At 44.9% G+C, this 72,089-nt stretch overlaps 2 protein-coding genes across 2 annotated transcripts; one reads left to right on the top strand and one right to left on the bottom strand.

The window, feature by feature from the left end:
• Positions 1–32,740: 32,740 nt before the first annotated feature.
• On the top strand, positions 32,741–69,696 carry HAO1 (hydroxyacid oxidase 1). Its single transcript, XM_068279626.1, has 8 exons — positions 32,741–32,941; positions 37,143–37,294; positions 44,425–44,680; positions 45,383–45,558; positions 58,319–58,410; positions 58,693–58,851; positions 61,650–61,719; positions 69,538–69,696. The coding sequence occupies exons 1-8, from the start codon at positions 32,805–32,807 to the stop codon at positions 69,603–69,605; spliced, it is 1,110 nt and encodes a 369-aa protein (XP_068135727.1). The 5' UTR covers positions 32,741–32,804; the 3' UTR covers positions 69,606–69,696.
• Positions 55,767–56,807, bottom strand: LOC137570927 (uncharacterized; the record flags this gene model as incomplete). The annotated part of the gene is made up of 1 exon (XM_068279625.1): positions 55,767–56,807. A coding segment is annotated over one exon (1,041 nt), but the record flags the coding sequence as incomplete, so codon positions are not given.
• Positions 69,697–72,089: the final 2,393 nt, after the last annotated feature.

Below are 72,089 nucleotides of genomic sequence, written 5' to 3'. Positions count from 1 at the left end.
CTGCGAACAGCGTCGGTAGCTGGCTCAGTTGGGTCCAGTCTGGGTCTTCTGCGCTGTGCGGACCTCCTGCACATGTGCAGTAGATCCGGACTGACATGACTAAGCCAGTTACTGCGGCTAATTACGGCTGAACAGCAGACCGTGGAAGGACGGCGTGGGACTCGCATGTGTTTATGGGGCTGGAGGAAGCCCCGGGTATGTATCGATTTTTGATGGGTTTAGATCTCTGGTTTACTTTAAAGCCTCTACTGCTAAATTTCCGCTGCTGCGATTCCTATCCGTTTCCCCACACGGAATTCAGATGGCAAAAACCAGCCTATTGTCATCAATAGGCAGCTTCTGAGATCATAGGCGGGCAAGAAAAAAAATTGACGTTGGCAGCATATATGCTCATCACGCATGTGAATTCCTATAGCCCTGCATAGTACAGCTAGAGGGTTTTGGATGCGTTCTCACATTACAACATGTGCCGGTGTTGTGTCTGATTACACTGCCTGTTGATTTGCGCTGCCCCGCATGCGCAGTAGGAGACTGTGCCGCCACATTTCCTATTGAATGATGCTGGTGGTGGTAAAATACTAAATATCTCCACTCCCACACCTCTTACACTCCCCAAATTTTCAGGGTAGGGAGGGAACCCCCAGAAAGACCTCTATGCCAAATTGCAGCCCCCGAGACCCGCTGGTTCCCGAGATAGGTTTCTGTAATCTATCTCCTGAACCAGCGGGTCTCGGGCGCTGCAATTTGGTATAGAGGTCGTTCTGGGGGTTCCCTCCCTACTCTAAAAATTTGGGGAGTGTAAAAGGTGTGGTAGCAGAGATATTTAGTATTTTACCTCCAGCAGCATCATTAACTTCACACTGAGCATGCGTGCTACTCCGTGTGGAAGGAAGCGTCCGGGCAGCACAATCAGACATTACACCGGCATCACATCTCGCAGGCTCATGGGGGCCGGTCACAGTCCTTTGTTCACAAATTAGCAGAGGCTGACAAGATTCCTGTGTTGACACAGCTGAGATCTCAAATTACAATTGTGATTACTTGCAGTTGAGGGGGAATTAGACAGGCTCTTCACTCTAAACACAAACAGTGTATAAAGGCCCATACACACGTCTGATTTTTTTTAAACGACGGGTCATTTGGATGTCCCGTCGTTCAGTCGTCCGGACGTCAAATCAGGCGTGTGTACAGTCCGTCATTCAGCTGATAAGACTGGTTTTGAGCGATCCGCCAGGTGCCCCCTCCCGAGGTAAGTACCCCCCAGGGGACTTTTTTTTAAAATTACATAGTCTCTTTAATTTGTTTAGATTTCTGTCTGATTTGATTTGACTAGGATCTATGTGATAATTGAATCTGGAGGCCCTTTATAGATACAGTGGGATGCGAAAGTTTAGGCAAGTTTGTTAATCGTCTTGATTTTCCTGTATAAATCGTTTGTTGTTACGATAAAAAATGTCAGCTAAATATATCATATAGGAGACACACACAGTGATATTTGAGAAGTGAAATAAAGTTTATTGGATTTACAGAAAGTATGCAATAAGTGTTTAAACAAAATTAGGCAGGTGCATAAATTTGGGCACCACAAGAAAGAAATGAAATCAATATTTAGTAGATCTTCCCTTTGCAGAAATTACAGCCTCTAAACACTACCTGTAGGTTCCAATGAGAGTCTGGATTCTGGTTGAAGGTATTTTGCACCATTCCTCTTTACAAAACATCTCTAGTTCATTCAGGTTTGATGGCTTCCGAGCATGGACAGCTCTCTTTAACTCACACCACAGATTTTCAATTATATTCAGGTCTGGGAACTGAGATGGCCAATCCAGAACGTTGTACTTGTTCCTCTGCAAGAACGTTGTACTTGTTAGTGGATTTTGAGCAGTGTTTAGGGTCGTTGTCTTGTGGAAGATCCAGCCCCAGCGCAGCTTCAGCTTCATCACCGATTCTTGGACATTGGTCTCCAGAATCTGCTGATACTGAGTGAAAACCATGCGTCCCTCAACTTTGACAAGATTCCCAGTCCCTGCACTGGCCACACAGCCCCACAGCATGATGGAACCACCACCATATTTTACTGTAGGTAGCAGGTGTTGGAATGCTGTGTTCTTTTTCCTCCATGCATAATGCCCCTTGTTATGCCCAAATAAGTCTAGAGATGGTTCACGAACCTCCGCAAAAAGTTGGGTTTACGCGAACTTTTGCAAACCACATTAGACTTCAATGGGGAGGCGAACTTTGAAAACTAGAAACACTTATGCTGCCCACAAAAGTGATGGAAAAGATGTTTTAAGGGGTCTAACATCTGAGTTTTTGCATGGCGGAGTGGGATACACGCCAAAAGTCCCAGGGAAAAATCTGGATTTGACGCACAGCAGTGTTTTAAGGGCAGAAATCACATTGAATGCTAAATTGGAGGCCTAAAGTTCATTTTGCATGTGTATACATCAATCAGGGAGTGTAATTAGAGTACTGCTTCACACTGACAGACCAAACTCACTGTGCAACTCACCGCAAACAGCTGTTTGCGTAGTGACGGCCGTGGTGCTGGACTGGTGCGCACCTTGGCGAGAGTGCAGGCCATGGCGGTTTTCAAGCCTATATGGTTGCTGGGCTGAGGTAGCTCAATGACGGAACAACAGTGACTGTCCAGCTGATCGAATTTGTACTGTCCACAATGAAGCAACCACCTTTTTATCTTGGGTGTGCCTCCCCCCCAAGACACTCGTATAGCCGGCGGTCATTGCTTCATTGTGATACGCAAGGTAACGATCACAAAGGGGAATTGACACATGTACATGCCTTTTTTGTTTTGTTGTTGCAGCTGCAGTGCAGCCAGTAAAATTAGGCAGGCAAGTAGACGCACCAGAAAAAGTTTTATAGCGGCCGCTGCTAGCAGCGGCCTTAAATATTCAGGAATCCGTCTGGAGTCCTGGATCCTGTTGGTGGTGGCGGAGAAGGCAGTCAAGCAGCCTGCAGGCAGAGATGCTGTGTGGGGACCGACTTAGTCTTGGGGCAGCAGTGGCGTAGCTAAGGAGCAGTGGGCCCCAATGCAAGTTTTACAATGGGGCCCCCCAAAGCACTCTACACGTAACAATTGATACGGCGCACCAAAACCTGCCAAGGGCAACTCCAGTGTCAGAGGTGCAAAAAAAGGATGGGAAACAGTTTGTTAAGGATTACCACTATTCAAAGTATCTATAGAAGTGATTATTATGAGTACAGGACCAATAGAGAGCTAATACTGTAGTTGAGGGAGGGCCCTTTGGGGGCCCCTCTGGCCCAAGGGCCCCGATGTGGTCGCTACCTCTGCAACCCCTATTGCTATGCCCCTTTGGGGCAGGCAGTCACACGGCGTGCAGGCAGAGATGCTGTGTATGGTGACTGACTTAGTCTTCGGGCGGGCAGTAGCCCTCCGGGATCCATGCCTCATTCATTTTGATAAAGGTGAGGTACTGAACACTTTTTTGACTTAGGTGACTTCTCTTCTCAGTGACAATGCCTCCAGCTGCACTGAAGGTCCTTTCTGACAGGACGCTTGAGGCAGGGCAAGACAGAAGTTGGATGGCAAATTGGTACAGCTCTGGCCACAGGTCAAGCCTGCGCACCCAGTGGTCCAAGGGTTCATCGCTGCTCACAGTGTCTACATCCACACTTAAGGCCAGGTAGTCGGCTACCTGCCGGTCGAGGTGTTGGTGAAGGGTGGATCCGGAAGGGCTAAGGCGAGGAGTTGGACTAAAGAATGTCCGACATCATAATGAGATCGCTAGAGCGTCCAGTCCTTGCCTGCGTGGACATGGGAGAAGGATTACTGGCAGTGGTACCTTTATTCCGTTGTGCTGTGACATCACCCTTAAACACACTGTAAAGCATAGTTGCCAGCTTGTTCTGCAAGTGCCGCATCCTTTCTGCCTTCTGGTGATTTGGAAACATCTCCGCCACTTTGTGCTTACCGAGGGTCTAGTAGCGTGGCCACCTAATACAGCTCATTCCCCTTGAGTTTTTTTTACGGGGGTCCCTCAACAGGCTGGACAGCATGAAAGACTCAATCTGCACAAATTTGGATTCAGACGTACTATCCATCTCCTCTTGCTCAGTGATGTCAGATAAGTTCTCCTCCTCCCCCCAGCAACTAACAATACCACGGGAAAGTTGAGCAGCACAAGCCCCCTGCGACGCCTGCTGCGGTTGTTCTTCCGCCTCCTCCTCCAAAAAAAACACTTTTCTCATCCTTTGACTCCTCTTCCCCACACAACTCTTCCTCCTCTTCCTCCCCCCCCTTTGCTGCCGCAGGTGTTGAGGAATCATCTGCTTCTACTGAGAATTGATCCCACAACTCTTCCTCCTGTTCCTGTTCACACTCCTCCACAGCTTGATCCACCACTCTACGCATGGCACGCTCCAGGAAGAAAGCATATGGGATCAAGTCGCTGATGGCGCCTCCACTGCGACTCACCATGTTTGTCACCTCCTCAAACGGCCGCATGAGCTTGCAGGCATTTCGCATGAGTGTCCAGTACTTTGGCCAGAACATCCCCAGCTCCCCAGAGCATGTCCTTTGACTGTAGTTGTAGAGATACTGTTTAACGGCTTTCTCCTGTTGTAGAAGGCAGTTGAACATCAGGAGGGTCGAATTCCAGCGAGTCGGGCTACTGCAAATCAAGCGTCTCACCAGCAAGTTGTTTCTCCGCTGAATATCGGCAAAGCATGCCATGGCCGTGTAAGACTGCCTGAAATGCCCACTCACCTTCCTGGACAGCTTCAGGACGTCCTGTAAGCCTGGGTACTTAGACACAAATCTCTGAATTATTAGATTCAGCACATGTGCCATGCAGGGTACATGTGTCAACTTTCCCAAATTCAAAGCCGAAATGAGATTGCTGCAGTTGTCACACACCACGTTGCCGATCTCCAGTTGGTGCAGGGTCAGCCACTGATCCACTGATCCACCTGTTTGTTAAGAGCAGCCAGGAGAGCTGCTCCAGTGTGACTCTCCGCTTTGAGGCAGGAAATGTCGAAGATGGCGTGACACCGTCGTACCTGGCATGCAGCTTAGGCCCTGGAGAGCTGGGGCTGTGTAGCTAGAGATGAGATTGCAGCACCAGTAGAGTTGAACTGCCACTCAGCCAAGGAGGAGGAGGACGACAGTGAAGAAGATGTAGCAGGAGGAGAGGAGGTGGTAGCAGGCCTGCTTGCAAGCCATGGAGGTGTCACACTCACAAGTAGGTCCGCTGCACAGCCACATACTCCCTGCTTGCCAGCGGTCACCAGGTTGACCAAATGGGCTGTGTAAGTAATGTACCTGCCCTGACCGTGCTTGGCAGACCAGGCATCCGTGGTCAGATGGACCCTTGACCCAACGCTGTGTGCCAGAGATGACACCACTTGCCTTTCAACTTCATGGTACAATTTGGGTATCTTTTTGGGTATATTTTTTGAGAAATAATTGCGGCCTGGTATCTTCCACTGCAGTGTCCCAATGGCCACAAATTTTCAGAAGGCCTCAGAGTCCACCAGCTGATATGGTAACAGCTGGCGAGATAACAGTTCCACCAAGCCAGCTGTCAGACGCCGGGCAAGGGGGTGAATGGCAGACATTGGCTTCTTCCGCTCAAAGATTTCCCTCATGGACACCTGGCTGCTGCTGTGTGCAGAGGAGCAGGAACCACTCAAGGTGAGAGGCGGAGGGTGGCTGTGATTGTGAAGGTGCAAGGGAGAAAGCATCTGAAGATGATGCACCTGAAGGAGGAAGAGAAGGAGGAGGGTGGCTTTGCTTTTGTGTGCTGCTTTTCCTCAGGTGGTCTTCCCATTGCAGTTTGTGCCTTTTCTTCATGTGCCTTCGTAAGGCAGTTGTCCCTACGCGGCTGTTGGCCTTTTCACGGCTCAATTTTTGGCGGCAGAAAGAACAGATGGCATTGCTCTGATCTAAGGGGGACAGACAAAAAAAATGTTCAAACCGCTGAGCTCCCCTGGGGTGATGGCAGTATGGTGGCATCAGCAGCTGACTTTGAAGGGCATGTTGGCTAGCTGTCCATAGGTGGCGATACATGGCGCCGGTCGCCGGACACTGCCACCAGCAGTTTCTGACGACGAGCTCCCCCTGCTTTTTTCAGGAACTCGTCTCTTAGGATCCCACGTGGCATCCGTATCGCTTGCCTAAGACACCTCATAAACTGCACCAACAGCAGGTACTTCATCATCCTCCTCCTCACACTTTACGTCCATAGGGCTTGATTCACAAAGCGGTGCAAACTGTTTAGCACGAGTGTGCTAAACAGTTAGCACGTGAAGTGCCGTTCACGGACTTTTGTGCGCTCAAAGTGCTGCGGTTCACGCGATCGTGGACTTTTGCGCGTGCAATTTGCCACGATTCGTGCGAATTGCGACGCACAGCAATTACGACTGTCACGGTGGATCGCATCTTTAAGATCCCTGATCATTCCCCTGCAGAGTCCCACAATCATTTGACCTCTCGTTCGTGCCCGTTGTGTGCCATTGTGTGCTCCCGGCAGTTAGGGGGATGGATCGGGGAACCCTCGTTTATTGTGTTGTGTCGCTGAGCATTCCCTGATCCAACTAGCAGTGAGTATGGGCCTTTGGAGGAGGACTACCTAAATTGACATTTACCAATAGGGGCAATTCAGGTAGAAGCACTGAGCTCAGACTGTACGACCGACAGCCATACTGAGGACCTCCTTGTTTAATGGAAACCCGAGGTGAAAATGAATTGATGAGATAACAATTGTGTCTATCCTCCTCCTCCTAAAAATGACCTTTTTTTTTAGAAATCCCATAGTTTTGTTTTATTTTTAAATGTACGTTTAAAGTTTTCACTGTTTCACTGTCTCGGCTCAATATCACATGCATTTAAGTATGCCAGAGCTAAAATCTATTTCCTGCTTTTAGAAACCATTTTCTGCCAGGAAAGTGTTTTATGGCTGTAATTCCTTATCAGTAAGGGTTACGCTATAGTCCAACCCTGTTCCAACTCGTACAAAAACTGTCACTTGCATAACTGATTTTTAAGTCTTTCAGGCTGAGAAAGGAAAAAAAGGAACACAGCGTAGTTATTTGTGTGCTGGGCACTGTACATACACATGTCTATCTCATCATGTCACATGTCAACTTGTGTATCCTTTAACCAAAAATAAATACTGTACCCTGATAGAATTGCATTCCAGTCTCGTAAAATGTCCCCATTAGGTCAATTTCAGAGTGGAAATGCAAATTTGTACAAACGTACAAAGCACACATGCCCTTGAACTGCTTTAGAAAAGACCTCCACCTTCTGAGCTACTCTGATATTATACTGACCTCACAGCTTCCAGTTCTGATGACATTTGGGTACACCAGTGAAGTCAGACTACATTCTCAGCGCCGTAAATACATTCGGAATCATCTTTTAAATTCCTGAGCCGTGAGGGACATAAAATTGAGAAAATTGAATCATTCGGGATCTGTAACTCGAGCTTAGCGTCCACCGCGCCTGCTACAAGAGCCACGCATGCCAGCACAATGCCGCTCTTGTCTGCAACCCCTACCTGGTTTGTTTAAAAAATTGGGCAAGGAAATGTGAAGAGAGGGATTAAAGTCCTTCACATCAGCCTCTTGCTTTTCAGACAGTAAATATATTCAAATCAAAACTATTTTTCTTATAAAATTAAAGCAAGCAGGATAAGTGAGTGGTTTCAGAGGTTATATTATTACTGTTTAATATGGAGCTCATCTGGCATACATTAGGATGGAGCAGAAGCTGGCATGGGAAAACAGTTGCCTGTGACCACAGCTGTTGGAAGAGGAAGTCAATAGTTAGGGAGTTAAAAAGAGTTTGAGAAGGCTAAATGTGCCCTGTGTTTATAGGCACAGATGCATGCTGACATGAAGCAGTGGCACAGACAATGAGGGCTTGCAAACTGGAAACACTCCTCAGGCTTGATGAAACGTTTCTTGTGAGCCTCTAAAGATTCTGCACGGATATTTTCGCAATAAACAAAAAGAGTTCTGCAAGCTCCTTGAGCGTGCATGAAAGAGTCGCACGAAGGGACAGACAGGGGAGAGCTTTATGGTGTGTTACATTAGAAGCTGTGACCTGGCTAATACAGAACGGCTATCCCACATCCCCTCCCTGCCACGGGTTGTTTCATGTACTGAAGCCCAGAGGAACACTGCGGTTTTGTTGGCACTCAGGGCAAAGTACAGAAATAGTCACCGCGTTGTACTTTTGGCCTATTTTGTTTTGTTTAAGTATGTTCTAAGAAGGCAGTTCTTACGTGATGGGGGCCTCATCTGTCCAATCACAAAGCTCCCAGTGGTCTCACTCTACGGGTGATAATCCCTGTTTTGGAACTACACCACATTTAAAAAGAGATCAACGGCTTCTCTTTTTGCATGAATGGTAGTGGCTGTTCAAATGCCGGTTAAAGTGCTTGACAGCGTTTATGAAATCACTGCAGTAGACCCCGTCTCTCCGGACACCGTTTGCAGTGTATTAGATGCGTTTGCCAGCGAATGAGAAACTGCTCTAATAGCTGGTAGTCGCTCTCAGCCACTCTGTTTGTCGTTTGTGGAGGGGCTTTCAAGGGAAAAAACGTTTTACTGCTGTTCTGCTTTAAACGCATACATATAAAAAAGGCACCTGGAAAAAAGGGCGCAGGGTTTTGCAGCTAGTACAATATTGCAAAAATAGGGATATTCTACTGATGAATTCCAATAGTAAAATATTGGTAATATTTGCAGAGCCCTACTCTCACACAGAACCCTCCCTCTACCGATCCCTCGATCCCTAACCATAAGACCCCCCCCCCCCCCCCCCGGTGGTTCCTAACCCTAACACCCCCCAGTGATGTCTAACCCTAAGACCCCTCCCCAGTGGTGCCTAACCTTAAAGCGAATCAGAGATGAAAAACTAACTATAACAAGTAACTTGTCTATATAGTTTATCTAAAGTTTAGATTAGTTTACACAGAATCTCTAGCTGCAAACAGCTTCAAAGGTTAATGAATATTTATTCCTGTGATACAATGAGTGCAGCCATGTTCTGTTTGCCACATTGTCACAGGCTGAGGGCTGGAGATGCTATCAGCTTGCATGTGTGTAAATTCAGTCCCCTCTCCTCCTCCCCTCTGCCTCTGAAATCAATGGCTAGTAACCTCCTCCTCCTCCTGCCCAGAATGAACTCCCATAAGCCCTTGCTACAGTGCCAAGGCACAAAAGGAGCTGTAAGCGAGGCTTGTTTAGTTTATAGGGAATTAGAGTATTAAAACAAAACAAAAAAACTATTTGGCTTAAGGAATGCCCTGTAAACTATATGAAAGGAACACAATTATGCAATGAGTGAAAGTTTCTCGATCCACTTTAAGACCGTCCCTGTTGGTGCCTAACTCCCCCCCTGTTGGCGCCTAACCCTAAAACCCCCTCTAAACCTTTCCTCCCCTTCTCCCGGAAAGTTGAGGTAAACAAGATAAATTAGCAGTAATGATTTCAAGTATTGGCGCCCAAAAGAATCCCCGGCACTGGGGCTTGCAGAAATGCAAATAGCAACATTGCATAGCGGGCGATCTGATTTAGGGCCGGTTCACAACGCTTTTAAGCACTGGGGATAATTCGCTATGCAATACCACTATTTGCTATGCCGCAAGCCCCTGTGCCCGGGATGCAATTGGGGGCTAATATTTGAAATCATTACTGCTAATTGGGTGCTTGCAGACACCGAAATGTACCTTGTTTGCCGCATATCGCGGCCATTATAAAAGCAGCTATTTGCGCCAAAGAAGGTAAAATTCAGCGTCCAATAGCAGCTGCCATTGTGAGCCCAAATTTCCATTCTTTGCTGCTTTTATAATAGGCGCCTATGGCGGCAATGTTTTTTCTGAAAGGGCACCTGCACTCTTTTTTCCTGCTTCAGCTATGAACGCCTAAATCAGACCTACAGAATAACTGTATTTTTCTACTGCAAAAGTGTTTAGAAACTAGGCTCACCCACTGCTGAAATAATTATATGCTTGAAAAAATGGTTCATTTGAACCTGAAATGGACCTGTACCACTGCATAGTTACACCTGATGGAGTAACTGATGTTCATGCACCAAGCGCAGCATCCAGCAGCCAGACTTTGATACATGAGTCTAAGCCGAGCCAGGCAGCAACAGAGGCTTCTAAATGGTACAGCATTAAGTGAGCAATTAAGCAGCATTAAGTGAGCAAAAATAGTAGCGCCATTAAATTTGGGTAAATTTACCAGATATATAATAATAGGCGGAAGTTGTAAAATTAGGACACAATTAAAAAATTCCTTTTTAGGCGGTGCAGATATTGGCAGAGGTTTTTTCATGGCCAATGCAGCACTGATATCCAGGCCCGTATTTAGATCACAGGAGCCTATAGGCACAGAGGTCCTGGCACCTTAGACTTCGCCTTCCATGAACCTACAAATCCCAACCAAACTGCATTGCAAATGTGCCATCTATCACTTCTCGCTTACTTCCCTTGACCATCCATCATAGGTAGATACAGGATCTTCTTAGTATTAGGTAGCCAGAGCTATCCTCAGTATTAAGTAGCTAGAAGTGTCCCCAAGTATTAGGTAGCTAGAGATGCCCCAGACTGAAGGGAGATCTCGCCAATGGAATGCCGAGACTTGAGTGAGCAACCTCTCATTTACACTCTGCTCAGGACTCTGCATAGTTAATGCAGGAGGGAGGCACTTGGGGAGTGAGCCGCCCTTCCATCATCAGGTGCCTGTAGGCTCGTGCCTACAGTGCCTTATGGTAAATCCGGCCCTGCTGATATCAGTAGGTATTGCCTCGTGAGGGGGGCGGGGGGTCAGTTAGGATTAGGCGTTGATAGATGATATCGGTTAGGCATCAATAGTGGTGGAATTGAAGTGAGAATAGCGTTAGGGAGTGTGATGGAAAACCATCGCCTTATTTATTTATCTGTATAGAGGGCAATAACAATGAAATCCGTCTGGCTTGCCTAGGTACAGAGATGAGTCAGAATCTGTACTCTAAAATTTTTACAGCAAAAAGCATACCATTCTATTCATTATATTCTCCTGGGCCCCTCTGTGCTGTTTCTGCCACTCCCTGCTGCAATCCTGGCTTGTAATTAACAGTTTTAGGTAGTGTTTACAAACAAACTAACCAGTTTGTGATAGGCTCACATAAGCAGAGTGTGTGAGTCATACAGAGCCTGCAGGGGACCTGCAGAGGGTGTGTATCGCTTCTATCCAATCACAAGCAGCCCTGCACATTCCACACATTCCAGCCTTAGCCAACAGAACCAACAGAAGAAAACAGATTAGATCATATAACAGAGATAACACAGCCACTGTGCAATTAGGAAAGGCTGCAGTAAGCCAGAGCACATTAGAACAGGCAAAGTTTATAGGATAGAAGAACTAAGGCTGAAAATTTTGTTACAGAGTCTCTTTAAGTCAGAAAACCAGCCCATCATAAACCCATTAGCTGCTAAAACAACTTCCTACAGGTCCTGTCACCAGGAAGATCAGCTCTAAATGTCGTCTACTCTAATTCACCTAAGAAATAAATAATTTAGGGTTTCTATCATCACTTCATATTTTCATTGAGGTGTAACTACCATGTATGGGGCACCACCTGCAAAAAAGATTGCATGGGCCTCCCTAAGTCTATGGCACCCCTCCCCTCCAAGGGATCAGAGCAGGCAGCTGGTAAACAAACATTCCCGCCACCTGCTCCCACACATGTTATATTACCTGCTTCCAGTGCTGCGGGTCTCCTCCAAGCATCACAGCTCACTCTCTCTGCTGCTATAAACCAGCTCTCTATCACATTACCGCATCAAGTCATGTGATTGGGAGGTCGGCGAAGGGCAGCAGAGAGAGTACTGCTGTGATGCATGGAGATTCGCAGCACTGGTAAATATAAATCTCTCTCTGCTACTCTGTATGCAGTTGTGAGGGTCCGCTGACTTTGCCTCTGGTCTTGATCCCTCCTTTAAATGGTTATATGAGTCTCAGCATTATTGCTTAAAACATTTTATAACAGGTGATAGACTCTCACCCCTAAACTCAATTTTCCCTTTACGGTGACTTACTTTTGCTCAACAATTTCAGCTTTTTCAAGCCTACCACTATATAAGATCTTCGGTCCCTTCAGGAAAAATTGAACAACGCATTACCTGTTTTGAGGATTGGTGTATGAACAGAGTTGGAGGGAGGGGTCATCTCCTATGTTTATGCTGAGCTATCACGAACGGGCAACAATACTATTGAAGTCACTTTATCCACTTGGGGAGCAGACGTAACGCCCACATATACTCCCCCTTCCTGGTCCTCATGTTTTGAAACCTTATTCAGGGGCTGCATGGTTAAGGGCTCTGCCTCTGACACAGGTGACCAGAGTTTGAATCTTGGCTCTGCCTGTTCAGTAAGCCAGCACCTATTCAGTAGGAGACTTTAGGCAAGTTTCCCTAACACTGCTACTGCCTATAGAGCGCATCCTAGTGGCTGCAGCTCTGGTGCTTTGAGTCCGCCAGGAGAAAATGTTATTTGTCTTGTCTTGTATTCAGGGGAAGCCTGTTCTATTCCACGATTGAAACCAATGCTAAACTGCTTCACCGGGCATACCTGACCCCAGCTGCTCCTTGGATAGCACTCTTTACCATATCTGGTGGACCTGCCCTAAAGCAACCTCCTTCTGGAATAAAATTGCTAACCTCATAACTAAAGTTACTAAACGCCCCTTTAGTAAACATCCAGCCATCCTCCTATTGGGCTATAAGAGATCCTCTACAAAATTCCCTACTCATCGCTTGACCCAATTCATCGCCATGGCAGCCAAATCATACTTATGGTGGCCACTAATGATCCAATTTATTTCATCCAACCTTACCATTTCTATGTAATATGAGGGACTGCCTAAATTATCCATTCAGTATATTCACTCAAATTACCCTTATACTACATAGATTTGGAAAATTGGATGAAAAAGATTGGATCATTAGTGGCCACCTTTGGCCTCACAATGGCGTCAACCCAGACTGGTGCTTGATCCTGTGATCCAAAGGGTTCATGCTTGCAATTACTCATGATCACATGGATCAGTTTCAGAAAACTAACCCATGGTTAGAATATGTTGATGCCCTTTGTTCTTAACCACAAAATTGTTCTGTTATTTATCTTTTTCTTTTTACTTGACTGATATGTTTTAATGTCTATATCTGTTGTGATTGTACCCCTTGTCTATTATGCTATATTGGATATTTTCCTCCCATTTGAGGCACAATGTCTGTCTATGATGTTACATTAAAAACCTTTTAAAACTACTCTGCATGCTGATGGCAGGAGGAGAGCCCCCCAAAGCCCCTGGGCCCCCTCCAATCGCAAGGGTTGCAGCGTCTATTGTTACGCCCATGGCTAGCCATATGAAAATTGGTGGGATTGTCGCTGGACACAACATGAATGTGTCAAGATGACAATGTTCATTGTAGCACCATCTGCAGCTGAGATGTGGATTCCTCCAATATACAACATAATAGTTGTTCCCCCCCCCCCCCCCCCCCCGCATAAATTACCTGCTCCGGCCGGCGTGACTCCCTCCGGTCTCCGCTGTCTTCTTCACCGCTCTGGTCTGGTCTCCGGGTCCGGCAGCCTTCACTTCTTCCTGTCTGAGGGAAGTTTAAACAGTAGAGCGCCCTCTACTGTTTAAACTTCCTGCAGGGACAGGAAGAAGTGAAGCCTGCCGGACCTGGAGACCTGGGGAGTTGCGGCAGCGGAGCAGGTAATGTATTGCGTCGGTCGTCAGGCACTTGAACGCCACTAGCGACGCGCTCCCTACCCGCGGGCGATCAACGGTAATTTCCTGCACGGAGCGATCAACGGGACCGATCTATTTTGGGACGAAATAGATCGAAATTTAGCGTTAACGATTTCACAGCAGATGCGATCCCAGTGATCGAATCTGCTGTCGATCGGCAGGGAATCGGCCTAGTGTATGGCCAGCTTAAGCCTTATACACACGCTCAACAAAAGTATTTTAAATGCACAATTATCAAACAACTTTTGTTGAAACAAAACAAAAAAGTTGTTTGCTATTGTTCAAACAACTGATAAGACGCAGCTCAAGTCAATGCAACAGTTGGATTGACTTGAGCTGCGTCTTATCAGTTGTTTGAACAATAGCAAACAACTTTTTCGGTTTGTTTCAACAACAAAAGTTGCTTGATAATTGTGCATTTAAAAGACTTTTGTTGAGCGTGTGCATGAGCCTTTATTAGAAATCTATCATATCAAATCTGATGCTTCTCCATGAGTTCTTCTAGACATAACCATCACTAGTAATCATAAAAGTAAGTGTCCAAGCAAAAAAAAAAAAAAAAAAATCCACTTACCTGGGGCTTCCTCCAGCCCGTGGCAGCCGCCCTGTGCCCTCGCCGCAGCTCCCGGTCTTCTCCGCTGCAGAACCCGACCTCGCTAGGTCACTCTACCGCATGGGTCACGTGGTTTGGCCGACGTCATCAGGACGGTACTTCGCAGGCACAGAACTACTGTAATGTACCCATATTCAACCGCCGGCAATTTCCCAGTGGCCGAGTTTCCATGGCTCCCGTTTCTCGGGTACGCTTAAGTTGGCCCTGCATACCTGGAAATCAATATATTTCTGAGATGCTTTTACTGTTTACAGTAGTCATCGCAGGTGAAAAAGCCGCTGCTGCTTTTGATTGGTCCATTCCCAAGCTGCATATATTTGCATGAAGTTACCACAAAATTTGCATTCTACTGGACATGCATGGAACTGATGTCTTTTATATCTGAAGTTACAGATGGCAATCCTTGCTGGCTTGTTGTGACTCCAGCGAAAGGATCTCTATTTTTTTCTCAGTTTCACTCTGAATACATTTGCAGTCTGGGAATGCAACCTGCAGATACCGTACCTGTGATCAAGATAAGCACTATAGAAACAGCCAATGTCTCAGTGAATGGGAATGTCGTCTAAGTCAATGGGAATGACGTCTTAGTGAATGAGAATGGTGTTTCATGATTGCTTTCCAGCTGTTCAGGACTGTCTCTTTGGTCTTCTCCTGTAATATTTCTTGTGTCCACACAATGCATGGTGCATTATGATAATCTCTCCGCTAACCTTGCTAGAATGGAATTTTATGTTTGCAGATTGCAGCCAGTAAGAGAGATCAGTGCGGTCGCCCCTCTTAAAGAAACATCTCCTACTCTGTGGATGTGAAACAAGAGGGCTTTTATTCACGGAGCGTTCAATCCACCGCTGGAGAAAGCCAAGGGAAGAGATTTTATCTTCAGTGCACAGGTTGTCTACCACAATGACGTCATATCCTAAGAGTAATAATGGCACCATATGGAAGCTCTATTTCTCTGCCCCCGGCATTTTTTACTCATGCATGTCAGAGGTTTTTTTCATATTTTTTTCATAGCTATGTCATGTGAAAGACTCCTGAAACACATTGAGCCCTATTCAACTGCAGAACTCCCTGGCGTTAAAGGACAACTAAAGTGAGAAGAATATGGAGGCTGCCATATTTATTTCCTTTTAAACAATACCAGTTGCCTGGCAGCCCTGCTGATCTATTTGGCCGCAGTAGTGTCTGAATAACACTAGAAACAAGCATGCAGCTAATCTTGTCAGATCTGACAATAACGTCAGAAACACCTGATCTGCTGCATGCTTGTTCAGGGTCTATGGCTAAACGTATTAGAGGCAGAGGATCAGCAGGGCTGCCAGGAAACTAGTATTGCTTAAAAGGAAATAAATAGGGCAGCTGCCATATCCCTTTCGCTTCAGTTGTCCTTTATGTGCCACCGCCCTATGTTAACATCTGGGAGCTAACAAGACCTCCAGATGCTCATCTTATAAATAGGTAAAGAGGTTTTTTTTTACCCCTATCTATAAAGTGTTAAAAAACAATATTAATAAAAGAAAAACACTTTCTTTGGTATTCTTTATTTTTTTCTTTCTTGTTTTTATTATTTATTTTGATTGCTGAATGTCCTCCAGGCTGCCACTCCCTGCTGCAGTTTTGCTGGGCACCCCACAGCGCCAGTGGCGTAGCTAAGGAGCTGTGGGCCCCGATGCAAGTTTTACAATGGGGCCCTCCAAGCACTCTGTACATAGCAATTGATACGGCGCACCAAAACCTGCCAATGGCAACTACAGTGTCAGAGGTGCAAGAAGGGGATGGGGAACAGTGTGCTAATGATTACTGCTATTCAAAGTATCTATAGAAGTGACTATTATGAGCACAGGACCAATAGAGAGCTAATACTGTAGTTGAGGGAGGGCCCTTTGGGGCCCCTCTGGCCCAAGGGCCCCGATGCGGTCGCAACCTCTGAAACCCCTATTGCTACGCCCCTGCACAGCGCCAATCCTCAACACAGCTCTGCTGAGCACCCTTGCAACTAGCCCCTACAGCACCAACACTGCCACTCCCCACAAGACTCTGCTGAACTACAGTACAGTGGTCCCTGGCAAAGGGATTCTGAGGAGGATTTTCATTGGTCAACTGTGGACTAATAGGGAGCCCCGGCGGGAGCTTCAAGATGCTTTCTGTTGATGCTCCTGATTATGGAGTAAGTGGTTATGGCACGTTGGTGCAGCCTGCAGCTGGGAGTGAATGTGACTGGCATGCAGTGGCAGATGTTGGGAGAGTGCCTGGCGATGTAGTGGTAGTTAGCAGGGAACATTGGGAGTGTGTCAGGGTTCCCAGCACTTTAGCAGCGGGTCTGGAACAGATGTGGCGGACTTCGGGAGAGTGTGGGGTTCCCGGGACTGAGCAGAAGGTCTGGAAGAGGTGTGACAAATGTCGGGAGTGTGTCAGGGTTCCTGAGATTATAGCAGCAGTTCTGAAAGAGGTGTGGCATATGTCAGAAGTGTGTCAGGGTTCCTGAGACTATAGCAGCGGTTCTAAAAGAGGTGTGGCATATGTCAGGAGTGTGTCAGGGTTCCTGGGACCGTAGTGGAGGGTTTAAAAGAGGTGAGGTGGCCGTGAGTGTGTCAGGGTTCCTGGGACTGTAGCAACGGATCTGGAATAGATGCGCCTGAAGTTTACAGTGTGTCAGGGTTCCCGGGACTGAACAGTGGGTCTGGATGAAGTGCGGCAGATGTCGGGTGTGTGTCAGGGTTCCCAGGACTGTAGTGGAGGGTCTGAAAGAGGTGAGGTGGACGTCGAGAGTGTGTCAGGGTTCCCGGGACTGTAGCAACGGGCCTTTAATAGATGCACCGGAGGTTGGGAGTGTGTCAGGGTTGCCGGGACTGTATACCCAGGACTGTAGTGGGTGTATTACGGTTATTTTAGCAAATAAGGGCTTGTAATTGATAGGGTACAAAAAACACAAGACAGAAAAATACACCTTTATTTCCAAATAATATGTTGTACTAGGAGTATAATTTAAAATTTGATAGCCAGGACAAATGGACAAATAAAATGTGTGGGTTTTATTTATAGTAGCATTGTTTATTTTAAAACTTACATTCTGGGTACTAATCAGGAACACAATTATGGGGCACAATATTTTGGAAGCACTATAATCTGGGAGGGGTGATACAATATAAATATGGAGCACTATAAAGATGAAGTGTAAATTGTGAACACTAAACAGGTTGGCACTATGAAAGCTCAATATAGAAGTCATACATGATGATGCTATATGGGAAGGAACTATAAAAAATAGGTAGCAGGGGGTCGGTATAACAGGGGATAATAAAGGGGATAGAATTAGTATGTGGGCATGTCATTTAGTGCCCATCATAGAGGGTATGCATTTTTTAACTACATCCTACGGTCAATTCTGAAAATGTAGCCGCCATTCAATTTACCTTTTCTTCTAAGTTTTCTACTAGGAGATAATTTTCATCAATCTGTTTAAAATAATTTTCAGTACTCTGCAATTTAAAAAGCACCAAAAAGTAGTTGAAAAAGTACTGCCAATATTATTTTGAGTATTTTTCTGTTTGCTGGTGGCTTAAAGGACAACTGTTGTGAGAGGGCTATGGAGGCTGCCATATTGATTTCCTTTTATGCAATACCAGTTTCCTGGCAGCCCTGCTGAGCTATCTGCCTGCAGAATCACACCAGGAACAAGCATGAAGCTAATCTTGTCATATCTGACAAAAATGTCAGAAACTTCTGATCTGCTGCATGCTTGTTCATGGTCTATGGCTAAAAGTATTAGAGGCAAAGGATCAGCAGAATAGCCAGGCAACTGGTATTGCTTAAAAGGAAATCAATATGGCAGCCTCCATATACCTCTCACTACAGTTGTCCTTTAAAACAAGGCCTTTTATTGAAAAGATGTGATATATAACGTATGAGAAAACCTAGATGAAAAAGTGATTGTATTGGGCCTTCTGTCTGGCAAGATAAAATAACCAATCAATCTGCCTATTACTCTCTCTGTTTTTTAATAGGAATGTACAGTACAAGGAGAAAAGAGTTCACAAAGCAGAAAAAATGTGTTCATCTCAATATCCCTTACATCCACCACGGGTTGTATGAGCAATATCACTGATGTTTTGTAATAAAAAAAAGCAGATAAATAGAATTTATTTTAGCTTTTTTAAATCTACATTAGCTGTTTATTTTACTATATTAGGTGAATTGTTCCAACTGTTTCTTATTTTGCATTTTAAAATGCATAGGGGAATATATATATACAGCAGCAATAAAAAAAAGTATGTAAACCCTTTGGAAATATACGTATTTCTGCACAAATTGGTCATACAATATGATTGATCTTCATCTACGTCACAACAATAGACAATCACAGTCTGTTTAAACTAATACCACACAAATAAATACATATTTCCATGTTTTTATTGAATTTCTTCCAAGTGCCCAGGAGCACTCACAGTGGCTTTAGTGCAGGAAAGTGTGCCTAGGTCCTCACCCCAGTACCAAGGGGTCACAACATAGAATCTCGCCAAAGGACCAGCACCACTCGATGTATTTAGAAGCTCTTTATAAATTTATTGGCATCAATATGATAGCAACGACAGACGCTGTTTCGGCCCCCATGGGCCTTTATCAAGTTGCACAGGATCATCAAATGACAATATCAAAACTGCACATATATATAGTCAAACACAATTACCCATGATTCCTCCATCAGCCAATCACCAACACCCTAGGGCAGAGGACCTGATGGAAGTCTATATGGCCTGGTGCACACCAAAAACCGCTAGCAGATCCGCAAAATGCTAGCAGATTTTGAAACGCTTTTTCTTATTTTTCTGCAGCGTTTCAGCTAGCGTTTTGCGGTTTTGTGTAGCGGTTTTGGTGTAGTAGATTTCATGTATTGTTACAGTAAAGCTGTTACTGAACAGCTACTGTAACAAAAAACGCCTGGCAAACCGCTCTGAAGTGCCGTTTTTCAGAGCGGTTTGCGGTTTTCCTATACTTAACATTGAGGCAGAAACGCATCCGCAATCCAAAATCTGCAGCAGCCCGGGAGTATGCGTTTCTGCAAAATGCCTCCCGCTCTGGTGTGCACCAGCCCATTGAAATACATTACCCTAGCGGATCCGCACCCGCAAGCAGATCGCAAACCGCAGCGGAAACGCTCCGGTGTGCACTAGGCCTATGTGCAGTTTTGATATTGTCATTTGATGATCCTGTGCAACTTGATAAAGGCCCATGGGGGCCGAAACAGCGTCTGTCGTTGCTATCATATTGATGCCAATAAATTTATAAAGAGCTTCTAAATACATCGAGTGGTGCTGGTCCTTTGGCGAGATTCCATGTTTTTATTAAACACACTATGTAAACATTCACAGTGCAGGTAGAAAATGTATGTGGACCCTTGGATTTAAAACCTGGTTGAACCTCCTTTGGCACCAATAACTTCAACCAAACGTTTCCCGTAGTTGCAGATCAGATGTGCACAACGGTCACTAGTAATTAATTTTTGACCCTTCCTCTTTACAGAACTGTTTCAGTTCAGCAATATTCTTGGGATATCTGGTGTAAATCGCTTTCTTGAAGTCATGCCACAGCATCTCAATCGAGTTGAGGTCAGGACTCTGACTGGGCTTCTGTTTAAGTTTCTGTTGTTGATTTACGTCTACGCTTTGGGTCGTTGTCCCGTTGCAACACCCATCTTCTGTTGAGCTTCAGCTGGTGGACAGATGGCCTTGAATTCTCCTGCAAAATGTCTTGATAAACTTGGGAATTTATTTTTCCTTTGATGATAGCAATCCGTCCAGGTCCTGACACAGAAAAGCAGCCCCAAACCATGATGCCCCCACCACCATACTTTACAGTTGAAATGAGGTTTTGATGTTGGTGTGCTGTGCCTCTTTTTCTCCACACATAGTGTGGTTTCATCTGTCCACAGAATATTTTGCCAGTACTGCTGTGGAACATCCAGGTACTCTTCTGCAATCTTTAAACTTGCAGCAATTTTTTTGGGGACAGCGGTGGCTTCCTCTGTGGTATCCTCCCGTGAACTTCATTCTTGTTTATTGTTTTACAAATCCTAGAATCACTAACAGGGATGTTGGCATACGCCAGAGACTTTTGTAAGTCTTAAGCTAACACTCTGGGATTATTCTTCACCTCATTGAGCTTTCTGCGCTGTGCTCTTGCAGTCATCTTTACAGGACGGCCACTCTTAAGGAGAGTAGCAGCACTGCTGAACTTTCTCCATTTATAGACAATTTGTCTTACCGTGGACTGATGAACAGCAAGGCTTTTGTAGATTCTTGTATTACCCTTTCCAGCTATATGCAAGTGAACAATTCTTAATTATAGGTCTTCTGAGAGCTCTTTTGTGCAAGGCGTCATTCACATCAGGCAATGCTTCTTGGGAAAAGCAAACCCAAAACTGGTGTGTGTGTGTTTTTTATAGGGCAGGGCAGCTGTAACCAACACCTCCAATCTTCTCTCATTGATTGGACTCCAGCTGGCTGACACATCACTCCAATTAGCTCTTGGAGATGTCATTAGTCTAGGGGTACACATACTTTTCCACCTGCCCTGTGAATCTTTACATGGTGTGTTCAATAAAAACATGGAAACATTTAGTTATTTGTGGAACCTGTAATTAAAACTAGTGTCATTCAGACCCATATGCAGTTTACCTTTTTCTCTTGAGTTTTCTCCTAGGACAGTGGTTCCAGACCTTTTTGAAGTTGTGACACATCACGCCAAACGCTCAGATCACTGTGACACATCACATACTGTATGTAGGTAGTATATATTATTGGAGAAGGTAAAGTGCGCTCCTCAAGTATATTGTAGGCTTCGTTACCACTCCTAGAGCAATAGATTTTCTGCGCCTGGTGCGCTATGACCAGCAGGGAGTGTGTGCCCTGAATCGAACTTTTTATATTGGAAAAGATGTAAGCGCTCAACAGGGCTTATAACAGATAAATCATACCTTTAAAAAAGGACCTCCTGACTATTTAAAATCTAGCAACACATAATTGATATAATGCGTGACACTAAAATATCAAATTACCTAGTATGCAAGACCCAAACTAGAGCAACAAGTCAGACCTTCATCCACAGCCTCTGGGCTATGTGTAAAGAGTAAATCTGTTCAAAACCTTATTCCAGAGACAAATCAGTGCATATTATTGAACCAGCACAAAAGTCCAAGTTTAAAAGTCCTAAAAATTAAAAAACTCTAAATCCAGCAGAAAGTCCCAGATAGCTGATTCTGAATGCTTAATATACCATCAGATGATATCCATTTTTAGAAAAGCCGGTATGCTCACCAGATAGCCATGCCAATTGTGACAGTTGGCATACAACGCGTGCGGCCCAGCCAGTGACCTCAGTGGATGTGGTTACCACATCCTCACGGGGCCAAATCATATTTTTCCTTCCGATTCGGAAGGAAAAATATGATTTGGCCCCGTGAGGATGTGGTAACGTGAGGATGGTTATTTTAAGGTGCTGAGGAAGGTTTATCAACTGAAAAACAGATACAAGGTGGTTCTGCAAAAGCGCTTATGCTGGTCTAACTGGGTCAGCCATGCTATCTGGTAAGAGGCTATGTGTAGTAGCTTGAGAGTGCCTGTATGAGGAAGATAACACAGGTGTTGGGCCACAGTGTGTGAAATCGTGTGTGCTGGGCACTTTGTGGTGAGGAGACTAAACATACTACGCCATAGAGGCTTTTTCTCTCCTTTCATGGTTTGGATACGGTTGAAGATACACAGGAGGATCCACTGAGGTCACTGGCTGGGCCGCACGCGTTGTATGCCAACTGTCACAATTGGCATGGCTATCTGGTGAGCATACCGGCTTTTCTAAAAATGGATATCATCTGATGGTATATTAAGCATTCAGAATCAGCTATCTGGGACTTTCTGCTGGATTTAGAGTTTTTTAATTTTTAGGACTTTTAAACTTGGACTTTTGTGCTGGTTCAATAATATGCACTGATTTGTCTCTGGAATAAGATTTTGAACAGATTTACTCTTTACACATAGCCCAGAGGCTGTGGATGAAGGTCTGACTTGTTGCTCTAGTTTGGGTCTTGCATACTAGGTCATTTGATATTTTAGTGTCACGCATTATATCAATTATGTGTTGCTAGATTTTAAATAGTCAGGAGGTCCTTTTTAAAGGTATGATTTATCTGTTATAAGCCCTGTTGAGCGCTAACATCTTTTCCAATATAAAAAATGTAGGTGGTATAGCTGCCCCAGTGAAGGTGGTATAGCTGCCCCAGTGAAGATGGTATAGCTGCCCCAGTGAAGGTGGTATAGCTGCCCCAGTGAAGGTGGTATAGCTGCCCCAGTGAAGGTGGTATAGCTGCCCCAGTGAAGGTGGTATAGCTGCCCCAGTGAAGGTGGTATAGCTGCCCCAGTGAAGGTGGTATAGCTGCCCCAGTGAAGATGGTATAGCTGCCCCAGTGAAGGTGGTATAGCTGCCCCAGTGAAGGTGGTATAGCTGCCCCAGTGAAGGTGGTATAGCTGCCCCAGTGAAGGTGGTATAGCTGCCCCAGTGAAGGTAACATAGCTGCCCCAGTGAAGGTAACATAGCTGCCTCAGTGAAGGTAACATAGCTGCCCCAGTGAAGGTAACATAGCTGCCCCAGTGAAGGTAACATAGCTGCCCCAGTGAAGGTGGTATAGCTGCCCCAGTGAAGGTAACATAGCTGCCCCAGTGAAGGTAACATAGCTGCCCCAGTGAAGGTAACATAGCTGCCCCAGTGAAGGTAATATAGCTGCCCCAGTGAAGGTAACATAGCTGCCCCAGTGTAGGCCTGTAGGTAGTCAGGAAGCAGGGGGGAGGCCGGCTGTACTCTGCTCGAATCTGCTAGCTATCTGCTGCTCTCCCAGCCGCAGCACAGCTGCAGCAGTGTGTCTGCCACAGATATGCTGGCTGTAACAGGGAGAGAGAAACTCGTGAAGGATGCCACCTTTTTGCAGGAGCAGGCACATTTATGCTCCTACCTCAGTTCCTTATGGTAAATCCGGTCCTCTCCTCCCTCTCCGCTCCAAGTGTTTCTCTGGCTCCCTCCTCGCTCTGGCTCCGCCCTCGCTCTGAGTAGTTACTGCAGTGGTACAAAAAATGGCCAGCTAACTGCGGACGTCGGCGGCCATTTTCTTGTAGCACTGCTCTAATACACGGAGTGGCGGACAGACAGCCGACAAGCGAAGAGGAGGCAGAGCGGGGGAACGCGGCGACACATTCCCAGTGCTGCCGCGACACATAAATGTGTCGCGGCACACCGGTTGGGAACCACTGTCCTAGGAGATAATTTTTTATCTTCCATTTAAAATAACCTCCTAGCACTTTTCAACTGAAAAAGTACTGTCAAAACTATTTTGAGTATTTTATCGCTTTCTCGTGGCTTAAAAGACATTTTATTGACAAGAATAAAAATATTACTTAGGAGAAAAACTTAGGAGAAAAAGTTTAATTGCACATGGGCCTCAGTCTTTTGTCACTAGTGTTTAGTGAATTCTGCAATCTGCAGCATTCGTTCTGGAATAAGGAAGAAGTATGTTTGAGTCCAGGTAGAAGTATTTATCTAACATCTCTCTTAATTTAACAGATTGGCAATTTTTATATGGGCAGACAAGAACTTTTCTAAAATTCTCTCTTAAAATGACTCCGTTTGATTTTATACCAAGGATGACATTATATGCAGATCTACAATTTTACCATTAGAGGGAGCTCTTGCATTTGAACTGGGAACTGAGTATGTTTTCTGAACAGAAATGTGACAGAGTAGAAACATGTTCCATTATTGACACTGAAAAAAAAGCATGAGATATAAAGGACAACTGAAGTGAGAAGAATATGGAGGCTGCTATATTGATTTTCTTTAAAACAATACAAGTTGCCTGGCAGCCCTGCTGGCCTATTTGGCTGCAGTAGTGTCTCAGTACCACTAGAAACAAGTATGCAGCTAATCTTGGCAGATCTGATGATTATGTCAGAAACACCTGCTGCATGCTTGTTCAGGATCTATGGCTAAAAGTATTAGAGGCAGAGAATCAGCAGGACAGCCAGGCAACTGGTATTGCTTATAAGGAGATCCATATGGCAGCCTCCATATCCCTTCTGCTTCAGTTGTCCTTTAAAACTTTATTAGAAATGATACGTTGAGGATATCAAATGTCAATGTAATGCAATAATATGTAATTATTACTAGTGCCCACGATTGCCATATTTATAAAATGGCATAACACTTCGGGGTCACAGATTCCATCATTCATTGGTTTCAACATGATCCCCATTTAAAATTCAAATTTTCAAAATCAATAGTTTAGAGTCTGCCCCAGGGTATGGACACTTATCATGCACAGTGCCCTCAGAGCTGGGACTGGAACTCCCAGCATTTACATGTGAGTAGCATATGATTACATTCAGAATCACTCTTTTCTAACTTACCATTTTGCACCTGCTTGCCTTTGACAGAAGATAATGCTATTTTTACAAAAGCAACAGAGGATGAGCACCAACATACTACACAGTGCTGTACAGAGTACACTGAGCAATTCATATTACTTAGGGAGGGAACACACTTGCAGGGCCGTTTTCCAGGGTTTCCATTCGCTATTGTGATTGTATTTTCCGCAAACGTTTTGCCGCCCACAATTTGTCGTTTGTGGCGTCATATGCTGTAATTGTGTACGCAAGTGGCATACGGTAAAAAGTGGAAAGCTCTGTCATTTAAAAATGCATGGAAAATCAAAAACGCAAAACGCAAACAAATGGTCACGAAGAGCGTTTCCGGAGCGGGGCTTTTGACTTCAATAGCCTCCTAGAATCGGCGCGGTTTGCCGCAGCACAATCACTGCTAGTTCCCTGCCTAACTGTCCATTAAAAGAGCTTACATTTTACTTACTTTTTTTTCTTCTTTCTAATGCACCAGTATTTTGTGCAGCGCTATACAATAATAACCCGTAGTAAAGGTAAATTACTAATTTGCTTACAGACCAAGCGCAAAGCATGACTGAACACACACACCCACACCCCACACACACACCACACACACACTCTCACACACACACACACACACACACACACACACACACACACACACACACACACACACACACACACACACACACACACACACACACCACCACACAGACACACACACATACCACCACACAGAGACACACACAGACACACACACACACATACAAACACCACCACACACACCACACACACACACACACACCCACACCACACACACACCACACACACACTTACATACACACCCCTGCTCGAAGAAACCAGCACTCGATCCCTCGGAAGACAGTTCTGGAGCCAAGCTGCTTCAGCAGAGCGAATTGTCTGTGGCTTTGGGGACGAGAGATGGTGTGCAGCACATGATGGAGTGGCTTAAGGTGGAAGGGGGAAGAAGAACAATTGGACTTGGGCCTCTAATTGTTGCTTAAAGACTTGGCATGCGTGATCATTAGATTACCTCAGTGGACCTTGGAGGACACTAACATGTGTAGGAGGCTTAAACAACACAAACTCTTTCGATCTTAGGAAACCCGAGTTGAGAGGTATATGGAGGCTGCCATATTTATTTCCTTTTAAGCAATACCAGTTGCCTGGCAGCCTTGCTGATCCTCTGTCTCTAATCCTTTTAGCCATAGACCCTGAACGAAGCATGCAGCAGATCAGGTACTCTGACTGAGGTTTTTCTTGATTAGTCATATGCTTGTTCCAGGGTTTTGACTCAGACACTTTTTATTCCAGAAAATTAACAGGGCTGCCAGACAACTGGTATTGTTTACAAGAAGATAAATATGGCAGCCTCCATATGACTCTCCCCTTGGGTTCATTTAAAACAAAATGATCATTCCTGATAGCTTTGGCCGGAAATCCAAAGTGAGTACAGGTGTCCAGTACATCATTGGCCTAGTAGTCTCTAACAATCTTTCCAGGTGATTACTTTCCCAGGTGATCCCATGATGCCATTATCTCTACAGAAACTTCAAAGCAGCTTGCCCATCTACAGGGGTTGGACAAAATAATAGTAACACCTAACATTTTGGCATCCTAATCTTTGTACATGTTTTAAGCAATGAAAACTTGGCATATGTTTTTTTTTTGTTTATTATTTTTGTTATTTCATATGTTTAATTAAAATAATTGTTTTTTACATTAATTTTAACCAAAGTTGGTTATAATTTATAAAAATGGCAGATCTCAGACTTTCAAAGAGGCCAAATTGTTGGTGCTCGTATGGCAGGCGCTACAGTAACAGAAACTGCCCGAATGCTTGGCATTTCAAGAGGTACTCTCTCAAAAGTAATGACTGCCTTTGAAAGAGAAAGAAAAACGCCCTCAGCAAAGCACAGTTGTGGCCGAAAGTCGAAGTTGTCTGAGAGAGACCGTCGGACTCTAAATTGAATTGTTAGAAAAGCTCGCAAGACCACGGCTCCTAAAATCACTGCAGAGCTGAATGAACACCTACATACCCAATTTCCACAAAAAACTGTTCATCAGGAGCTGCACACATCTGGATTCCACTGAAAAACTGCAATTTGAAAACCTCTGCTTTCAAAAACAAATATTTCAAAGCGTTTAGAGTGGTGTAGGAACCACCACAATTGGTCCCTCGAGCAGTGGAAAAATTTGATTTTTTTTCGGACAAATCATCGTTTACCTTATTTCCGACCTCCGGCCGAGTGTACGTTTGGAGACAGCCGAAAGAAGCATTTTATCCAGACTGCCTTCTCCTAACCGTAAAACATGGCGGGGGTTCTGTGATGATCTGGGGTGCTATTTCTTGGAAATCCGCTGGGCCAGTTTCCCTTCATGGAAGAATTAACAGCCGAGACTATTTAGGAATTTTGGGCGACCAAGTTCATCCTATGGTTCAAGAACTGTTTCCGGAGGGAATGCCATCTTTCAAGATGATAATGCCCCAATCCATACAGCTAGAATTGTTAAAGAATGGCACGAGGAACATTCTAATGAAGTTGAGCATCTCATCTGGCCACCACAATCCACAGACCTCAACATTATTGAGCATTTATGGTCGTTATTAGAGATTCAAGTAAGAAGTCGATTTCCTCCGCCATCGTCTCTAAAAGAACTGGAGGATGTTTTAACTGAAGAATGGGCTAAAATTCCTTTGGAAACAAATCACAATTTGTATGAATCAAAACCTCGGAGAATTGAGGCTGTAATTGCCGCAAAAGGGGCACCTACACCATATTAAAATATATTTTGTTGACTTTCAAGGCGTTTCCATTATTTTGTCCAACACCTGTATATCTCTTTTCCTCCATTGTGCAGCACACACAACTTGCGTAGGAGACAAACAGCTTATCTGTACAGCGTTCATTCCAAATCGGGAACAGTAAATTCGGGCGCCTGAGGCTAGTGGACAAATCGGGCGCCGCCATTCACTCCTATAATAAATATCGTTTAATGGGCGCCCGATAGGAAAAAAGGGCGCCGGAGAAAAATAACGTTTTAAAAGCGGCGCCCGGAGACTTAATGTTTTATTACTGTTTCTCATGATTACACATTATTTAATGATTTATACATTTTTAAATTTTATTTTTAAACGAAAAACAGTACAATATTTTTTTTAAACATTATTTTTAAACGAAAAACAGTACATTTTTTTTTTTTTTAAACATTATTTTTAAACGAAAAAACTAACAGGGGGGTCTTAGGTTTAGGCACCAACAGGGGGGTCTTAGGTTTAGGCACCAACAGGGGGGTCTTAGGTTTAGGCACCAACAGGGGGTCTTAGGTTTAGGCACCAAAAGGGGGGTCTTAGGTTTAGGCACCAACAGGGGGGTCTTAGGTTTAGGCACCAACAGGGGGTCTTAGGTTTAGGCACCAACAGGGGGGTCTTAGGTTTAGGCACCAACAGGGGGGTCTTAGGTTTAGGCACTAACAGGGGGGTCTTAGGTTTAGGCACCAACAGGGGGGTCTTAGGTTTAGGCACTAACAGGGGGTCTAGGGGTTAGGGGTAGGTACAGGGAGGGTTACTTAGGCACCAACAGGGGGGGTCTTAGGTTTAGGCATCAACAGGGGGGTCTAGGGGTTAGGGGTAGGTACAGGGAGGGTTACTTAGTATTTTTTTTTTTTAAACGTTATTATACGTTTCACTATTTAAACGAAAGATTAACGTTTTTACAATTGCCGATTTAATGCACATTATTTAATGATTTATAACTTTATAAAACATTAATTTTAAACGAAATACAGTACAATACATTTTTAAACGTTATCCATGCTTATCGTTAAAAACCCGGCGCCCTTTTTTCCCAGCGCCCCTTTTTAACGTACGCTTCCAAATCTGCCAGCTAGCAACAATAATCAAAAGATCGTTCTTTGTTTAAGAGAAGGGGAAACTGGATATAGCAGTTTGAAGAGGTCGTTTTTAAAGTATCATTGTATTGGGAAAAACCCCCCACTATTGAATGAACCCCATGGGGGGCTAGTTTACCTTATCCAGAGAAGCCTGGTGCTGGTTGTTGGCTTTGGGGTCCCTCCTGTTCCCTGGACTCTTCACCCCCCGGCCTCTCTGAGGTTCTCCCAAGCAATGCCGATATATACTGAACTGCACATGCACGAGTTTCGAGCCACACATACGCAGTGAAAGAAAACGCTAGTGGACAAGTGTTTCAATTTTTAAACAGAGGCGCCAAGATAGGATGAAAGCGTCTAAAAACTGTTGAAAAAGGGGGAAGTGGTGGACTTACCTCCCTCAATGAAGTACAGACAGAAATTCGTTATTTTATATAAAAAATAACATTTATTAGAAGCTCCACTTTGCAACGCATTTCGCGGGTACAGTCCCGCTTCATCAGGCAAATTGGAGAAAACGTATACTGTAAGTCTGTAGCGTGGCCAAGCGCCTCTCACTACAGGGTTACAGCGCCACCTAAAGGGCAGCAGAAGAACTGCAGTCTTGGATCCCAGGGAGGTAAGTGCAGGGGCTGCTGCAAGCTTTCTAGCGGCAGCATTTTTTCCCGGTTTTAGGGTCAAAAAGCATGCAAAGAAATTGCACCACTTTTAGACCCAAAAATCCAGAAATAATTATACCGCCAGGGAGGTTAAGTTGAAATGGGGCTCTAGGCAAGATAACAGTTTTTTTTTACCCACCCCTGATGGTCTCCTGGCTTTTTTAGTAAGATTTCTTGGGGGCTAGAATCCACCAGGTCCCTAGACTTTCTCCAGGCTCTAGGCATCTGCTGATGATCTGGCTCTGGTGAGCAGCCAAAGAGAAGTTCTGAGTGTTGGGGAGACAAACATTAACTTATTAAATTAACTTTCATTCAATTAACTTGTTCAATTAACTTTTTTTTTCGTGAGTTTTAACCTGACAATTTTTCATCTTCTCTACAAAATTACTTTTCAGCATTTAGCAAATGCAAAAGACAAGACAAGACAAATAATATTTATTTTGTGCTATTCTCTTGGCGGACTCAAAGCGCCAGAGCTGCAGCCACTAGGGCTCACTCAGTAGGCAGTAGCAGTGTTAGGCCTTGTTCACATTATGTCCATTTTTGTAAAATTTTAATCCCGACCGATTTTCAAAATCGCCCTGAAAGTGCTTATTCAATGACTCTCAATGAGAGAGTTCATATCAGAGCGGTTTGTTTGCGATCTGCTTTGAAAAGCGGTGCTTGAGCCATTTTTGAGGTGATTTGCCTCAATGGAAGGTATAGGAAAAACACAAAACGCTCACAAAATTGCTTTGGCAAGCGATTGCGTTAGCGGTTTTTAAAAATAAATACATTAAATTTATTGTTCCCGGATTTTTTTCCAGATCAAAAGACGGAAGCGCTCTGCAAAAGCGCTTACAAAAACACCCACAAAACCGGGCGAACGCGCAGAAAATCACCGGAAACCGCATCAAATAAACGCAGCAAAAAAAGCCCACCACAGGTGGACACGCTACCCGAACGCAATGTGAACAAGGTCTTAGGGAGTCTAGCCCAAGGATTCTTTACTGAATTCTTTATACCATCCAGCCAAGTACCAAAAAGTAGATGAAAAGTGATATCATAGTTATTTGGAGTATTTCCTTGCTTGCGGGTGGCATAAAAGGCACTGTATTGATAAAGGGCTTGATTCACTTAGCGCCGGAATGAAAAGCCACTTAGTGCACGAAAAGTATTTTTGTGCACACTAATAGTCGTGCAAAGCTACATCGCGCCAAAAAGACGATAACGTTGCATGCGGTTGCGACAAAAACAGGGCATATGGTGCCCCTGAAACATCGCACAAGTGCGCCTTAAAGGTTGCATCGTCGGGCGCACTGGTGCGACGTTAAAGGGGCACCATATGCCCTGTTTTTGTCGCACCGCATGCAACGTCATTGTCGCATCGCGCAACGTTTTCGGCGCACCACGGTACCGCGCGCAGTGCGACATTTTCGGCGCACAAAATCGTTTGCGCTGCAGTTTGGACGTCTTAACCTTTATACCGCCGCTTTGTGAATCAAGCCCCAAGTGTAAAAATATCACCTAGGAGATAATAGTAGCTGTAGTGAGGGATTACTGGAGAATGTACTGGGGGCACAGTTGAATGTACTAGAAAGGTTGCACAGTTGAAAGTGTCAGGTTTTAGAGATGTTCTAGACGTGAGGATCAAAGAAGAGTGCGAAGGCAAAGGTGACACCAAGGTAACATGCCTGTGGGGTGGTGAATATGAATGCCCCCCTTTCAGTTGGAGACATGTCAAGCGGTGGTTTGTTTGAAGGTGAAAGATGGAATATTATTAGTTTAGTGAAATCCAGGCTGAACTGCAGAAACCTCACCCTCCCATGATAATATGGCTGACTGGCATTGTGAACCTTTATCCACGATAAAAAGAGGCAAGTAAATATTGGGGTCATCTCCATACAAATTGTATTGCAAGCAGAAGAGAAGAGGAGACTGTAGGAAGTCTACTGATTGCCTGGTGATTATATTTTAATTGGGGCTATGCTACTATAGCCGTAATTAAAATGATGGCTTATGATGGTGCCCAAATTAAGTGCAGCACGGTGTTGAGCGGGTGCTGAAATGACCTCTCTCGCTTGTAGGACTCTGTTGCCCAGGGCCAACCATCAGGGCACTGAGGGCAGTACAAGTGGTACTGCTGTATGCGGCCCAAGGAGAGCATTGTCTCTTTAAGCCTCTGGAACTATGTGGTCCATTGCTGTCAGCTGCTGTTGTCTCTCTTTCCACTGCCACTGCTGGCCCCTTTGCCTATCACCACCTGCTAGCCAGGCACTACAATCTATGTATCACTACCTGCTGGCCACTACAATCTGCCTATCACTAACTGCAGACCACTACAATCCATCTATCACTGCCCGCCACTGCTAGAATTTAATGGTCACTTCCTGCTTGCTACTAAAATCTGCCTATCACTACCTGCCTGCTTCTACAATCTACCTATTATTACTGGGGGCAGAGGGGAGTGAGGAAACCCTGTAGATTTGCCCAGTATGGAGCCCACAAAATTCTGATGACGGGCATGCTGTTACCAAGTGATGCAAGGCAAGAGTATTCACTGCATATCTTCCATGCACACATACAATAGTATATTTAAAAAAAGGGCAATGTGCACTCTCACAGCAGTCATTTTACATTTTCCTAAATGTTCTTAATAGATACGGAGTGATCTGGATTTGCATTATCATAATTTCACATCGTAAGTCACAATTACAATGCAAAATCGTAATTGATAAGGAGAAGAGTGGGGACAAGTAAAAAAAAAAAAACTTGAAGTTTTTGAGAAAATTGATTTTAAAATTGCAAAAGAAAAAGATTTTTTTAAACTCAGAAAAATTACAATTTAAAAACCATTTTTCCTTTGCTTTTTAAAATCAATTTTCTCAAAAACTACAAAGTCTTTTTGAAAAATTATTACAAGTAAGGGGTTACATAAAATCAATTGAATGTCCAAATAGTAATTACATACGGCTATAATTGCGAAAATGTACTCAAAATTTTGCGTAATCGTAATTAGCAGTTTGCAATCATCACTAATATTACACAGTACATCGGTAATATTAATAGTACAGCGGTCCTGAAAGAGGGACAAATGAGGAAGAAAGAGGGGTGGGGGATTTAGTTCCCAAAGAGGGACTGTCTCTCTCTGAAAAAGGCAGCTATGCCAAAATGAAGAGCTGTTGTGAGCTTTACTAATGATAAATGTCCCAGCGCTGACTTTCAGGAGAAAGTCCAGCGTAAAAGCCAAGATCACACTAGCCGTGTTTACACATTGACAGAGATGCCAAGCACAGGTCATGCAAACATAACCGAGATATGGTTATATATTATCTACAAGCCCATCTTCCAGCTACAAATACCAAAAACACATCAGAACGGTGAAGTCTACTAAGAGGAGACCAAGCATGTCTGGAAAACCGATAACAGTTGATGATTTTGAGGAGCACGCCAAATATTTTCTGAAAAAGTCTGTGTATGATTACTATCGATCCGGAGCTGAAGATCAGCAAACACTTGCAGACAATGTAGCAGCGTTTTCAAGGTAAGTTACCAAATACAGAATGATGAATGAGACATATTGGTTTGTAACGACATTCTCCAGGCCTAAGGGAGCAATCACACCAGATGAATTTAGGCCTTGGCAAGATAGCTGTTTTTGCCCACTGCTGATGATCACCTAGTTTTTTTTAGTAATATTTGCTAGGGGACGGGGATAAGCCGAAATGTCATGTTTTCGTAATAACAACACAAAATTTGCAATTATGCCACAAAATTGTAATTCCTTATAATCAAAAAAAAAATCAGAATTTGGAATTTCGGACATCGTAATTTTGTGTCGTAATATCGTGCCAAATCCTAATTTTGTGTTCTATTCGTAATTCCTTAAAGGGATCCTGAGAAGTGCAACAAAAAGGAAATCTGGACTTACATGGTTCTTCCTCCAGCCCCTAGTAGCCTGCGAGGTCCCCTGGCCTCCTCTTGGTTCCTTCCGTGGTCCTGCTGGCGGCTCTGGTAATCCGGCGACTCGGGCTGAAATTGAGCGTGCTCGCCTCCAGCGCATCATCACACCGGTCACCGTAAGTGTCCTGCACATGCGCAGTTTTCTGAAGTTTCTAAAGACTAAACCGTGCATGCGCAGGGCACTTATGGCTTCCGGCATGATGAAGCATGACTTCAGCTGAAGTCGGCAGATTACCGGAGCCGCCAATGGGACCATGGAAGGGACCAAGTGGGCGCCGGGGACCTTTTGGGCTACGGGGGGCGGGAGGAAGCCCCAGGTAAGCCCAGATTTCTTTTTTGTGTGCACCGCTCACAGTCCCTTTTAATTTTTCATTAATTACAAAAATTAAAGTAAACACCTAAACAAAGATAGTTATTTCTTGTTTTACACAACATTACGGGTAACACAAAATTGTACTTTCGTGTTCTCCACAGAAATTCATCCCAAAAAAAGATCGTAATTATGAAAACAATTGTAGTTATGGACAATAAGTGTATATAGTCATAATTACACAAAATATCAAAACAAAATTGTGATTATGATTTTTCCATTAAGATTGTAATGGAAATCTTATGAAAATTGTGAAATATTAATTACACATTATGATCATCTCTGGTGGGAGCTAACACCTCCAGGCCCCTAGACTCTCTCCAGGTCCTAGGCAACTACGGTACCTAGCATTGCCTTGTGGATGATAAGACTCTGAATCTCACTAGTGCATTTAGGCAGTTTTGCTGCAATGCAAAAAAGCATGTAATTTTTTTTTCTATTAGAGCTGCTGTGTTTTGAGGAGGCATCTGAAAATGTTCTCTAAATTCTACTACAATGGCAGCCTACTCATCCCTATGCCATGTGCAGCAGCACTCTCCATATCCTAAACCCTAAATTCTACATACAGTGGGTTGCAAAAGTATTCGGCCCCCTTGAAGTTTTCCACATTTTGTCATATTACTGCCACAAACATGAATCAATTTTATTGGAATTCCACGTGAAAGACCAACACAAAGTAGTGTACACATGAGAAGTGGAACGAAAATCATACATGATTCCAAACATTTTTTTTTACAAATAAATAACTGCAAAGTGGTGTGTGCATAATTATTCGGCCCCATTTGATCTGAGTGCAGTCAGTTGCCTATAGACATCGCCTGATGAGTGCTAATGACTAAATAGAGTGCACCTGTGTGTAATCTAATGTCAGTACAAATACAGCTGCTCTGTGAGGGCCTCAGAGGTTGTCTAAGAGAATATTGGGAGCAACAACACCGTGAAGTCCAAAGAACACACCAGACAGGTCCAAGACAGGTCAGGGATCAAGTTATTGAGAAATTTAAAGCAGGCTTAGGCTACAAAAAGATTTCCAAAGCCTTGAACATCCCATGGAGAACTGTTCAAGCGATCATTCAGAAATAGGAGTATGGCACAACTGTAAACCTACCAAGACAAGGCCATCCACCTAAACTCACAGGCCGAACAAGGAGAGCGCTGATCAGAAATGCAGTCAAGAGGCCCATGGTGAGTCTGGACAAGCTGCAGAGATCTACAGCTCAGGTGGGAGACTTTGTCCATAGGACAACTATTAGTCATGCACTGTACAAAGTTGGCCTTTATGGAAGAGTGGCAAGAAGAAAGACATTGTTAACAGAAAGCATAAGAAGTCCCGTTTGCAGTTTGACACAAGCCATGTGGGGGACACTGCAACCATGTGGAAGAAGGAATGAGACCAAAATGGAACTTTTTGGCCAAAATGCAAAACGCTGTGTGGCAGAAAACTAACACTGCACATCACTCTGAACACACCATCCCCACTGTCAAATATGGTGGTGGCAGCATCATGCTCTGGGGTTGCATCTCTTCAGCAGGGACAGGGAAGCTGGTCAGAGTTGATGGAAAGATGGATGGAGCCAAATACAGGGCAAACTTGGAAGAAAAAAACCTCTTGGAGACTGCAAAAGACTTGAGACTGGGGTGGAGGTTCACCTTCCAGCAGGACAATGACCCTAAACATAAAGCCAGGACAACAATGGAATGGTTTAAAACAAAACATATCCATTTGTTAGAATGGTCCAGTCAAAGTCCAGATCTAAATCCAATCGAGAATCTGTGGCAAGATCTGAAAACTGCTGTTCACAAACGCTGTCCATCTAATCTGACTGAGCTGGAGCTGTTTTGCAAAGAAGAATGGGCAAGGATTTCAGTCTCTAGATGTGCAAAGCTGGTAGAGACATACCCTAAAAGACTGGCAGCTATAATTGCAGCAAAAGGTGGTTCTACAAAGTATTGACTCAGGGGGCTGAATAATTACGCACACCCCACTCCACATGCCATGTGCAGCAGCCTCCACTCCCTACTGAACAAAGTTCTGTGTTTTGCAGCAGCCTCCCTGAACTGATTACTAAAGCACCCCCCCCCCCCCCCCCACCAACCACACACACACTCAGGGCGGTTCTCTCATGACGCAAGGTGAAACATTTGCATCAGGCGCAGAGATTACAGGGGCAGCATTTTTGTACTGTGTTTACACTAACAGCACACAGTCAGAGTAGGAGGAGAAGTGAGAGGAGAGCGAGGTGTGGAGGTCATCATTGAGAAAAAGCAGCTTGTTGTGCTGTGTGAGGAAGCTGACAGTGAGTGAGGAGGAGGGAGGCAGGAGAGCAGCAGTGTTTCATTTGACTTGCACAGCAGAATCGAGGAGGTGGCAGTGCTGTCCTGACTGAGGAGGAATGGAGTGGCAGAGGGTGAGCAGTTTGTTAGTCACAGACTCATAGCCAGCCATTGTGCTATTGTGTTGAGCTGCAGTACAGTATGTCCATGAAGCAGAGTAAATTGTTGAGTTCTGTGCGATTATTCCAAATGGGGAGGCGGCATCCTCACAAGTTTGCCCCAGGCAGCAAAAAGTCTAGAATCAGCAACAGGTTCCCCACCCCACAATCTCCCATTCCTTGTACAGCTGCAGCTTACATTTCCCACAGCCCCCATTTCATGTACAGCAACAGCCTCCACATCCTGCATCCACCAATTGATGTCCACCTGCAGCCTGCAACTCCTAAAGCCCCATTCAATGTGCCGCAGCCTTCACACTGTACAACCCCTCATTCCATATGCATCTACCAGAGCCAAAGCTATCATAGAAGAAAAGGAGGCAATTTCCCCAAGGCACCAAAGTCTGTAGGGGACCTCCAAGGTGTCTCTTCTAGGGCCCCTGCAATGTCTTTGGCAGAGTAGTGATTCACCTGTCCTGGCGGGAGCGCTCCTCCTTCAGTCTGTGGCTCCATGCACTCCTCAACTGCATGCTCACAGGGGCGCCTCTCCTCAAGACAACTCATTATTAAGTCAGTTGAGGGAGGTGGTCAGGGGGGCGGCAGCCAGCTCAGGGACCCTTGGGGTAATTTGGCTCAAACAAAGGTTCCCTAATGCAGCTTTTTGTTTGGGAAGGACCATCGGAGGGCCTTAGGTTAATTTTGCCCATGGGCCCCATTGTCACTAGAACCGGCCATGGTTACATCTTGATTCTTGAAGCTCACTGTTCCATGTGCTCCACCCCCTCCCTCCTGTGCTCATCAATCCCTCCTAAGCCGGGGCTTACACAGCCTTTTTAGGATTATGACCCCTGACTCTAGACAAACCTCTTATCTGTTTTTTTTTTTTTTAATTAGTCCCTTTATAAGCTATAGTTTCTGTTCTAGATGTACAAAGTGCCATTCTTGTCTTGATAGTTGTATTGACTTATTACTCTTATTAGGTATAGGTTATATCCACGCGTTCTAAGAGATGTTTCAATCACAGATCTCTCAACAACCATTCTGGGACAGAGAGTCAGCATGCCGATATGTGTTGGGGCCACTGCAATGCAGAGGATGGCCCATCCTGATGGAGAAACCGCCACTGTCAGAGGTAAGCAGCTTCCTATCCAGCGGGTCATTTAGAAGAACATTATGGTAAATGTATTAGAGGCTGTAGTCAAAATATTGGGGCAAATTTTTGCTAGAAAAAAATTATAACCTTAGTAGTGCTCCATTACACCCACATTCATCATAATGAAGTACAAGGATATGTAACAGCAGGAAAGGTATTTGGAAACCAGTAATGAAGATGAGCTTATTTAATATTTTCAGAAAGAACAAAAGTGCAAAAATAACAATTTCTTAAATTATATATATATATATATCCATCCAATAGTAATAACCATAGGTCCATTCAAAAATTGTGAAATATTTATTTTCCAGACAACAACAAAGCCAAGAAGTACCACCCTCAAGAGAAGCCATGAATGGTACCGTAGAAGAGCTAGTTGACCAGGGTAGGGTGGTGATGCTTCCTAGCTTTGTTGTTGACCTCTTGATATGTCAGTATCATTGTCTTTGATCAGATGAAATTTTAAGGCCCGAAGAAGGGTTTGAGTGACCCAAAACCAGGCGATGTTGGCGTCTACGAGAGAATATCTATAAAAAATTAACCAAAAAATGTCACAATTTTTGAATGGGACTATAATTATTACTATTGGATGTATATATATATAATATATATATTATTGAAGATATTGGGCTTGATTCACTAAGACAAATAGCACTCCTTATCAAAGTTAGCACGCCTTATCAAAGTTAACATGGCTTATCTGAGTAGCATAGCGAACTTATGCCTGCTAATTGGCAATGACAAGAGCTCTACTCATCCTGCCCTGAGCCCCTGCGGGTTCGTAGCACTCACTATGCTACTCTGATAAGGCATTCTATTTGTCTTAGGGAATCAAGCCCCTTGTCTTGTATTTTTGCACTTTTTAAAAATATTAAATATGCTCATCTTCATTATTGGTTTTCGAATACCATTCCTGCTATTACATATCCTTGTAATGATTAAATTGCATTAGAGGGTCAAACAGTTCAAGTCACAAATATTTTTGTAAAGGCATGAGACTGTCCCAAGCTACTGGTGCTATGGACTATACAATATATGATATACTGTATAAGTCCAGGGATGTAACTAGAGGGTAGCAGCCCCTGTGACTGAAGGGGGGCCAAGAGGTATGGGAGAGTCCCAACTACTAACCATCCCTTTGTCTGATACTCCAGATCAGGTGTTTTTATGGCTACATACTGTATGTTATGATTGTGAAGATCCTGATGGCCCTACTTGTTTTATGACCCTTGTATGATCGACCTAGGTAGAGGCAAGGAAAAAGTTGTGAACATTAAGGGGGCACCATCAAAGTTTTGCTGGAAGGCCCCATGATTTGTAGGAATGACCCTGTATAGGCCCTTTTCAGAAGTAAATGTTTAATGCCAGTGGCACCACTTTTCTGTATAGCTGGTGTGGGGTTGTAGGCTCCACTTTATGTATACTATTATATATAAGGCACTAGAGGTATTACATCTGTGTCGATATGCGCACAGCTAAACAGCAGCTTCTGAATTTGACAAACCAAAAATAACACTTATAATTTACTTCATTCATCAAGCTTGTTTAGCCACTTCAGTGTATCTGGAGGACTATAGTTATCCAGATAGACACCTCTGAAGTCTAATTGGACACATAGAGGAGTGTGTTCTTATGTCCGTGCGACCTCCACTATTACCCGGAGGCATTTCTGTAGCAGCGATTGGAGAAGGGAACTGAGGGTTCCCCAAACCAATTGCAGTGCCTGGAGTGAATGGACACGACCCCGATCAGGGGCCATGTCCATTCATAAGCACGGAATGCAAGTATAGCTAAAATAAAAATGAAACACTTCCTGGTAAACCAGGGTAGTGTTTCTAGTGCCATCTAGTGGCGAAAAGTTAAATTGTACACACCACTCATTTTTAATAATAAAAAAAAAAAAGTACAATTAACCACTTTACCCCCGCCCGTACGCATTTCTCCATCCCTTTTTCCATCCTTTAACCCCCAGGGATGGAGAAATCCGTACTTTCCGCGCTCCCGCCGCTGCCCGCGCTCCCTCTCGTAAACACGCCGCCCGCCGCTAGTAAACACGCCGCCGCCCGCTCGCCCGGAGATCAATGAACGGGAAAATCCATTCCCGTTCGTTGATCTAAGCCCCGCAATGATCCGCTGCTCTCCGATGGGCAGCGCGATCATTGTGAAAAGATACACACTTACCCAGCCTCCAAGTACTTCCTCCAAGCTTCCGGAAGGACACTTGGAGGTCGCATTAAAACAAAAAGTTACTGTGGCCATCTTGTGGCCAAATAGTAAAACTACACCCTACACATTTTTCACATACAAATAAATTACTTTTACACAAAAAAATTAACTCATTACCTCCCACACTCCCAAATTTTTTTTTTGCAATTAAAAAAAAATTAAAAAATGTACAATAAAAAAAAATACATAAATAGTTACCTTAGGGACTGAACTTTTTAAATATTTATGTCAGGAGGGTACAACACTGTTACTTTATAAACTATGGGCTTGTAATTAGGGATGGACGCAAAACTGAAAAAAATGCACCTTTATTTCCAAATAAAATATTGGCGCCAAACATTGTGATAGGGACATAATTTAAACGGTTTTATAACCAGGACAAAAGGGCAAATACATTTCATGGATTTTAATTACAGTAGCATGCATTATTTAAAAACTATAATGGCCGAAAACTGAAAAATAATTAATTTTTTTCTCACATTTTTCCTATTTTCCCATTAAAACACATTTAGAATAAAATAATTCTTGGCATAATGTCCCACCTAAAGAAAGCCTAATTGGTGGTGGAAAAAACAAGATATAGATCGTTTAATTGTGATAAGTAATGATAAAGTTATAGACGAATTAATGGAAGGAGCGCTGAAAGGTGAAAATTGCTCTGGTGGTCAGGGGGTAAACCCCCTCAGTGGTGAAGTGGTTAATCCCTTTCAAAGCCTCCCTCACACCCCAGTCGCCAATCAATCACGTAAAAAAACAGTTAAAAAAAAACATTAATAGTTGACTTAGGGACTCAACTTTTTTATGTATGTCATGAGGGCATATTACTGTTATTTCAGTACATAAGGGCTTGCAATTGACCGGACACAACCCCCCCCCCCCCCAACAGAAAAATACACCTTTACTTCCAAATATTATATTGATTCCATACATTGTACTAGGAACACAATTTAACTGTTGTGAAAGCTGGGACTAATGGACAAGTAAAATGGGTGTTTTTTTTAATAGTAGCATTGATTATTTTAAAGCTATAAAGGATGGAATTAGAGAAATGGTGTATTTTTTCTTTTTTTCCCCTTGTGTTTGCCTATAAAATGCATAGAAAATAAAGTAATTACTGAAAACAAGTATCGCCCACAACAAGCCTAATTAATGGCAAATAAAAAATATATAGCTCATTCATGTGTGAGAAGCAATGATAAAGTTATGGCCAAATGAATGGAAGGAGCGTTGACAGGTAAAAATGGCTTTTAGCGTCAAAGGAATTATCAGGCAATATAGAGAAAATGTGATCTAGTTACTCGGAGCTTCCTCAAGCCCCTGGCAGCCAACATGTCCCTCGCCTCAGCACTGGTGTCCCTGGATCTCCTCCGTTGGAGATGCTTACCTCGCCAGGTTGGCATTCACAGTCACGCTGACGTGGTTCAGAGTGTACTGTGCAGGGCAAGTAAATCACATTTTCTCTATATTGCAAGATAATTCCTTTAAAGTAAAATGGGCTGTAGGCTGAAGTGGTTCTAGAATATCACTTCTTCAATTTAGGTTTTAGTGTAACTTGAAATGGACTCCATCATAGCTGCTAGAACTGCCTTTGAACTTGATGAGGAGAGTACATGGACTCTCTGTGTAGATCAGTTGGTCATGTGATCTTACTGCTCGCTTTAAGCACTATACCCCTAATGCAGTACAGCAAGGGACTGCCCACATACAATGGAGGTACAGAGCTGAGGTAGATATCAGAGGCATAACTACAAATCATCGGGCCACCCAGCAAAACTTTGAAGGGGCCCCTTAATGTTCACAACCCTTCATTTGCCTCTTCTTGGTGACCCTTACAGCCTGGAGGTCCATCATGCAAGGCTCATAAAACAAGTGGGGGCCATCAGGATCTTCACGCCCATAACGTGTAGCCACAAAAACACCTGATCTGGAGTATCAGAGAAGCGGAAGTAGCAGTTGGGCCCCCCCACAACTCTGTGCCCCCTGCAGTCGCAGGGGCTGCTCCCCCCTAGTTACACCCCTGGTAGATATCACCATAACGTGTTACATGATCGTTATGTAAAGCTGATTTTTACTGAGGTGTCTTAACTCCACACCATGACATGGCAAGTCGTGGCTGAGGCCAGGGGGCATTTGAGATCCAGCATTTGCCTTTGATAACCGACCCACTGTTTTCACTTATAAGGGGATACATTTGAACACCAGCATTAAGGGGACAAGCTAGGGTTAGACATCAAGAAGGACAATTTCATTACAGAGTTTGGACAAGAGTAGTTGAGTGACTAACCGAGGAAACCGCTGCTGAAAATTAAATTGTATGGACACAGCACTGGCGCCAACATGAACCGCGCCAAGATATTTTATTATTGTTTTTTTTATTGCGCAGCCGCTATAGCAATATTAGATGGAAAATTCAGTAACACCTTGGCGGAGTAAGCCATAAAAATAATTTTTGGTAAATGGGAGCCACTGAGCAAGAACAGGGCTGTACCTGTTTTTGTTCGGTAAACAGTACAGAAATTTCTGAGGAAAAAGGTGTGAATCACTAGATAATTACTGTGTGCTTGACTGTACTGCAAGTTCAAAATTAGGATTTACAATTCTGGATCCTTTTCCCAAGATATTACAAACCTGACCTAAAAATGGGTCACTGGCTATTTTGTTTGAGATTTCACTTGTTCTTCATTATTTTAATCAACCAAACCTGCATCATCACACAACGCAGTAGCTAAGTGGTCAGTCTTGTGGTTTTGCAGTACTTGGGGTGGCGATTCAGGTCCAACTGGTGCACTATCTGCATGGAGTTTATGTGAATTTTTTTGAGTGCTGTAATTTCTTTTTCTTGCCTGTGGTTCTAGCAGAAGCAGGAAATTCGGGAGCCCGCAGCTAATGGGTCATTTGGGGGCATGGGTATTATGCAAATATCGGCTATTGGGCTCCGAAAGCAGAAATTTGGGCGGCCACTAAATATTTTTTTAAAAATTAGAATGTTATAGTTTTAAAAATTGTTATCGTTTTGAGAACATTAGACTGCTGTGGTTTTTGAAATGTTTATCGCTTTAGAAAACTAGAAGGTTATAGTGTTTTAAAATATTTTTTGTTTTTGAAAATAATTGTTTTGAAATTTATCATTTTGAAAAGTGTAGGGTTGTGAAGGGAGGTTTCAGGGTTAGGCATCAGTAAGGGGGTTGTAGGGTTAGGCACCAGGAAGGGGGGTTTTAAGGTAAGACGTCAGCTGGGAGAGGGTGTAGGGTTAGGAGTCAGAAAAGGGAGTTTTAGGGTTAGGCATCAGGAAGGGGCATCTTAGAATTGCACGCCAGGAAGGAAGGTTTTAAGGTTAGGCATCGGATGGGGGAGGGTTCTGTGTGAGAATAGGGTTAGGTTTAGTTGTAGCAAAATATTGGTAGCATTTACTAATGTTTTACTGTTGTTAGTACCACTGTAAGTATTTTTTGTTTTCATTTGGTGCCCAGTTCACTATGGTATTTATCATTTAGACTTATATCGGCTTCAACTGGTGCCCATTTTTCCTCGCGCCTCTATTTCATGCACACATTCTACACCTTTGAGTAAATTAAGTTGTTTGCCTTTGAATATAGAAGGGCATGCAGATAACTGGGCACTTGAAAAGAGACTTATTTATTTATTGTATTTATAAAGCGGCAAAATATTACGTAGTGTTGGAAATTAGTTAAAGGAAAGGTTCAGGGAGGGTGGGCAAAAAATAAAAATCAAATTCCACTTACCTGGGGCTTCCTCCAGCTCGTGGCAGGCAGGAGATGCCCTCGCCGCCGCTCCGCAGGCTCCCGGTGGTCTCCGGTGGCGCGCCCGACCTGGCCAGGCCGGCTGCCAGGTCGGGCTCTTCTGCGCTCCAAGGCCCGGAACTTCTGCGTCCCACGCCGGCGCTCTGACGTCATCGGACGTCCTCCGTGCTCTACTGCGCATGCGCAGTAGTTCTGCGCATGCGCAGTAGAGCCCGGAGGACGTCCGATGACGTCAGAGCGCCGGCGTGGGACGCAGAAGTTCCGGGCCTTGGAGCGCAGAAGAGCCCGACCTGGCAGCCGGCCTGGCCAGGTCGGGCGCGCCACCGGAGACCACCGGGAGCCTGCGGAGCGGCGGCGAGGGCACCTCCTGCCTGCCACGGGCTGGAGGAAGCCCCAGGTAAGTGGAATTTGATTTTTATTTTTTACCCACCCTCCCTGAACCTTCCCTTTAAGGTTACAGACAATATTTAGGAGTTATGTACAGCAATATGACAATACAGGAATACAAGAAAAAACAGATCACACACCATAGTATGAGTACCAGGTAATGCTTAGTCAGCCACTGGATAGAGCATGAGGATTAGGCAAGACGAGTTCACTCAAATGCATAGCATGGGTTCACTGTAATGGAGGTGCAGCATGATCAGGTAGGACACAAAAGGAGGAGGGCCCTGCCCAAAGGCTTACAATTTAGAGGGAGAGGTAGGGACACGAAAGGTAGGGGACCAGAGTTCAGCTGTGGGTTTAGAGCAATTGTGAGGGGTGGCAGGCCAGAGTGAAAAGGTGAGTTTTGTGGGCCTTCTTGAAGATGTTGAAGGAGGGGGCTGCCCTAATGGGTGGAGGTAGGGAGTTCCATATTGTTGGAGCAGCTCCTGAGAAGTCCTGGAGGCGTGCATGGGACTGGGTGATGCGGGGGGGGGGCGATCAGGTGAAGTTCATTGGAAGAGCGGAGTGAGCGGCTAGGTGTGTACAAGATCAGATATGTGGGTTGGACAGGTTTTGTGGACAGATTTGTAGGTCAGACACAGACTTCAGTGAAAGCTTTACTAACTTTTGTAAATAATTGTCTGCTACCATTAATTATACTGTCATATGAAAGCAAAACTGCTTTCTATTCAACAGCCTGTAAAGCTCTTGGAACGGGCATGATGTTGAGCTCCTGGGCCACGTCAACCATTGAAGAAGTGGCAGAGGCGGCGCCTGACAGTATACGCTGGATGCAGCTGTATATCTACAAGGATCGTAATCTGACAAAGTCACTTGTAAAGAGAGCAGAAAGACAAGGATACAAGGGGATCTTCCTGACAGTGGACACGCCTTACCTGGGGAGGAGACTGGATGATGTCCGCAATAGGTTCCAACTTCCTCCTCATCTCAGGTATCCTTTACATTAGGAGGCTAAGGGGTCAACAGAGAATCTTGTCATCTTTTTGGACTGGTATCCCCCATAATATGCAGGTGGCTGTGCATAATCCAACCATTGTAGCACTGATCTAATTCAGTGATATTGAATTGGACATCCCTGCATTCTTGGAAAAATGAATGCAGCAGTGCAGTGGTGGACAAAACTAACACCGGGCCCCCATGCAGAATAAATGAAGGGACCCCATGTGAGTGAATACAGGAAATAATATTCCCATAAAGATCATCGTCACATTTTTACATACAGTGACATCTTGTGGTTATTACTACCAACAAGAATGAGAGGGCATCGGTCCCCTATGTGGTTGCATGGTCTGCACGGGCCTATTTCCTCCTCTGCAGCAGCGAGATCTGAGAGGCAGTAACAGGATACGGCGTATCAGCTGGCATCAATGACAACCGGCGTATAAGACGACCCCCAACTTTTCAGAAGATTTTCAAGGGTTAAAAAGTAGTCTTATGCGGCAGAATATACAGTACATCTGTTAAATATATAAATTCTCTGTGATATGCATGACGAGGGGTGTGGTTAGAGGTGTGGCAGGGTGTGTCTTTTAAGTGTTCCTCTTTCTTTCATCAAAAGTTGGGAGGTATATCACTACTCACTGCAGTAATGCTACATGTGACAAAGGTTGCATCACTTTTTTCTGTTTATCAGGATGAAAAACTTTGACAGCGAAGATCTGGCCTTCTCATCTAAGCAAGGCTACGGCGATGACAGCGGCCTGGCTGTTTATGTGTCACAGGCCATAGATGCCTCTATTAAATGGGATGATATTGAGTGGCTTAAAGGACTAACATCTCTTCCTATTGTAGCAAAGGGCATTTTAAGAGGTCAGTAAAAAAATAGAATGATGTAACCAGGAACCACTAGTGTTTTTGGTTTGAAATCGGGACCTCGTGGTTCAGACTGTGAAACACCTGCAGTCAGCACCATTTCAGCACCGAACAGAAGGACAGGGTGTGTTTCAGTAAACTCTGATACTTCCTCATCCAAGCTGGAATGAGGAAGTATTCAATGTAAATGAAACACACGCCTGGTTTACTGTTTGGTGCTAAAATGGTGCTAAATGCAGTTGTTTGGGTTCTGACCTTGAACATTATGAACCACTATTAACTCATTCCTGTATTGTGTACAGTATATCTACACCCCCAGAGACTTCATCTTAGCTCCAGGGACGTAAATATATGTATCTCCGCTGCGACCGACACTGCGCGCGCTCCCGTCGCTTTCACATCACCACCCGTTAGCCCGGAGATCAGTGAATGGGAACTCAGTTCCCATTCATTGATCTGACTGCACGCGATCAATGAAACTGGCATCAATGAAATGCATGTTCATTGTCCAAATAGAAAGTGAAAGCCTTTTTAATATGTATGTCATGAGGGTATATTACTTAGTGTTGCAAAAAAAAGGGCTTTTAACTAGTGACGGACATAAAACTGAAAAAAATATACCTTTATTTCCAAATAAAATATTGTAGCCATACATTGTGATAGGGACATAATTTAAATGGTGTAATAACCGTCACAAATGTGCAAATAAAATACCTGGGTTTTCATTACAGTAGCACATATTATTTAAAAACTATAATACCCGAAAAACTGAGAAATAATTTTTTTTCCTGTTATTCCTGTTAAAATGCATTTAGAATAAAATAATTCTTAGCAAAGCATTCCACCCAAAGAAAGGCTAACTGGTGGCAAAAAAAACCAAAACAAGGTATTGATAATTTTGTTGTGATAAGTAACTGTAAAGTTATTGGTGAATGAAAAGGAGGAACACTGAAATGTGAAAATTGGTCTGGTCCATAAGAGGGAACCCCCTCAGTCATGAACTGGTTGCATTTTTTGACAGTTTCCATAGTTATCTGTGAATAACTGGAGTTACACTTTGAAGAGGAACTGTAACCAAGGATTGGACTTTATCCCAATCAGTAGTTGATAAACCCTTTCCCGTGAGAAATCTTTACCTTTTCTCGTACAGATCAACGGGGGAAGGAAGAGGGGGTTGTCTGTATGGCTGACATTGTGGTAAAACCCCTCCCACAGTGTGATGTCAAGACCTAGGTCCTGACTGTTTCCTGTATGTGAACCACAATGATTGCATTGTGAGAAATAATAGCTGCTTCCAACTGCCAAGCAACCAGTATCTTCCTCGGTGCATATGTATATCTATTAAAAAAACAACTTTTTAGCCTATTGCAATGTTAGGGGGTGTTGTTACAAATAATAACAGTTGGAGCTGTCTAGTCTTTTTTCTTGTCTGCCAGTAGTAAAAATGATGACCAGTGGTGCTCAGCAGAGCTCGAATATTCGAGTAGCTCGAATATTCGAGCTCTTTTTCAGCTATTCGAGCTCGGTATTCGAGCTCCGAATAGCTGGAGCTATTCGAATGGGCTATCCGAGTACACTCGAATAGCCCATTCACTATTCGAGCTATTCGAGCAACTCGGCGCTATTCGAGCTCGGTACCGAGCTCGAATAGCGTCATAGCCCAGATTGATGTCCTTAGAGCCAATCAGAGGGCTCCCAGGCCCTCTGACGGCAGCCAATCACAGAGGGGGACCCTGGCCAGCCCCTACCCTATAAATAGCGGCCGCCATGTTACGTTTCTCCATGCTTGCCTGAGACTTGTACAGAGAGAGAGTTGCTCCTTTGTGCTTTGGCTTAGCAAGTGCTCTATTGTGATCATTTACCTAGCGTTTTTGCTCACCTACACCTGCCATATACACCTATATTGTTGTTAGTTAGATAGACATTGTATTTTAGTTAGTAGCTTGTGTGTTACATTAGAGACAGGCAGCTGCTGCAAGCTTACAGGTTTAGGCCTCAGGGGGGCCTTGCCTCTGTGGGCAGCTGTCCTCTGTTTATTTCTCTCATCTATACCAGTATTTCTGCTGTCCTTTACTAATAGTATTGTAGTTATACTGTACTAGGAGTAGGACACTCACTGACTGTCACTGTTTATAGGCTACTAGCTAGCTCCTGCGTGTGTGCACTCACTCACTGTCTGTGTGTACACACACTCTATTTCCTTCTGATTACTGATAGATTATTGTTAGTTAGTTGTACTTACTGTTACTACTTACTCTTACTGTACTAGGAGTCTAGGACACTCAGTCAGACAGTCACTGTGTTCATAGGCTACTAGCTCCTGCGTGCGGTCACTCACTGTCTGAGTGTACACACACCACCCACACTCCATTTCCTTCTGATCGCTGATTGATTATTGTAATTAGTTAGTTCTACTTACTGTTACTACTTACTCTTACTGTACTAGGAGTCTAGGACACTCAGTCACTGTGTTCATAGGCTACTAGCTCCTGCGTGTGGTCACTCACTGTCTGAGTGTACACACACCACCCACACTCCATTTCCTTCTGATCGCTGATTGATTATTGTAATTAGTTAGTTCTACTTACTGTTACTACTTACTCTTACTGTACTAGGAGTCTAGGACACTCAGTCACTGTGTTCATAGGCTACTAGCTCCTGCGTGCGGTCACTCACTGTCTGAGTGTACACACACCACCCACACTCCATTTCCTTCTGATCGCTGATTGATTATTGTAATTAGTTAGTTGTACTTACTGTTACTACTTACTCTTACTGTACTAGGAGTCTAGGACACTCAGTCACTGTGTTCATAGGCTACTAGCTCCTGCGTGCGGTCACTCACTGTCTGAGTGTACACACACCACCCACACTCCATTTCCTTCTGATCGCTGATTGATTATTGTAATTAGTTAGTTCTACTTACTGTTACTACTTACTCTTACTGTACTAGGAGTCTAGGACACTCAGTCACTGTGTTCATAGGCTACTAGCTCCTGCGTGCGGTCACTCACTGTCTGAGTGTACACACACCACCCACACTCCATTTCCTTCTGATCGCTGATTGATTATTGTAATTAGTTAGTTCTACTTACTGTTACTACTTACTCTTACTGTACTAGGAGTCTAGGACACTCAGTCACTGTGTTCATAGGCTACTAGCTCCTGCGTGCGGTCACTCACTGTCTGAGTGTACACACACCACCCACACTCCATTTCCTTCTGATCGCTGATTGATTATTGTAATTAGTTAGTTGTACTTACTGTTACTACTTACTCTTACTGTACTAGGAGTCTAGGACACTCAGTCACTGTGTTCATAGGCTACTAGCTCCTGCGTGCGGTCACTCACTGTCTGAGTGTACACACACCACCCACACTCCATTTCCTTCTGATCGCTGATTGATTATTGTAATTAGTTAGTTCTACTTACTGTTACTACTTACTCTTACTGTACTAGGAGTCTAGGACACTCAGTCACTGTGTTCATAGGCTACTAGCTCCTGCGTGCGGTCACTCACTGTCTGAGTGTACACACACCACCCACACTCCATTTCCTTCTGATCGCTGATTGATTATTGTAATTAGTTAGTTCTACTTACTGTTACTACTTACTCTTACTGTACTAGGAGTCTAGGACACTCAGTCACTGTGTTCATAGGCTACTAGCTCCTGCGTGCGGTCACTCACTGTCTGAGTGTACACACACCACCCACACTCCATTTCCTTCTGATCGCTGATTGATTATTGTAATTAGTTAGTTGTACTTACTGTTACTACTTACTCTTACTGTACTAGGAGTCTAGGACACTCAGTCACTGTGTTCATAGGCTACTAGCTCCTGCGTGCGGTCACTCACTGTCTGAGTGTACACACACCACCCACACTCCATTTCCTTCTGATCGCTGATTGATTATTGTAATTAGTTAGTTCTACTTACTGTTACTACTTACTCTTACTGTACTAGGAGTCTAGGACACTCAGTCACTGTGTTCATAGGCTACTAGCTCCTGCGTGCGGTCACTCACTGTCTGAGTGTACACACACCACCCACACTCCATTTCCTTCTGATCGCTGATTGATTATTGTAATTAGTTAGTTCTACTTACTGTTACTACTTACTCTTACTGTACTAGGAGTCTAGGACACTCAGTCACTGTGTTCATAGGCTACTAGCTCCTGCGTGCGGTCACTCACTGTCTGAGTGTACACACACCACCCACACTCCATTTCCTTCTGATCGCTGATTGATTATTGTAATTAGTTAGTTCTACTTACTGTTACTACTTACTCTTACTGTACTAGGAGTCTAGGACACTCAGTCACTGTGTTCATAGGCTACTAGCTCCTGCGTGCGGTCACTCACTGTCTGAGTGTACACACACCACCCACACTCCATTTCCTTCTGATCGCTGATTGATTATTGTAATTAGTTAGTTCTACTTACTGTTACTACTTACTCTTACTGTACTAGGAGTCTAGGACACTCAGTCACTGTGTTCATAGGCTACTAGCTCCTGCGTGCGTGCACTCACTGTCTGAGTGTACACACACCACCCACACTCCATTTCCTTCTGATCGCTGATTGATTATTGTAATTAGTTAGTTGTACTTACTGTTACTACTTACTCTTACTGTACTAGGAGTCTAGGACACTCAGTCACTGTGTTCATAGGCTACTAGCTCCTGCGTGCGGTCACTCACTGTCTGAGTGTACACACACCACCCACACTCCATTTCCTTCTGATCGCTGATTGATTATTGTAATTAGTTAGTTCTACTTACTGTTACTACTTACTCTTACTGTACTAGGAGTCTAGGACACTCAGTCACTGTGTTCATAGGCTACTAGCTCCTGCGTGCGTGCACTCACTGTCTGAGTGTACACACACTAAATTTACTTGTGATTACTACTGATTATTGTAACTGCTAGTTGTACTTCCTGACTGTTACTACTTACTTACTGTACTAGGGGACACTCACTCAGTCACCTCAACAACCAACCCACTCCATTAAAGTACCCCACTTTTCACCCGCCCTTTTACAAAACTTTTGTCTATACGCCCAAAACATTTAAGATGTCTGGAAGTGGCAGCCAGCGCGGTTTGGGCAAGGGGAAGGGCAGCAAGGGAATCAGGAGGAGAGGGAGCAGCATTGTGGCAAGCCGCGGCCGCGGGCGCGCCACCATGCACAGTTCCGCAGCAGCAGCAGCAGCGTCAGTGGCTAACATTCCTCCCATAGCCACTGGCCGTGGACGCCTTGGGCGCCGCCCAGCAGGAGCATCTGCAACTCACGCTGCAGAGACACAGCAGCAGCAGCGTGTAGCACCTGCTCCGATTTTCCTCCAGCCGGGTCGGAAACGTCCCATTGAGGAAAAGGATGCAGACACTGTGGTGCAACTCATGACGGAGGATGAGCAGCCCGCCATCAGCTCTGCATCCGAGGCCTCCACCCTCACCACCACCACCACCACCACCCCTGTTCGCAGCAGCCGCCCAGCAGGGTCTGGGGAGGAGGCCAGTTCACCGTCAGTCGCCGACCTCTCATTCAGCACTCTTTTGACCCCAGGCATGATGAGTCAATTGTCTGCTGTTGTTGGCGATTTTGAGGAGGAGATGCTGATGGGCACTTTGGGGGATGAGGGATTGGACAGCAAGACTGTGGCGACAGTCAAGCAGCCCATCCATGCATCAGGAGAGGAGTTTGGGGGGTCATCATCCCAGCAGGACATGTTTGAGGAGGGGGAGGATGATGTTGATGACCCGGTGACAGACAGAGACTGGGTGCCACCACCTCCAGGGGATGTCGTCCTCAGCAGCTCGGAGGAGGAGGAGGATGCGCTTGTGGGCCTTGCAAGGAGGCGCATCATTGCAAGCATTGGCAGCGACCCACAGCCTGCTGGTGTCTCAGGCTCAGCAGCAGCAGCAGCAGCATCAGCCAGTACCACCACCAGCCGCACCCAAGCCCCCCCCCCAACCACCACAGGGAGACAGGCAGCAGCGCTTCCATGCCGTAGGGGGATGTTTCTGTCACCAATCTGGCGCTTTTTCACCATGCCCACTGTGTACAGCAAGTACGCCACTTGCAACCACTGTCAGCGGAAGTTGAGCAGAGGTGCAGACCCCTTAAAGTTCAGCACCAGCTCGCTGATCAACCACCTTGCGGCTAAACATTTCCACCAGCATGAGGAGTTCCAGAGGCTGAAGGCATCTGGTGCTGGCAGTGGCACCACACCCATCACTGCACAGCCTTCAGCAGCAGCAACAGCAGCCACCCGCCCTCCTGCTCCTCCAGCAGCACCAGCAGGAGTGCGGAAACGCACTGCTCCTCCCCCCTCTGCAACTCCTGCCGCCGACACTGAGGCCTGTTCTGGCAGCCAGTCCTCAGTGGCCTCCTCCGCTGTGTCTGGTGATTCCCGTGTCAGCAAAAGGCCACGCCAGAGCCTTTTGAGCGAGTCCTTCCAGGGGGTGGTTAGGGCTCTGCCTCCCAGCAGCCGTCGCGTGCGGCAGCTGAACGGCTTGCTGGCACGGGCCATGTGCTCCCAACTCCTGCCGTACACGCTCGTGCAGGAGGGGAGCGACATGCGGGCGCTGCTTGCTTGTGCAGCCCCAGACTGGCAGCTCCCCAGCAGACACTTTTTCTCCCGCAAGGCCATTCCAGCACTGCACCGCTTTGTGATGGCCAATGTGGAGCGAGGGCTGGAGCACGCGGTTGGTGAAAGGGTCCACGTCACCATGGACTCCTGGAGCAGCCGCTTCGGGACAGGCCGCTACCTGTCCTTCACTGTCCACTGGGTCAGCTTGGTGGAAGGGGGTGAGGATGGGAGAGCAGCAGCGGGCACAGCAGCAGCAGCAGCAGCAACACAGTGGGTGGTGCCACCCCGCAGGGTCAGGGGAACTGCAGCGGGTTCCTCCGATCCTCTGCCATCCTCCGCCACACCTGGCCAAACCCCCCGCCTCAGCAGCAGCGTGAAGGCCCGCCACTGCCAAGCGCTGCTGCACTTGGTCAGCCTTGGCAAGACCAAGCTGACGGCAGCCCACGTGTTGGCCAAACTCCAGGAGCAGGAGAGGATTTGGCTGACCCCCAGAGGCCTCAGAGTCGGAGAGGTGGTGTCCGACAATGGGGCCAATCTGGTTGCTGCCATAGACAGGGGAAACCTGACCCACATCCCCTGTCTTGCCCACGTGCTGAACCTGGTGGTGCAGAAGTTCCTGCGCACCTACCAGGGGATGGGCGAACTGCTGGAAACGGCAAGGAATGTTGTGCGTCACTTCCGGCGCTCGGCTGCAGCCTGTGCGAGCCTGGAAGACGTGCAAAAGGAGCTGGATCTGCCACGCCATCGGCTGATCATTGACGTTCCGACTCGCTGGAACTCCACCCTGGCGATGTTGGAGCGTATGGTTGAACAGAGGCACGCTGTCAACCAGTACCTTGCCCTGGCCACTGTTTCCGCAGCTCGGAGAAGGGACAAGACCAGCAACATCCCGTCCATCGTCCCCGATGATGACTGGAGGCACATGCAGCAGGTGTGCTTTGTGCTGGCTCCCTTCCTGCAGGCCACAAACATGGTGAGCAGGGACCATGCTATGGTCTGCGAGTGGGTGCCCCTGGTTTCTCTGCTGAACAGGGCCCTCGATGGTTTGCTGGAACAGGGAGCGGCAGCCTTGGACCAGCAGGAGCGGCAACCAGCTGCGCAGTCCACCTCTGAGGGGGAGGAGGAGGAGGACTTGGTGGAGGTCCCTGACCTGGCTGCTGATGAGGGGGATCAGCACAGCGCAGCTGAGTTGGTGCGGGGGTGGAGAGAGGATGAGGCGGCAGAGGAGGAGGATGAGGACAGCACTGACGTCGATGTGCCAGCAGACGTGGCCCGCCTCTTCCCAATGGCAGCGCACATGCTGGCGTGCCTGCGCAGGGACCCCAGGGTGATCCAGATGAAGCAGAGGGAGGACATCTGGATCAGCATGATGTTGGACCCACGCCTCAAGGGGAAGTTGAGCCAGTTCCTGCCGCCTGCAGGAGGAGACCCAGCGCAACAAATAAGGAGCTTGCAGCAGGCCCTTGTTGAGCGCTTGGAGGAAGCCTTCCCCCAGCCTTCCACCCCCACTGTCCAGCAGCCAGCACAGAGGCAGCAGCAGGTGCCTGCATCCAGCAGCAGCAAGCGCCCCACAGACCTGCTGTCTCTCAGCCACGAGCTCTACAGGACTGTAGAGGCTCCGGCAGCAGTGACTAGAGAGGAGATGCATGCAGCAGCATCCTCCTCCGGTCACAGCCAGCGCCTGACCCGCATGGTGGCTGACTACATGGGGTCGTACAGCGGGCTTGACAGCGATGCCCCTGTTGATCCCATGGAGTATTGGGTCAAGCGCATGGAGATCTGGAGCGAGCTAGCGCAGTACGCCCTGGAAGTGCTGTCCTGCCCCCCTTCCAGCGTGCTGTCCGAGCGCTGCTTCAGTGCAGCTGGTGGCGTGGTCACCGAGAAACGCTCACGTCTGTCTCACAAGTCTGTGGACAGACTGACGTTTCTCAAGATGAACCAGGCGTGGGTGGAAGGCGAGTTCCTGGCCCCTGTTGTCGGCGAGAGGGGGACATGAACTGGCTGCCGGAACCATCGTTAATGTGCCTTACCACCCTTTACCACCTCCTGGCTCCTGCTCACTAAGCCAGCCTGGTTCACTTTGACTATTACGTCGCCTGCAGCCACACATTTTACACCTACAGTGGGCTGCTGTGTACTGCCCTTCTGCTGTCTGTCTGTGTTTCCCACTGCCAGGGTACACAGAATGACCTTCTTCTGCTGCCACTCTGCCACCAGCTATTACGTCAAACAATAGCTATATTGGTTGCAAAACCGAAACCAAACAAACCATTAAAAAAAAAAAAGGTTTAATTTTTCTGAGGTGCCCGGGTTGAAAACTGTGTTGTTCCAGTTGTGTATTGGACACAATGTGGGCTGCACGACCGCTGTCTGGGACCTCCTGTTGTGTTTATTTACGGCCCTGGTATCACCGCTAGGTACCAGGGCTATTATGTCACGCTGCCTACCTGCTGCCACACTCACACTGCTCCTCCATACCTCCTCCTGCTGCTGCTGCTGCTGTCTGTCTGTGTTTCCCACTGCCAGGGTACACAGATGATTTACCTTCTGCTGCCACTCTGCCACCAGCTATTACGTCAAACAATAGCTGCTCGCCTACTCCTCCATTCCTCCTCCTGCTGCTGCTGTCTGTCTGTGTTTCCCACTGCCAGGGTACACAGAATTACCTTCTTCTGCTGCCACTCTGCCACCAGCTATTACGTCCAAAAATAGCTAAATTGGTTGTAAAACCAAAAACCAAAAAACCATTAAAAAAAAAAAAGGTTTAATTTTTCTGAGGTGCCCGGGTTGAAAACTGTGTTGTCCCAGTTGTGTATTGGACACAATGTGGGCTGCACGACCGCTGTCTGGGACCTCCTGTTGTGTTTATTTACGGCCCTGGTATCACCGCTAGGTACCAGGGCTATTATGTCACGCTGCCTACCTGCTGCCACACTCACACTACTCCTCCATTCCTCCTGCTGCTGCTGTCTGTCTGTGTTTCCCACTGCCAGGGTACACAGAATTACCTTCTGCTGCCACACTGCCACCAGCTATTACGTCAAACAATAGCTGCTCACATAATTACTCTCCTCCATTCCTCCTCCTGCTGCTGCTGCTGTCTGTCTGTGTTTCCCACCGCCAGGGTACACAGATTTACCTTCTGCTGCCACTCTGCCACCAGCTATTACGTCAAAAAATAGCTATATATCTGTGTAATTGGTTGTAAAACCAAAACTACAAAACCATTACAAAAAAAGGTTTAATTTTTCTGAGGTGCCCGGGTTGAAAACTGTGTTGTCCCAGTTGTGTATTGGACACAATGTGGGCTGCACGACCGCTGTCTGGGACCTCCTGTTGTGTTTATTTACAGCCATGGTATCACCGCTAGGTACCAGGGCTATTATGTCACGCTGCCTGCCTCATTGACTGCATGCTGCCACACACTCATCCTCCTCCTCCTGCTGCTAAATTTACCTCCTGCTGTCTGTGTGTTTCCACTGCCAGGGAGCACATACAATGGCGCTTCCAACATGCGTGCGCCACCAGCTATTTGTTGTTACGCTCAAAAATAGCTGCATTTCTTTAAAAAAAAAAAAATGAAAAGAGAAATAAGTGACGAAGAAGACGATATAGAAGAAGATGAAGAAGAAGAAGAAGATGAAGAAGATGAAGAAGAAGATGAAGAAGATGAAGAAGAAGATGAAGAAGATGAAGAAGAAGATGAAGAAGAAGATGAAGAAGATGAAGAAGAAGATGAAGAAGAAGAAGAAGAAGAAGAAGAAGAAGAAGAAGAAGAAGAAGAAGAAGAAGATGAAGAAGATGAAGATGAAGAAGATGAAGAAGAAGATGAAGAAGATGAAGAAGAAGATGAAGAAGATGAAGAAGATGAAGATGAAGATGAAGAAGATGAAGAAGAAGATGAAGAAGAAGATGAAGAAGAAGATGAAGAAGAAGAAGAAGAAGAAGAAGAAGAAGATGAAGAAGAAGATGAAGAAGATGAAGATGAAGATGAAGATGAAGAAGATGAAGATGAAGAAGATGAAGAAGAAGATGAAGAAGATGAAGAAGAAGAAGAAGAAGAAGAAGAAGAAGAAGAAGAAGAAGAAGAAGATGAAGAAGATGAAGATGAAGAAGATGAAGAAGAAGATGAAGAAGATGAATATGAAGAAGATGAAGAAGATGAAGAAGAAGATGAAGAAGATGAAGATGAAGAAGATGAAGAAGATGAAGATGAAGAAGATGAAGAAGAAGATGAAGAAGATGAAGAAGAAGATGAAGAAGAAGAAGAAGAAGAAGAAGATGAAGAAGATGAAGATGAAGAAGATGAAGAAGAAGATGAAGAAGATGAAGATGAAGAAGATGAAGAAGATGAAGAAGAAGATGAAGAAGATGAAGATGAAGAAGATGAAGAAGAAGATGAAGAAGATGAAGAAGAAGATGAAGAAGAAGAAGAAGAAGAAGATGAAGAAGATGAAGATGAAGAAGATGAAGAAGAAGATGAAGAAGATGAAGATGAAGAAGATGAAGAAGATGAAGAAGAAGATGAAGAAGATGAAGATGAAGAAGATGAAGAAGATGAAGATGAAGAAGATGAAGATGAAGAAGATGAAGAAGAAGAAGAAGAAGATGAAGAAGAAGAAGAAGATATAGAAGAAGAAGAAGAAGATATAGAAGATAAAGAAGAAGAAGAAGAAGAAGTATATACAGTACTGAACAAAATTCTGGACACAACTTCTCTTTTCACCTTTTTTTTTTTTTAAAGGAACATCCCCACATAATCACTTGCTGTTGTCACTTGGAAAAAAATATGTTTCTTGCATCATTAACCCTCAAAACAAGTGTTGGGAAGCTATTTAAGGCCAATTCGAATAGTCAGCTCGAATAGTTAGCTCGAATACCGACTCAAATAGTGAGCTCGAAGTCCGAGGTCGAATCGAATAGTAAAAATTATTCGACTCGAATATTCGACTGACCTCGAATAATTTACTATTCGAATTCGACCAAACTCGAATTTTAAAAAGGGGTATTTGAGCATCACTAATGATGACGCACAGGCTGATTGTGGATCAAACAACATAAACAAATTACATGGCGAATATTAAGCATTTCTTGATCTCTCTTCTATTACCTCCCTTTGCGATGTATTCATTTATTTTTTCCCCTTTTTACTAAAGTTCCCCTTTACATCTTCCATTCTTAAACCACAGTGATCTTGAAATAACGAAATATTTGAGTAAAAAATGTCCAAACAACTGAATAGAATTGTGTTCAGCATCCTCATCTTGGTGCTTTCCATGCTGATAATTTGGGTACATAATAAGGTCAGGGTAGTTAGTTTTAGTGGACAGGGACATGGTGCCATCCAGGGTGCTAAATTCCTACACTAAGGCCTTGTTCACATTATCACACGCAGATGGCCGTGCCATCGGAACGCAATGTGTACGATTGCACGCCATCTGCCTTTGTATGCGTTGCATGGCTGATCCCATTCACTGTAGTGAATGGGTCAGCCGAGTGTTTTGCTAAAAAATGCGTGCAGCATGCAGTCGCGCACCACACTGGTACAGAACGCATGCAGCGTAAACATCAGTCAGTGCAGTCTATGCACTTCTGATGTTCGTGCGTGTCTGCCTCCTGCATGCATTGCACGCACGCACAAATACAAACGGCAACGCATGTAATGGGAACAAGACCTAAAATGCTCACCACTTTAGAAACCTAGTACAACATCTTCTTCACCTGCTTCTCACTATTGTTATTTTGATTTATTCATTGTTGGTGTGATTAGAAGAGGGACTAAACTCAGAACTTCCTCTCTGGTCTAAAAGATTAGCCACAGCTTAATAACTTGATAACTTGTATGGAAAAAAAGTCTTTATTACAATTTATGAAAATCGTAAAAAAGACCATAAAGTTTAGATTGGATTCACTTCTGCAGGGGGGACTGAAAGAGTTAAGCCTCAGTGTTTACTGTAGAAATCCCCTGCAGTCTACTTACAGTTGCTGATAAGAGCTATTTAGTCACATTGATTGGGTTAAACAAACACAGAACACAGAGAAGTTCCTTTCTTCAGCAATTATAGGTGGAATAAAGACTTTTTATTGTATGCTATGCAAGAGTTGGCGTTCACTTTAATCCACTGCCATAAGGCACTGTAACTGAGTGTTTCTTTATTCCAGCTGAAGATGCTAAAGAAGCTGTCAGACATGGAGTGAGCGGCATCCTGGTGTCCAATCACGGCGCACGCCAGTTAGATGGTGTTCCTGCAACGGTGAGTGTTGTTGGCGTTTATGTCTGGAGAAAAAAATATGAAAACTGTGAGATCTCTTTATTTCATGTTTCTGTCTCCCGTAATATGACCAGATAAACATAAGTACGTAGTGCTAGTCCTAGTGCATTTTAGAACAAGGCTGAGTTTCTTTTTTTCTCACTGTAAGGGTTGAACATCCAGGTGTGCACAGCAGTTGGATACCTGATGGATACATTTGTGTTTGGTGTTCAGAGACTTGTGCTCTTTTGTATAAATAAAACATGTTTCCCCTCCTTACCATAGCTTGATGTGCTGGAAGAAGTTGTGACAGCGGTGGAAGGGAAAGTGGAAGTGTATCTAGATGGCGGGGTGAGGAAAGGAACGGATGTGCTGAAGGCCTTAGCTCTGGGTGCCAGAGCAGTTTTCATTGGACGTCCTGCAATATGGGGCTTGGCCTATCAGGTAAATATGACTTCTGCCATACAATAGCCAAGAGGTTATTGTAGTTTATTTATTTAACTATTTATATAGCGCTCACATATTACGCAGTGCTGTACAGAGTATATTGTCCTGTCACTAACTGTCCCTCAGAAGGGCTCACAATCTTGTCCCATTAGCAGGGGCCCTAACCGTCCCGTATTCGTCGTGACGGTCACGGGTTGGGGGAGGGGTCCCGCTGTCCCGGGATACCCCCCCTTGTGTCCCGGCAGGCAGTGGAGGTGAAAAAAGGATCGAGGCGCCAGCTGGCGGCTGTGGTGTGTGGGATGCGGGTCTGGGATAAGATTGTCCCTCCCTCCCTCCGAATGTGCCCCCCAGGGTCCCCCTGTATGGAGAGATAAGAGTGCAGCGGAGCGGGCAGTCTTACCATTCCTCCTCGCTTACCGGGCATCTCTTGCTTCCATCTACTTCCTGTGACGTCACAGGAAGCAGGAGGCGGAGAAGAGCCAGAGATGCCCAGTACGCGAGGAGGAATGGTAAGACTGCCCGCTCCGCTCTTATCTCTCTATACAGGGGGACACTGGGGGGCACATTCGGAGGGAGGGAGGGACAATCTTATCCCAGACCAGCATCCCACACACCAAAGCCGCCGGCTGGCGCCTCGATCCTTTTTTTCACCTCCACACCCATGGACACCCTTACCCTTCTCCCCACCATTTTTTAATAAATAATTGCAGATTTTAATATTAATATATATATATATATATATATATATATATATATATATATATATATATACACACACATTATGATTGACTAGGGGTGTGTCAGGGGGTGTGGTTGGGTGTGTGTCAGGGGTGTGGCTTAAGTGTCCCGGTTTCTCATCTCAAAAAGTTGGGAGGTATGCATTGTTTCTATTAAAGTATTGTATTGTGTATTTGAAAAACACATTACCAGTTACCTATGCCTGCTTGCATAGTTTACAAGGCTCTCCATCCAAGTTGTAATCGCCATACATTTCCTCACTAATTTCCAAATACCACCCCACCCACAACCTTTGTTCATCTCAGGAATCCCTCATTGTCTCACCTCCTCTCACTCTCACACTTCTCATGAGTGTCCACCATGCTCCAAGCTTGGAAACCTTCAAATTCACCCTTGAAAATTGCCTCTTCAGATAACCATTCAACCTGCCATTGCATGTCCAGCGGCCCCTCTGTGTCATGCGCAGCTTCCCAGGGCAGTAGCTCTCTTTTTCAATGCCTTGCTCTCTATTTGCATCCTACCTATACTTTTTTCAGCCTTCTTCATATGAAGCAACGCCCACAGCAGTAGCCCTGCAAGGCCAAGGCCTTTGTAGCCTTTCCAGAAATCCAGCCATGTTCACATCTGCATCAAATTTTTGCCTCATCTGTTAGTCTCCTAATTTCTTCACCTAGTAAGGAAATCCTCTAGACTCAGACAAGATAAGATGCAGAACATTTATATTTTGCGCTTTTTTCCTGGCGAGCTAATAACGCCATAGCTGCAGCCACTTAGGCACGTTCCACAGGCAACCCGGTCATTAGGGAGCCTTCCCCAAAGACTGTTTATGTACTGGCTTGAGCCAGGATTCAAACCCTAGTCAAAGGCTCAAATCCCGCATCAGAGGCAACAGTCTTACCAGTACGCTATCCAGCGGACTACATTGTAAGCTCTCTATAGTATTTCTCATTTCTGATGAACTTATGCTACCCAGGGCTGGATTAACCATAAGCCACTACAGGCATATGCCTACAGGCACCTGAAGAGGGAAAAGCAGCTCAACCATCTCCCTAACTGCTTTCCTCCCTCCCTATGCAGAGTTCTGAGAAGAATGTAAATGAGAGGTTACTTAACCCGGTCTCTGCATTCCACTGTTCAGGTCTCCCTTCAGTCGGGGGCTCCTCTAGCTACTTAAAGTGAACCAGAGACGAAGCACCCTCATGTATTTTACCATATACCATATACTGTATATCAGTGGGAATATTAGAGAAAACACCTACCCTGCTCTCTGTTTCATCCTTCACTGCTCAGCCTGTTTGTTATCAGCCCTGTTTGTTATAGCTGAGTCTGTATTCTCTGATGTATTTTTAATCAAAAGCCTGCTCCCTTCTGGCTCTGCTATAATGACTCAGCTATAATGATTCCTGAGCAAAGCCAGACTGGATGCTCAGTCAGGGATTTTATCAGGGCTGATAACAAGCAGGCTGAGCAGTGAAGAATGAAACAGAGAGCAGGCTAGGTGTTTTCTCTAATGTTCCCACTGATATATATGATAAAATACATAAGGGTGCTTCGTCTCTGGTTCACTTTAATCCCAAGGATAGCTCTGGTGACCTAATACTAAGGGGCACCTGTATCTACCTATGATGGGCAATGGAACTAAAAAAGAAGTGACAGCTGGGCCAGCCAGCACACTTGCGGTGCAGTTTGGCGGGTGTTTATAGTTCATGGAGTCTAGGGTGCCTATAGGCACCTGTGATGTAAATCCAGGCTGATCCTACCACATCAACATGGATCTGAACTACTGGATGTTTTTATGCCACATCCAACTGCTAAATATTTGATTGTACTGTGTAAAATTTATTGCTATTGCTTTGTTTAGTACATGTATATTTCACATCTACTATTTACTAAAAGCAGGTACATGTAAAAAATCTTGCTAAAAACCTTATTTCAGCTTACACCTTCGTCTCACATCAGAATGTCTCACACTGACTTTGCTAATCCAGCTAATCCAGTAGTTTGACAGAGTGGTTGTAGAGCAAGTAGTCATTATTGTCATTGTTGTTTTCCTTAAGGGAGAAGATGGTGTGAAAGAAGTCCTTGACATTCTAAGGGAAGAGTTCAGGCTTGCGATGGCTCTCACAGGTTGGTGCAGCTGTTGGCCAGAAATGTTGGCGTAGTAAGGGCCGTTGGCATTCTGATACTCTGTCACCCTCACCCTCTCATCCATATTGCATTCCCATGGTCAGTTTCCGCCCATATAGTGAGGTGAATTGGTTTGGGAGAGTACATCAGGTTTCCAGGCTGGGTTCTGGCGGGGCTCTGGTTTCTTCTGCTGTGGTTTCCTTACACATGTGTCAGTTTTGCGAATCTGACCTACCAACATTCCGCCAGATCTCACACTTTGCCAGCAGAGGCTGTTGAACGTTCCCACGTATTTTGTGGGATGTAGAAGCAGCACTATGTGCCAGGGAGGGAAGCCAGCCATGATTAAGAAAACCAAATTTCGGCAGCACTAGCAGTGAAACATGATAAAGAGGAAAGCTAATGATTAAAAGAAAGCAAATAGAACCCATCCTTTAAAGCAAACCTGAAGTGAAAAAAGAACTTATGATATAATGAATTGTATGTGTTGTACAGATAAGGAATCGAAAATTAGTAGCAAAGAAAAGAGCCTCATATTTTATTTTCAGTGATATAATTTTTGTTGTTTGTTTTTCATAACATTGCATCATTCTGTCATATTTGCAGTTTGCAAACCACACTCTGTACTTTAAGCTATAAAACAGGGCAGAGCTAATGACCCTATGAACTTTCCTGCAGTAAGGGTCGGTCCACACTAGACACGGTTGCAGAATGCAATCCGCGGTCCGGGCTCCTGTTTTCAGAAACCGGAACGCAAACGGATCCCTGCTGCCCTTTTGCAGTATACGTTTTTGATCCGTTTGCGGTTTTTTTAAAAGGATGACTGAGGGGGTAGCAGGCACAGCGGCGGAAAAGGGGGTCGCCCCCCTCCCTCACATGGGTCCCCCCGTCCCCGCTCCCCCTCCATAGAGATGAGTGTAATGACGTAATTACGATTTCGCGAAATTTCGCGTAATTAGTGTAATTACGATTATGGCCGTAAGTACATAATCGTAATGAAGAAGGATTTTGCGAAATTTCGCGTAAGCGTAATTTTTCGCGTAATTTTCGCATTACTGTGGGTATTACGAAATTAATGCGTATGGCCATGTTCTCAAGCGGAAAAGTTGACGCATGGATCAATGTTAGGTAGCCGCCGACTTTAAGGGTTAATAGCAAAGCCCCCTTAAATGCTAAGAGCCTCAAATTTGGAGAATATATTAAGGAGATCAGGAGGAATAAGAGGAAATTTTTTTTTTCAAAAAGACCTTATAGTTTTTGAGAAAATCGATGTTAAAGTTTCAAAGTAAAAATGTATACAGTTAAAAACCCGCCGACTTTAATGGTTAATAGCAAAGCCTGCTTAAAGTTTAGGAACACCAAATTCCTAGGGTATATTAAGGGGATCAGTGGGAATAAGAGGAACATTTTTTTTTTCAAAAAGACCTTATAGTTTTTGAGAAAATCGATTTTTAAGTTTCAAGGGCAAAAATGTCTTTTAAATGCGGAAAATGTCAGTTTTTTTGCACAGGTAACAATAATGTATTATTTTCATAGATTCCCCCAAGTGGGAAGAGTTTTACTTACTTCATTCTGAGTGTGGGAAATATAAAAAAAAGACGACGTGGGGTCCCCCCTCCCAGACCTCTTTAACCCCTTGTCCCCCATGCAGGCTGGGATAGCCAGAATGCGGAGCACCGGCTGCGTGGGGCTCCGCACCCTGACTATACCAGCCCGCATGGTCCATGGATTGGGGGGTCTCGGAAGGGGAGGGGCAGCCAAGCTTTTCCCTCCCCCTCCGAGCCCTTGTCCAATCCAAGGACAAGGGGCTCTTCTCCACCTCCGATGGGCGGTGGAGGTGGAGGCCGCGATTTCCTGGGGGGGGGGGGGGTTCATGGTGGAATCTGGGAGTCCCCTTTAAAAAGGGGTTCCCCCAGATGCCCACCCCCCCTCCCAGGAGAAATGAGTATAGAGGTACTTGTACCCCTTACCCATTTCCTTTAAGAGTTAAAAGTAAATAAACACACAAACACTTAGAAAAAGTATTTTAATTGAACAAAAAACATAACCACGAAAAAAGTCCTTTAATATTCTTAATTAACCATTAATACTTACCTGTCCCTTTAAATAAATGATCCCTTTGCAATATCCTCGGAAATGTTCTATCAGTTACAATGTAACAAAGTTCTTACAATGTAACAACTTTGTTACATTGTAACTACGCCGCACCCGACGTTACTCGCCGCTCAGCCGCCGCATACACTTACGCGTCCGTGCAGGACGCTAAGTCCTCGCTGGCCCCCGCTGTCCACCCCGCCCACATCTGTCACCCACATGTCACCCACATGTGGGTGACATGTGGGTGACATGTGGGAGAGGCGGGGAGGGCAGCGGGAGCCGGCGGGACTTAGCGTCCTGCACGGACCCGACAGAGCTCTGAGCTATATAGCTCAGAGCTCTCTAAGCATCTTTGTATTTGGGCTCCAAGGAGCCCCATTGGTCCTTAGCAGACCAATGGGGTTCCTTCAAATCAGAAGGAACCCCATTGGTCTGCTAAGGACCAATGGGGCTCCTTGGAGCCCAAATACAAAGATGCTTAGAGAGCTCTGAGCTATATAGCTCAGAGCTCTGTCGGGTCCGTGCAGCACGGACGCGTATGCGGCGGCTGAGCGGCGAGTGGCGTCGGGTGCGGCGTAGTTACAATGTAACAAAGTTGTTACATTGTAATAACTTTGTTACATTGTAACTGATAGAACATTTCCGAGGATATTGCGAGGGATCATTTATTTAAAGGGACAGGTAAGTATTAATGGTTAATTAAGAATATTAAAGGACTTTTTTCATGGTTATGTTTTTTGTTCAATTAAAATACTTTTTCTAAGTGTTTGTGTGTTTATTTACTTTTAACTCTTAAAGGAAATGGGTAAGGGGTACAAGTACCTCTATACTCATTTCTCCTGGGAGGGGGGTGGGCATCTGGGGGACCCCTTTTTAAAGGGGACTCCCAGATTCCACCATGAACCCCCCCCAGGAAATCGCGGCCTCCACCTCCACCGCCCACCGGAGGTGGAGAAGAGCCCCTTGTCCTTGGGTTGGACAAGGGCTCGGAGGGGGAGGGGAAAGCTTGGCTGCCCCTCCCCTTCCGAGACCCCCCAATCCATGGACCATGCGGGCTGGTATAGTCAGGGTGCGGAGCCCCACGCGGCCGGTGCTCCGCATTCTGGCTATCCCAGCCTGCATGGGGGACAAGGGGTTAAAGGGGTCTGGGAGGGGGGACCCCACGTCGTTTTTTTTTTATATTTCCCACACTCAGAACGAAGTAAGTAAAACTCTTCCCACTTGGGGGAATCTATGAAAATAATACACTATTGTTATCTGTGCAAAAAAAACTGACATTTTCCGCATTTAAAAGACATTTTTGCCCTTGAAACTTAAAAATCGATTTTCTCAAAAACTATAAGGTCTTTTTGAAAAAAATTTTTTTCCTCTTATTCCCACTGATCCCCTTAATATACCCTAGGAATTTGGTGTTCCTAAACTTTAAGCAGGCTTTGCTATTAACCGTTAAAGTCGGCAGGTTTTTAAATGTATACATTTTTACTTTGAAACTTTAACATCGATTTTCTCAAAAACTATAAGGTCTTTTTAAAAAAAAAATTTTCCTCTTATTCCTCCTGATCTCCTTAATATATTCACCAAATCTGAGGCTCTTAGCATTTAAGGGGGCTTTGCTATTAACCCTTAAAGTCGGCGGCTTTTTTATATTATACGGAGCGTTACGGTTTAACGCGAAATTACGGTAGCGTTTAATGCGAAATTACGGCATGAACGAAACGCGAAATTACGCGTTGAAAATTACGCTTACGGTATTTTCAATTACGATTTTAATGGCAATTACGCTACCGTAATTTCGCATCGTAATCGCAAATTTCACATGCGTAATTATAGTAATGCGAAATTACGAAAATTTCGGCTCAACTCTACCCCTCCAGCTATGTGCGGCAAAAGTATAAGCGAGCGAGCGGTGAAGCACGTTACTTCCTCTGCTCGCCGTGACTTCCTGCAATGCCGCCCTCTAGTGAGAGTCACGCGGCGAGCAGAGGAAGAAAGGTAATGACTTGCCCTTTTGCCTCACATAGCTGGAGGGGGAGCGGGGATGGGGGGATCCAGGGGGGGGGGGGGGTGACTTCAGTTTCTTCATGATCAGGTTTTTAATAAAGCACTTAAAGAGGAATGTGACATATAGTAGGATGCAGTAAATTATTTAGGATAACCACTTTTACTGTAAGTTTCTTTGGTTTTAGCATTAAAAACATTTCCTATATCTATATATTGCTGGGACTGGGAAAGAAACTTCTCCCCCCACGGGGCACCCTGCGGTTTCTGGGCCCCGCTGGGGCTGCATCTCTTTCAGGGTCTATTGTTACGCCCCTGGCGACAGATTTATTTAATGTAATGTAAATAGCTGCCCAAAGCATTTTTCTTAGAATGCATCTCTAATTAGTTTCTCATACCTTTGTACGGTGAATAGAATATTCATTTCAGGTGTAATAGTTTAAAATAACTCATATAATTCAATCCGTTAATTAAAAGTGAACTCATGACAGGAGAGTCAGGCATCTCTGACACTTCCCATAGAACAACTTCACCCCAATCCAAATTATCCAATGATGACTGACTGGTTCTTCAATCCGCCCAGCAAACTCCTCTATGCACATTGTTACACAGCTAATCCTCACTTTAAATGCTAAATCTTTGATGTTGTTTGTTAATCCCTTCAAACAAAAGCCTGTTAATGAATGTTTATAGCAGCTACTCATTAATCTACTATTTTTTACAAAGTTAATTATCTAACGCTAATATTTGAAGGATTTAAAGTGGACCTGAACTCTTGCACAGGACTGAACGAAAACATAGAGAAATGCACACTGTATGTATTTAGAGAGTTTAGCCTGTCTAATCCCCCCTCATCTGTGACTAATCACTAGAGTAATTTGATCTCTCAGCTGTGTCAGCTGGATGCCAGGGCAGAGCAGCTAATTGGTAAACACAGGATGTTAACAATATGTCTGCTTCCATGAAAGCAGGAAGTAGACACACTGCAGATTTATTGCAGGATTTGTATCAGCTGTAACAAAGAAATGTTTTTCTTTCAAGATTATTATGCTGTTGCTTATCTTTTAGAGCAGAGAGGAAGTTCTGAGTTCAGGTCTGCTTTAATACAGTAGAAACATTATTGTAGAGAAAAATTGCTTTTTTTTTCTATTGTAGATGATTTGGAAGCTGAATAATGTCCACCAGTTTTTCTAAATTCAAACAATAATTCTAGCCCTTAAAGCACAACTAAAGTGATTCAAAAGTAAAAAGTTAGAGACTTACTTCAGCAGCTCAAAGCCTCTGGATGGTCTACAGACTTCCATGAGCCGTGTAGAGCCCACCATTCCTGTGCAGAGACCCTCTCCTTGTGGTCACTCCTTGCTGTGGTTGCCGGACTGGGCATGCACGAGTAAGGCCCAGACATGCCCAGTAGAACAAAACTGCGTGTACCTGGCTTTTTCCTTCCCTACAGGAGTTCTTCATTCTGGGCATGTGCAGACATTACTTGGGCACTCACAATCCATATACACTTGTCCACAGCTGCTTATGTCCAGAATAAACCTGTTTGACTCAAGCTGAGTTGAATGGGTATAAAGCATACATGTCAAACTCTGGCCCGTGGGCCAAATCTGGCCCTCAGAGCCGTTCAATTTGGCCCTAAGTGGTTTCCCTACTTTGCATTATGTTTGGCCCACTTTAGGCCACCAGGGAAGCTATATTGGAGGTGGAGCCCTACAACATCAGGGAAGACATATGGGGGAGGGAGGGGCAAGGCTCTAGACACCAGGGAACTGTATAGGGGAGGATGGGGGCCTCTAGACACCAGGGAACTGTATAGGGAAGGGAGGACCACTGGACACCAGGGAACTGTGAAGGGGTTGGGGGGGCCATTAGACACCTGGGAACTTCATAAGAGAGGAAGGTGGCCAGTAGACATTGAAGTTGGCCTGCAACTAAGTCCCAGTGTACAATTTCAGCCCATTTTATATTTGAGTTTGACACCCAGCACTGGAACAGTGAGCTATTTGAGCATCCGGGTAGCCTCCAGACCAGTGCGTCTCACAATTCATATGACACATACTCGTTTTTGAAAGGTGGTGTTTGCCCAGTATCTCCTATTCAGAATAATATCACCTTAAGTACCCCTTGACACATATATATTCAAGAGGAATGCTACATACTTGTGTACAAATGCTTTTTAAACATCCCTTTGTGGTGTTAATTAACCAAAATGATTTATTGTTTCTTTAATTCAAAAACTCACTGTAATAGATTAACTGTAAGAAGTGTAAGTACCCCCAGGGGTAAATGTACCACATGTTAAGAAACTTGGCTCTAGAGGCTCTAGTCTAAAGACTATCCAGAGGCTTCTTCCCACTACTGAGGTAAGTATGTCATTTTGTTGCACTTCAGGCAGGGGCACTGCAAAGGTTTTTGTGGTCCCAAGCAGCACATAATTGCTGGCCCTCTACCCACAGAGGTTTCATCTCCAGTAATAAAAGCAAGCCACAGTTATCCTCCTAAAAATACATAGCCCTCCAGTATAGGAAGGCAACCAAAGGTTCACCCCCCATATAAGTAGCCACCCCAGTATAGGTAGACAAGGCTTCCTCCCAGTGTAGGTAGCCACCCCCAGCCCCGTGGGGCAGCACGGTGGCGTAGTGGTTAGCTCTCTCGCCTTGCAGCACTGGGTCCCTGGTTCGAATCCCAGCCAGGGCACTATCTGCAAAGAGTTTGTATGTTCTCTCCGTGTCTGCGTGGGTTTCCTCCGGGCACTCCGGTTTCCTCCCACATTCCAAAAACGTATGGATAAGTTAATTGGCTCCCCCTAAAAAAAATTGGCCCTAGACTACAGTACTTACACTACTACATAATATAGATATATGGCAATGGTAGGGATTAGATTGTGAGCTCCTTTGAGGGACAGTTAGTGACAAGATATATATATATATATATATATATATATATACACTGTACAGCGCAGCGTAATATGTTGGCGCTATATAAATAATAATAATAATAATAATAGCCAAGGCTTCCCCCCAGTATAGGTAGCCACCCCCAGTATAGGTAGCCAAGGTTTCCCCCCCCCCCCCCCCAGTTTAGGTAGCCTACCCCAGTATAGGTAGCCAAGGTATCCCCACAGTATAGATATCTATTCCCAGTTTAGGTAGCCAAGGAGTCCCCCCACCCCTTCCCATATAGGCCATTGGTGTCGGTGGGGTATGTAACTTTTTGTTGCCTCCCCATTCCCAACAATCACAGACCTGCAGGTCAACAGTGACCCAAAGAGAGTAAAGCAGTTCATAGTAACTGTGTGGCAAACTTCAAATGCAGGAAAAGAGCAATGACCTCACTTCCGCATCTGACGTGTACTCCATGGTCACTGTGCCACTCACCTCTCTGTTCACATTGCTGCTGATCTGAAATGTGTGTGGGTGACAGGGAGGCAGTGGCGGCCATACAAGTTACCGACAGGGCGGCCCTGACAGCATGGGAGGCCCCAGCTGTGGGTGAGGCCCCAAGTGGGCCCCTTAGTTGTCCTGGGCCAAACCGCACCCCTGACTTTAGGGATACTTGAAACAGCAAATGGAGAGCTTTCTCTAAAAGGAAAACATCCTAGTTAAACTGGTAAAGCTTTAAAACAAAGCAAAGTATTATGATTGATTATTCCTACTAATATGATGTGGAACTTTGGTAATCCTAATGCTTATTTCTCTTCCTTTATTTTCTTCCATACAGGGTGCTGCTCCGTGAATGACATTGACAGATCACTCGTCCGACAAAACCACATTTGTTCTAAAATGTAGTCATCTCAATACAACAGGAAATGGTAAAATGCGGATGCTTCATGCAACATTTATACCTTTGCAGGAAGCAAAATAAAGAATTAAAATTGGATTTTCATTGTTATGTGTTTTTTTTTTACTGTGGTCATTGTCAATTCATATCTACAGAGATATATGGAATAAATGTAATTTATAAATGATGTCATGACGGTTGGCTTTCTCTAAAACACGTTGTGTATTCGAGAAATGAAAAGTCTCCGATAAATTCTGTGAGTTTGCAGAAACATCTGTGTTCTTTTCTTATTGTGGCTTTCCATGCCCTGTCTGATGGCGACTTATTGCTTACTGGCTCTGCCTGGCAACCTTACAAGGTGATGAAAGGAAATGGCAGCCGGGTGGGGCTATCTGTGTTACTGACACAAACGCAAACCTGTCATGTCTTCTAATGACATGCTTTGTGTTCAGAGTGTTCTGGGCTAAACCTTCCTCAAGAACCAATCGGCAGCAGTTTCAAAATATAATGTGAGTAAAGAAACTAAGTTCACTCAGTTCACAGTGCTCAGTGGCTTTTCAGAATAATTCTGCATGTCAACTCACTGCCCATACAATTCTATGGAGCTGCTCACAGTACTGCTCTGTAAGGCCCTGTTCAGACTATGTGCGTTCCTAGCCGTTTTTCAAGAACGCATACAGACAGATTTTGCGCATAGAAACGGCTACTAATGTTTTCTAATGGCCTCCTTCACATGTATGCGTATGAGATGCATACGTTTCTCATCCACATTGATGCACGCAGCTCTGTGCGTCACGCACAGAAACGGACACAATGAAAGTCTATGGACGCGTATCAAAACGGCGTACTATTGTGTTTTTAGCGTACGTTTGCCTCTGCGGTTCCCATAATTCTTTTCTGTTTCCCGGGTCACGTGTGTGTGTGCAAAACGCAATAGAGAACGCATTGGAATGCATAGAAAACGCATGCATTTGTTTTTTACCTTGCGTTTCGTTCAATTTATACGCATTCTGCAAATGCTGACAGTCTGAACAGGGCCGAACTGATCACGTTATTCTAAGGCTAGGTCTACACTTGTTCATAGCAGATTGGATCCATTTCAAACGGATCCGATTTGGTACATTTCCTTTTGCCCCCTCTGTTTTACTTTTTTTTTTTCTATGTACAGCATACGTTTCCAGTCCGTTTCTGTGTCCAAAAATGCCTGTGTAGAGGGGGATCCATTTTACTATTGATTTCCACTACCCCTCTGTGTATCCGGGGTCCGTGAAAATCATGCAAATCCGGACTGTCCATTCAAAAAACGGAGCCACGGTATGTTTTTAAAATAAGTGTGAAGCTACTCTAACTTGCTGCATGCAGGCTTTGTATTAAAGTCTATGTTCAGTCTTCACTGCAGTACACACATTGGGCTTAATTCACGAAGACAAATAGCATGCCTTATCTGAGTTAACACGCCTTATCAGAGATAACACGCCTTATCAAAGTTAACACACCTTATAAAAGTTAACACACCTTATCAGAGTAGCATAGCAAGCGCTACAAACCTATGCCTGCTAATTGCCAATCCACTCGTCCTGCCCTGAGCCTCTGGGGGTTCGTAGCACTCGCTATGCTACTCTTTGATAAGGCATGCTATTTGCCTTAGTGAATCAAGCCCATTATAACGCATGCGCTATGCAGCTGACCACTGTGAACCTAGCATAATGCAACCGCAATGTCCTCTAGTCTGGGGCCAACTGTGCAAGCATAGCCTGGCCGTGCACGCTCCCCTGTCTCGCTTCCTTTTCCGGGAGCGACCCGAGCCTGCGCAAAACCACTGCAAAGCTAATATCAACCTATCACGGATTATTGATTTTTGTAGAAAAAAATATCAGAATTGTTCACTACAGCCAATAGTAAAATATTGGAAAAAAAAACAAAACAAAAAAACAAGACATTTGACCAAATTTCTCGAATTAAAAATACAATAATAAAAAAAAAACAATTTTTCTATACTGCCATATGGAGTTGGGAAGGAACTTTTCCTTTTAAGGCTAATTGGCCCAGACCTTGTAAGGTTTTTCGCCTTCCCCTGAATCAACTGTGATATATACAATTTCAGGATGGTGTGTGTGTTCTTTTTGTCCTGGCTGAACTTGATGGACAGATGCCTTTTTTCAACCAAACTAACTATCTAGCTACCTTTATATACTCGCGTATAAGCCTAATTTTTCAGCACAAAATGTGCTGAAAAGTTACCGCCTCGGCTTGTATACGAGTCAGTGGAGCAGAACAGATGGTGGAGCAGGTTTTGTTACTGTCAGAAGAGCATAAGGATTGTGCACTAGTGATACTGCTCTTGCCAGCTGGCCCCCTGCTGTGTCCATACCCGCCATCCTCTGCAACATGGTGTGCAGAGTGCACTGCTCAAGACTACCTGTGCCTCCTGTCTTGTGGAGTGGAGCATATCAGCATCGTGTCAGCGGTGCAATGATTGGGTGTTCTTCCTG

Source organism: Hyperolius riggenbachi, chromosome 4, assembly GCF_040937935.1.
Source record: "Hyperolius riggenbachi isolate aHypRig1 chromosome 4, aHypRig1.pri, whole genome shotgun sequence".
Taxonomy (NCBI): Eukaryota; Metazoa; Chordata; class Amphibia; order Anura; family Hyperoliidae; genus Hyperolius; species Hyperolius riggenbachi.
Note: the sequence above shows the minus strand (reverse complement) of the source record. Positions and strands in the feature narration are given on the sequence as shown.

Excerpts from the sequence above, each read along its gene's own strand:
- HAO1 (XM_068279626.1), top strand. The coding sequence starts at position 32,805 with ATGTCTGGAAAACCGATAACAGTTGATGATTTTGAGGAGCACGCCAAA. Across the intron at positions 32,942-37,142 it reads AATGTAGCAGCGTTTTCAAG|GTATAGGTTATATCCACGCG; the intron begins GTAAGTTACCAA and ends TACTCTTATTAG. Across the intron at positions 58,411-58,692 it reads TAGATGGTGTTCCTGCAACG|CTTGATGTGCTGGAAGAAGT; the intron begins GTGAGTGTTGTT and ends TCCTTACCATAG.